Source organism: Lolium perenne, chromosome 4 (assembly GCF_019359855.2).
Source record: "Lolium perenne isolate Kyuss_39 chromosome 4, Kyuss_2.0, whole genome shotgun sequence".
NCBI lineage: Eukaryota > Viridiplantae > Streptophyta > Magnoliopsida > Poales > Poaceae > Lolium > Lolium perenne.
This window is the reverse complement of record NC_067247.2, coordinates 195,791,687-195,861,318: the sequence shown is the minus strand read 5'-3', so window position 1 is coordinate 195,861,318 and position 69,632 is coordinate 195,791,687. Positions and strand designations below refer to the sequence as shown.

General features: G+C 46.3%; 2 protein-coding genes and 4 long non-coding RNA genes across 6 annotated transcripts; 5 read left to right on the top strand and 1 right to left on the bottom strand.

Annotated features, from left to right (window-relative positions):
* Window positions 1-31,363: 31,363 nt before the first annotated feature.
* On the bottom strand, window positions 31,364-38,454 carry LOC127295251 (protein argonaute 1D-like). Its single transcript, XM_051325168.2, has 23 exons — window positions 38,199-38,454; window positions 36,841-37,396; window positions 36,558-36,766; window positions 36,206-36,355; window positions 35,987-36,120; window positions 35,444-35,553; window positions 35,065-35,171; window positions 34,802-34,940; window positions 34,544-34,660; window positions 34,329-34,436; window positions 34,090-34,161; window positions 33,834-33,956; window positions 33,563-33,728; window positions 33,358-33,479; window positions 33,140-33,277; window positions 32,897-33,039; window positions 32,758-32,820; window positions 32,553-32,616; window positions 32,356-32,491; window positions 32,182-32,255; window positions 31,998-32,092; window positions 31,892-31,923; window positions 31,364-31,768 (listed from the first exon to the last, which is right to left on the bottom strand). Exons 2-23 carry the CDS (start codon window positions 37,384-37,386, stop codon window positions 31,566-31,568), a joined length of 3,051 nt encoding a protein of 1,016 aa, XP_051181128.1. The 5' UTR covers window positions 37,387-37,396; window positions 38,199-38,454; the 3' UTR covers window positions 31,364-31,565.
* LOC127295252 (uncharacterized) lies at window positions 31,618-33,592 on the top strand. Its single transcript, XR_007847642.2, has 2 exons — window positions 31,618-31,745; window positions 31,879-33,592. It is a non-coding gene; the product is annotated as an uncharacterized lncRNA (long non-coding RNA).
* Window positions 38,455-40,419: 1,965 nt separating the features above from the next.
* On the top strand, window positions 40,420-40,902 carry LOC127347581 (uncharacterized). The gene has a single exon (XM_051373748.1). It carries the CDS (start codon window positions 40,420-40,422, stop codon window positions 40,900-40,902), a length of 483 nt encoding a protein of 160 aa, XP_051229708.1.
* An 8,649-nt stretch (window positions 40,903-49,551) lies between these two features.
* On the top strand, window positions 49,552-51,148 carry LOC139838795 (uncharacterized). Its single transcript, XR_011756658.1, has 2 exons — window positions 49,552-49,638; window positions 50,940-51,148. It is a non-coding gene; the product is annotated as an uncharacterized lncRNA (long non-coding RNA).
* Window positions 51,149-53,566: 2,418 nt separating this feature from the next.
* Window positions 53,567-55,164, top strand: LOC139830120 (uncharacterized). The gene is made up of 2 exons (XR_011756657.1): window positions 53,567-53,653; window positions 54,956-55,164. It is a non-coding gene; the product is annotated as an uncharacterized lncRNA (long non-coding RNA).
* A 2,418-nt stretch (window positions 55,165-57,582) lies between these two features.
* Window positions 57,583-59,180, top strand: LOC127295253 (uncharacterized). The gene is made up of 2 exons (XR_011756656.1): window positions 57,583-57,669; window positions 58,972-59,180. It is a non-coding gene; the product is annotated as an uncharacterized lncRNA (long non-coding RNA).
* The last annotated feature ends 10,452 nt before the right edge of the window (window positions 59,181-69,632 follow it).

Genomic DNA, 69,632 nt, shown 5'->3' with positions numbered 1-69,632 from the left:
CACAATCGGAGAGAATACATCATTATAATCAATACCCAGAATTTGGCTGAAACCTTTTGCTACTAACCTTGCCTTAAACCTCGGAGGCTCATTAGGAGACAAACCTTCCTTTCTTTTAAATATCCACTTACAGCGGACAACCTTCTTTTGTTTAGGCAAGGGCACAACATCCCATGTGCCATTCTTGTCAAGCGATTGCATCTCCTCTTGCATAGCAGAAATCCACTTCACGCGGTCAACGGATGCAACGGCCTCAGTATATGTAGCAGGTTCAGTATCATGCTCCACCTGTTCAGCACAACTCAAAGCATGATGAACAAGATTGCATTCTTCAATTAAACGAGGACGTGGACCTTTGTTACGCCTTGGTCTATCAGAAGCAATGGAACTATTTGTTTGCTGCAAAACATGTGGTGAGTGCTGAACAACAGTGTTCTCTTTTTTAGCAACATCATTTTCTTTCTCCTCCACATGCTCCACCTGCACGCTAATCCTCTGTTGTTCATCATCAGAATTATCACAAAAATCAACAGCATCAGTAACATATGTAGATGAACTCTTATAAAACATAACAGCCTCATTAAAGTCAACATTCCTGCTGTGCAAAACTTTCTTAGTTTCAGGATTCCATAACTTATATGCCTTAACTCCTGAACCATAACCAAGAAACACACACTTAATAGCCCAGGGCTCTAGCTTTCCATTATCAACATGAGCATAAGCAGTGCAACCGAAAACTCTCAACTGTGAATAATCAGCAGGTGAACCAGACCATACCTCAATAGGAGTTTTCTTATCAAGCGGACTACAAGGTGACCTGTTTATCAAGTAACAGGCGGTGGATGCTGCTTCAGCCCAGAAACGTCTATGCATGCCAGCATTGGACAACATGCAGCAAGCCTTGGAGATAATGGTTCTGTTCATCCTCTCCGCCACACAATTCTGTTGAGGAGTATATGGGATGGTGTGGTGCCTGACAATACCTTCATCGCTGCAATAATCATTGAAAATAGTGGAACAAAACTCCATGCCATTGTCAGTACGAAGCAATTTAACTTTCTTTTCTGTTTGCTTCTCTACCATAACTTTCCACTTTTTAAAAGCATCAAACACATCAGATTTATGTTTCAGAAAGAAAGGCCACACTTTTCTGGAGTAATCATCTATGATAGTAAGCATGTAATTTGCACCACCAAGAGAAGTCTTGCGGGAAGGTCCCCACACATCAGCATGCACATAATCTAAAATCCCTTTGGTGGTATGAATGGAAGCATTGAATTAATATCTTTTATGCTTACCAAAAATGCAGTGCTCACAGAACTCAAACTTACTCAAATTGCAGCCATCTAGCAGGTCTCTCCTGTGCAATTCTGCCATGCCATGTTCACTCATATGTCCAAGACGCATATGCCACAGATTAGTTTTACCAGGTTCATCAGGAATAACATCAGCAGCAATACCAGACAAAGTGCTACCTCTAAGAACATATAATATTTCAGAATTTATATCACCAATCATGTGAACGAGAGAACCTTTTGAAACCTTCAGAACTCCGCGAGAGCCGGAGTGTTTGTACCCATCAACATCTAGGGTACTGAGAGAGATCAGATTTCTGGCCATGCCAGGTATGTGTCTCACATCTGTCAAGTGCATGTCATGCCGTCATGCATCTTGATCTGAACGGAGCCAATGCCCACGATCTCACATGGGTTGTTATCTCCCATACGCACAACATCTCCACTCTGCACAAACTCATAAGAACTGAACCAGTCTTTGTTACAGCAAATATGAAACGAACATGCATAATCAAGGATCCACTCATCATTACCAGAAACACAACCAGCAAACACAACTAGGCAATCGCCATCAGAATTATCACTGGAAACAACAACAGCCTTACCATCACCCTCAGATTTGTTTTTCGGTTGGTAAGTACCGTTTCTTTTCTCTTTGTTCTGCAACTTCCAGCAATCATCAATATTGTGGCTAGTTTTCTTACAATACTTGCAGAACTTACCATCTCGTCCCTTGGACTTTGAGCGACTTCTGTCGGTCTTGCTCTTATCTCTGTTGTAGTTGTTGTTTCTGTTCTTAGTCCTGCCTCGGACCTGCAGTGCTTCTGCCTTAGATGATGAACCCTCTGCCTGCACCATAGATTTCATCTTTTCCCTCTGCTGGAGGGCCTCATAAACTTCGGCAAGGGTTAGTTCATCATGACTGTATAACAAGGTGTCTCGAAAATTCGCAAAACAATTAGGCAACGAGACTAACAATATAAGAGCGAGATCCTCATCATCATACTTTACCTCCATGGACAGCAAATCAGAAATGATCTATTTAAAGATCGATAGGTGATTCATCATTGACGCACCTTCTTGCAGCTTGTGCGAGAACAACTTCATCTTCACGTTCATCTTACTGGTTAGATCTTTGGACATGCAGATCGATTCCAGTTTCAACCACAGCGTCGCTGCGGATTTCTCAGCTAGCACTTCCTGCAAGATATTGTTGGATAGATGAAGCTGAATTAATGAAAAAGCCTGACGGTCTTTCCTCTTTTCATCCTCGGTCCAGGTCTTGGCATCTTTCTTGCCAAAACAATCAAGAGCTTCATCCAGATCAAAATATTGGGTAAGTATCGCCCTCATCTTCACTTTCCACGGAGAAAATCTCGTGGTACAATCCAGCTGCGGTAGATCGAACTTCAAGGAAGACATGTCGCAAAACCCTAGATTGAAAACACGGGCTCTGATACCACTTGTTATAAAAGCGACAAGCAAATAATGAAGAACGAAACAAGAACACATGAAGAGGACACAAGATTTAACGTGGAAAACCCCTTCCAACACAGAAGAGGAAAAAACCACGGGCGCCAGCCAGCAAAACTTCACTATATCGGGAGGTGTTTACAAACGCCGTGGGTTATCTTATAATCTGATAAAACCCTAGCCGGCGGCTTACAAGATGTATATATAGGCGGTGCCAACGATCCGTACCGTACCTCCGGCCCAAGCCTCCGGCGACAGGCCTCGCTCCGCTCGTCATAAGTTAGCCTCCCTTTAGTATATGAATTTGGATCACAATACAACAGGTAGTAGAGAGGGAGCGGAAGAGTTGTCTAATCTGTTAGAGATCTACTGTCTAGCTTTTGGTTAGAGGAAACAAGGATAAATCATCAATCTTCTTCACTAAACAGTGCCCGCAAACCCTCCATGTAATAGTCAAGAATGCACTTGATGTGAACAGAGGCTTTGAATGACCGATACCTTGGTATGCCGGCCGATGTAGGAAATTCAAGGTACATGGACTTCCAAATTTTTGAGAGATCGAGTGTGGAGCAAAGTAAAAGGGTGGATGAAAAAAATACTTTCAGCAAGTGGTAAAGAGGTACTAATTAAAGCTATATCCCAAGCAATGCTAGCCTACTAGATGGGGTGTTTCAGATTGTCGTGAGGTCTATGTGAACATATCAATGGCCCAATACGCCGATTTTTGGAGGGAAACAAACAAGGGAACATGAAGGCTAGCTGGGTCTCATGGACATTGAGCTCTTTAATTTGTGCTTATTAGCTCGGCGGTCTTGGAGGATTTTGCAGCAACCGAACTCAAGTGCTCGTATTCTGAAGGCCGTATATTTTCCCAACACATCTATCTTAGAAGCTAAGCTTAGATCCCATCATTCGCAGATATGGAGGTCTATTATTGATGGACGAGAGGTGCTAGTTCAGGGACCGATCCATCACATTGGAGATGGCAGAACAACAAATATTTGGTATGACAACTGGCTACCTAGTGATTGCATGATGAGGCCGATTGTGGCCTTGAAAACCAATCCACCACAGTTAGTGTCCCCGCTGATTGATGAGCGGTGACTTGGAAAGATGAGTTGTCTTGATATGTTTAAGTGGATTGCCTAGCCCTTTCCATCAGTTCGGACTTTTGCTTGCGTTGGCTAGTGCAAGAAACTTAACATACATGTGCTATTCTTCTTTCCACGTGTTGACCTTCGCTTCTCTTCTCCCAGTCATACGTGAGGAGGGGTGTTGATATGTTTAAGTGGATTGTCTAGTCCTTTCCATCAGTTCGGACTTTTAGTTGCGTTGGCTAGTGCAAGAAGCTTGACAGGTTGATCTGTGAATCCTTCCTTCCAATGGACACAATGGCAATCCTCAGCATACCACTTCATACTCGCCGGCAACAAGACTACGGAAATCAACAAAGAGAACTATTTTGAAGGAAACCCAAGATTTTCCAACTCGGAAGCAGAAGCAGAGGCAAAAGGGTGGAGTTTTCTTTGAAAAATGTGAGTTGCTGATGGGTTCGTTGCATGGAAAACAAAAAATTTCTACCGTGAACATGAACAAAAACCAAGATACAATCTAGGAAGAAGCAAGATCTAATCTATGAAGATCGAAGCAACGAGATGTATGAGAGACTAACCCTCGAAGATCCAAAGCCTTACGAGATCAGATCTCGTTGTTGATGTAGTCGAGCGTCCCGTGCTGCAATCCGGCTGCACTTCCGTACTCGGTCATGCATACGGTGTCGATGAAGTCCATCCTCTCCCCGTTCCAGCGGGCAGCGGAGGTGTGGTAGATCCCCTCGAAATCCCAGCAGCACGACGGCGTGGTGGTGGTGGTGGAGAAATTCCTGCAGGGCTTCGCCAAGCCTGCGCAGGAGGAAGGAGGAGGGAGAGAGGGGCGGCTAGGGTTTGGGGGATGATGTATTGCGCCCCAGCCCTCCCCTCCCTCTTATATAGGCGTGGGGGGGGGGGGGCTGCCTTGGCCCCTCGTCCAAGCCCTTGGGTCGGCCAAAACAAGGGGGGCAACTTCCCCCCAAGTTAAGTCCCTATTTTCAAGGGATTTGATCTTATCCACTTGATCCAGCCGCATGGGCCTTGGGGGGCTGGTGTGCCTGGCCCATGTGGGCCTATGTGACCCCCTCCGGTCCATGTTGGTCATCCGGAATAGGTGGGCCCCACTATGGTACCGTCAGGAACCTTCTAGAACCTCCGGTACAATACCGAAAAATCCTGAACTTTTCCGGTAACCCTGAAAATGACTTCCCACATATGAATCTTATTCTCCGGACTATTCCGGACCTTCTCGTAATGTCTTGGATCCCATCCGAGACTCCAAACAACATTCAGTCTCCATCTCATATTCCGAATCTACTATACGACATCGAACCTTAAGCGCGTCACCCTACGGTTCGTGAACTATGCATACATGATTGAGACTCCTCTCCGATCAATAACCAATAGAGGGACCTGGAGATCCATAATGGCTCCCACACATTCAGCGATAACTTAGTGATCGATTGAACCATTAACATACGATACCAATTCCCTTTGTCACGCGATACTTTACTTGTCCGAGGTTCGATCATCGGTATCTCCATACCTAGTTCAACCTCATTACTGACAAGTACTCTTTACTCGTACCATGGTATGTCATCTCTTGTGACGTTATCACATGCTTGCAAGCTAGTTAGACGACATTCCACCGAGAGGGCAGAGAGTATATCTATCCATCATCGGGATGGACAAATCCCACTCTTGATCCATATGCCTCAACTCATACTTTCTGAATACTTAATCCCATATTTATAACCACCCATTTATGCAGTGGCGTTTGAAGTAATCAAAGTACCCTTCCGGTATAAGTGATTTACATGATCTCATGGTCAAAGGACTAGGTTACTATGTATCTGAAAGCTTATAGCAAGTTGAACTTGATGACTTGATCTCATGCTATGCTTACTATGGGTGTGTGTCCATCACATCATTCACCTAATGATATTATCTTGTTGTTAATAACATCCAATGTTCATGATTAGGAAACCATGATCATGTATTAATCAACAAGCTAGTTAAACGAGAAGCTTACTAGGGACTCTGGTTGTTTACACAACACACATGTATTAATGTTTCCGGTTAATACAATTATAGCATGGGGTGTAAACATTTATCATGAACACTAAGACATAACAATAACTAATTTATTATTGCCTCTCGGGCATATCTCCAACAGTCTCCCACTTGCACTAGAGTCAATAATCTAGTTTACATTTGTAAAGATATAACACCTTGGCCTTCTGATGCTTATCATATTTTGCTCATGGGAGAGGTTTCAGTCAACGAATCTAACACGCTCAGAAACGTATGTATTTTGCAATTCATTTGCGTCTCCACGCATCACTCAGTTTCCAAATGAGTCAGCATTAATCGTATATGTTCAGTCTTCTGGTGGAACCTTAATTCCGTGGTCTGAAATATGTCACTAATATTGTCACACACAATATAGCTTCAAAGTTTTGACACTATCGGAACTACACCAAGTTCTCAAAGAACTCCTCGACTCAAACACTCTCGGTCATTGTCAAAACAATGACATACTCTGCCTTCGTTTGTAGAATCCGTCACAATATTTAGAACTCATCTAAATCTAGCATAGACTTCTTCTAGCTCATTGTGCTACCTTTTAATCAACACTTAGCCTAATTGAGATTGAAGTTTATTTTTATATGTGACCAAACTAATATCGGTGCAACGCCTTACATCGATTTGTTTGTCATTACCTCATACAAAACTATATATCCTTGGCTCTTCCAAAGTATTCAAGGATATTCTTACTGTTGTCCAATGATCATTACATGAATCATTTTGTACATATTATCCGTGATCTAAAATCACTCATGTGTTTTTACTCATTGAGTGTCAAATACACTCAAGTCTTGTTAAACCTTCACATGGAAAAGAACACATTCTTAACATTTGAGTATTGAACTGTTTCAATATTCATTCTATGTACTTTGACTTAAACTTACTATGCGATTCAATCTATCTTCATAGATCTTGACGCTAAATATGTTTTAGTCAATATCCTTTCATTAAAGTTAATTCTCAATGAAACCTTTTATTCACATCAAGTACATAATTATATCATTTATAATCAATGATATGTCATCCACATATAATATTATAACTATGTCTCAGCGCTCCCACTTAATTTCTTGCAAATGCAAGCATCTTCATCGTTTCTGATGAAATCAAAAACTCTTTGACTATTTCATCCGGTGAAGATTCCAACTCCGCGATACCCACTTCATCTAATTGAAATTTGTATACCTATATAGTATTCCACAGACCAGCAAAACTCTTGGTTGTATCTAGTATACATCCTTAATACACACTTCTGGAAGGTATGTATTTCTGCCATCCTACTAACATATCTCATAAAAGAAATATGTAGTGGCTACTAGAATAATCCATATAGACTATAAGCATTGCTACGGAAGATCTAATCTTATCGTAGTCAACTATTTGAACTTTGTCGTAAACAACTTTTCGACAAGTTGAGCTTTTTCAAGGATATTGCATCCAAGTCCATCAATTTTATAGATCTTTTTACTTTCAAAAAAGTATTCACCTATCTTGGATTTCATGGCACTTAGCCATTTTAACGGAGTCAGGGCCCATCATAACTTCTTTGTATGTAGTTGGTTTATTATTGTTCAAAATCAATCCTTTGTCCATAAATCATTTATTTGATCACAAAGTAAACCATACCTACAAGGTTCAACAGGTACTTCGATCTCCATGACTATAACACTTTGTAGACATGGGAGCCATGATCGTCGTGGCCGCTTACGGAACCATTTCCGATGCTGCGCTACTCTGATCATCATGCTCATGTTCATAAACCTTATCAAGTTCCATTGTCCTCCCACTCAAATACTTCGCTAGAAAACAATTTCTTGGAAATAAGTAAGAAACATTGACAAACACTTTCGTCTTTGACTTCATAGTGGAAAGAATTCCCAATTTAATTCTCTATGATAACCAACAAAGACATTCATCCGATTTTGGTTGTAAACTCATTTACTTATGCTACGCATACCAAAATTTAAGAAAGGACTATTAGGGTTTATACCCATGCCATAACTCGTATTGTGTCATTTCAACGGATTATGATGACACTCTATTTAGTGTAAAAGCGGTACTCTCTAAAGCATAATCCACAAAAATATAATGGCTTCATTTTATTTTATCTCATCATTAACCCAACAAGGTTTGGATACGTCTCTCGGATACTCCATCATCACTATGATACTCCAAGAAACGTGAGTGGTAGAACAATTTCATAACTCTCTTAGATGTTCGCTAAAACTCGTAATTCAAATATTTCCACCATGATCCAATCATAGATATTTGACTTTTCTATTACGATGATTTCCACTTCATGCTGGAATTTATTTGAATCCATTCAAATGTTTCAAAGTTCTTCCTTATCGAATAAATATATCCACATATATATACTCAATTCTTTGTTGGAAGTTTTCATGAAGTAGGAGAATCTACCGCACACAACTATGCACAATGAACCACATACATCATCATGTATGTTTCCACTAATTTAGTTGCCCGTTCAACTCTTGGCCTATGAATGGTATTTCAGTCATTCTCTTTAGAAGAGATTAGCAAGCGTTAAACGATTCAAAAATCGAATGACTCCAAAAATCCATTTGCATGGAGTTCCTTCATGCATTTCTTTCTAACATGACCTAAATGGTGGTACCACTAATAAGTGGAATTCACATCATTTGCCTTATGGAATTTTAGCGTCAGTGTTATGCATGTGTTCTTCACCATAAAGATTTATAATAAATTATCCATCTTACATGGAATACTGTCATAATTTGAACAACTCATTGTTTTCATTTGAATAGAACAAAACAACAATTATAAAGTTCTTTATTATAAATCTGAAGGGCTAGGTAGAATGCCAACGACGAACACAATAACACTTTATTTTGTTCCAGACGTGCATTCCTACCATATTCCTTGTCAATCACTTAGGCCATTGCATTTCTTGTATTTCGTTTTGTATGACACCTCATACTAACCAATATGGTAGAAATACCCAACAATTTCATTGTGTGACCAAACAATGAATACATTCATAACATGTATATCATCTATATACACCTGAGCTAGACTTTCTAGTCTTTTCTTTCTTTCTGCCAAAATCTTTTGTAGTTTCTCTTTTAGCTTTCCTCATTTTCAGAAAAAACTTCACCTAAAATAACTTCTAGGTACGTTGGTCAAATACCAATAACTTTGAGGTTCTTACTTTGAAGTTGATCATCATATGACAAGTGTTCCAGATTTCACTATTAGTAACTTTTTAATGTGATGAATAATTTCACTCATAATTTTATCCATCAAATCATGACGACTTTCTGAGACCATGTCTGTACATGCTAGGCTCGTAAAGTTTAACCTCAGTATTCGCATGTGCAAACCTGGCTTGCACCCGTTGTATGCACACATAGAATCTATAACACCCGATCATCACGTGATGCTTCGAAACGACGAGTCTTAGCAACGGTGCATACTAAGGACGACCACTTCATGGATATGCGAATATCGTTAGTGTCCAACTTGTTGGAGGATCGGGATGCCTAGCATCTTCAACCTTCGTACATTCCCATAAAACTTATGAGTTTATGTAGTCTCACTAAATTATATTCTATCTTCTTGCAATAAGGTCTTAGATATCACATATATCTCATACCTCGCTTATTTCTGAAAACAAAATTTCCATCTCCTCACTTTTCAAACGGATTTGAACTTAAAGTTTTACGGAGACAAGATGATTTTAGGTACTAATTGAAAGCATTGCTCTTTGAATCGGCAATGTGAGGTTTACTAAAAGTTTGCAATAGGACTTAATCATTTCTTGATTCTTTAACAATACGGTACCAGTCCGTAAAGTTACTTGTCAGACTTAAGAGTATTTCTATCTCAATTACAAGACTAGCGCATGGTAGATAACGGATGCCAATTCTACAAATTTAATTCAAAATGCTATTCAGACTATGTTCATGATAATTAGTTGATGTTTTAATCTAATTATTAATGAACATCCACTTAATACAACATCCCTCATAGTTGTTTAGTGGCACACGATCCATATCCACTACACCAAAACCGATCATCACATGAGATGATGTAGCTTAAATGGTGAACATCAACATGTTGATCATATCATCCATATGACTCGTGTTCAACCTTTCGGTTTTGATGAGGTCTAAGACCCCGTGTGTGGCCCGATCTTGCGGATTGACTTCGAAACCAAGGGGAGAGATGGGAGAACGCGAGGAACACGAAGAACACGACGAACACGAGGAACTCCGAGACTCACGCACGCACACCAACCCGATACACCCGATGCTTACCTCCGTGGCTCGATGGACCACGCCAATAGAATCTCCGAGGAAGAGGCCGTGGCAGAATTCCCGGAGAGAGATTGGGGTTGGAGAGGAAGAGCTTGGTGAGGGAGAGAGAGTAACTTGTACTAGAATCTCACTCAACAAGATCAAAGTCAACAACCAAGGTGCCTTGATTACAGAGGGATGATACCCAAGGGAGACTAAGCTCAAAGGTAGGTTTGAGTTCAAAACAAGTCTAAAGAGCTAATGAGGGGTCCTAGCTACTTATATAGGCACACATGGCCAGCAAGGGCGAACACGTACGCGAAAGGATAAGTTAAGGCAGTTTGGTGGGGCATTCCAGTCAGGTCCGGTTTGGGTCCGGTCTGACCGGGCCTGTGACCGGGCTGTCCGGTCATGGGTCCGGTCTGACCGGGCCTGTGACCGGGCTGTCCGGTCATGGGTCCGGTCGACCGGGCGCAAACCGGGAAACTGCGAAGTTTCCGGTCCTGGGTCCGGTCGTCGTCCAGTACGAGGGAGCTGGCCCGGTTTGCGCCCGGTTGACCGGGCCTATGACCGGGGTGTCCGGTTGTAGGTCCGGTCTGACCGGGTCGTGGACCGGCCAGCGTCCATCTCTTCCTTGGAGGGCTTCGTGCGACGTCGGCTTCGGCTTCATGATCATCTCCATGTCCAGTTGCTTCTCTCCCTCCCTTGACCTTGGCTTGTCCTCCTCTCCGGGGTCTTGATGCGCCTTGTACCTAATGACACATAGCACGTCGGCATGAGGTAGCAATCCATCCAAAGGGGTACCAAGATCAAGGGTGGTGAGGAGCGAGTTCACCTCATCATGTAGAGCTTTGACTCGGGCTCGTGTCATCGGTCCACTTGGGGGACTTGTTGGTCTTGGTGTAGCGACGTCGGTGACCGGGGCTACATCATCTCCCCCCCCCCTTGGGAAAGAGTCGTCCTCGACTCTTGCACCTCCTCATCTCCATGATAGGGTGACAAGTCCGAGACGTTGAACGTGTTGCTCACCAAGTACATGGATGTCGGTATGTCGATGACGTAAGCGTTGTTGTTGATGCGTTTGAGGACCTTGAAGGGGCCATCTCCTCTTGGCTTGAGCTTGGAGTTGCGCTCATGAGGGAACCGTTCCTTCCGGAGGTGGATCCAAACGAGGTCTCCTTCTTCGAATATTCTTGCCTTCTTCTTGGCGTTGATGCGGTTGGCTTGACGAAGAACATGTTCTTGTATGGTTGCCCTTGTCTCTTCATGTAGTTTCTTGACGGCGGCGGTGCGCTTGTCGAAGTCCATGTTGATGCGCTCGTGGAGGGGAAGCGGAAGTATGTCGAGTGCCGTGTAAGGTTCGAAGCCATAGACGACCATGAAGGGGCTCCTTGACGTAGTCTTGTGCTTGGCGCGGTTGTAGGCGAACTCAGCGTGAGGAAGGCACTCCTCCCATGACTTCAAGTTCTTCTTCACGAGGATGCGTAGGAGGGTGGAGAGGCTTCGATTGACCACTTCCGTTTGGCCATCCGTTTGCGGGTGCGATGATGATGAGAACAAGAGCTTCACTCCAAACTTCACCATGAGCGACTTCCAAAGATAACTCATGAACTTGACGTCTCGATCCGACACAATGCTTTGCGGTACTCCATGTAGGCGGACAATTTCCCTGAAAAACAATGAAGCAATGTGTGAAGCATCGTCGCTCTTATGGCAAGGTATGAAATGAGCCATCTTAGAGAATCTATCCACTACAACAAAGATGGAATCATGACCATGCTTAGTGCGTGGCAAGCCTAGAACGAAATCCATGCTAATATCGGTCCATGGTGCATAAGGAATAGGCAATGGAGTGTAAAGACCATAAGGGTTGGAGGTAGACTTAGCTTGTAAGCAAGTGGTGCACCGGTGGTAAAGGCGTTCCACATCTCGCTTCATCTTTGGCCAATAGTAATGAGTGGAGAGCATCGCAAGTGTCTTATCACGGCCAAAGTGACCCATAAGACCACCTCCATGTGACTCTTGCAAAAGCAATTTTTGAAGCGAAGACTTGGGAATGCAAATCTTGTTAGCTTTGAACAAGTAGCCATCATGCAAATAGAGATCATCCACTCCTCGTTCAACGGAGCACTTCTCAAAAATTGGAGCAAAGAAAGAATCGGAAGGATAGAGTTCTTTGATCTCTTCAAGTCCCAAAACATGAAAATCCAAACGAGTTAGCAAAAGGGTGTTTTTGCGGGAAAGAGCATCCGCCACCACATTGTCCTTGCCCTTCTTGTATTTGATCACATATGGGAAGGACTCAATGAACTCGACCCATTTTGCATGTCGTTTGTTCAAGTTGTGTTGGCTTTTTAAATATTTCAAGGACTCATGGTCGGAATGAATGATAAACTCTTTTGGCCAAAGATAGTGTTGCCAAACTTCAAGAACACGAACCAAAGCGTAGAGCTCCTTGTCATATATAGGATAGTTGAGGCGTGCGCCATCTAACTTCTCACTATAGTATGCCACGGGTTTGCCCTCTTGCATAAGAACACCAGCAATACCAAGTCCACTTGCATCACACTCAATCTCAAAAGTTTTGGCAAAATTTGGAAGAACAAGAAGTGGAGCTTCGGTAAGGCGTTTCTTCAACTCATCAAAAGCATTTTGTTGGGCGTTGCCCCAAACAAACGGAACATTTTTCTTGGTAAGCTCATTCAAAGGGCAAGCAATGGTGCTAAAATCTTTCACAAAGCGGCGGTAAAACCCGGCAAGTCCATGGAAGCTTCGGACTTGACCAACATTTGTAGGAGTAGGCCAATTGTGGATGGCCTCCACCTTGGAAGAATCAACTTCAATCCCATTAGCGGAAACCACAAAGCCAAGGAAAACCAATTTGTTTTGAGCAAATGTGCATTTAGGGAGGTTAGCATAAAGCTTTTCATGTCGCAAGATGCACAAGACCTCTCTCACATGTTGCACATGGTCCTCGAGGTTTTTGCTATAAATAAGAATATCATCGAAGTAGACAACCACGCTCTTGCCAATGAGAGGACGCAAGATGTGATTCATGAGGCGCATGAAAGTAGATGGAGCATTGGAGAGACCGAAAGGCATAACGAGCCATTCATAGAGACCGAGTTTGGTCTTGAATGCCGTTTTCCATTCATCGCCAATGGCCATGCGGATTTGATGGTAACCACTACGCAAATCGACTTTAGAGAAAATCGTGGCACCACTAAGTTCATCAAGCATGTCATCTAAACGCGGAATGGGATGTCGGTAATGGACGGTAATGGCATTGATGGGGTGACAATCCATACACATCCGTTGCGTCTCATCCGGTTTAGGCGCAAGAATCACGGGAACTGCACAAGGGCTAAGGCTTTCGCGGACATACCCTTTGGCGAGGAGATCTTGAATTTGGCGTTGGATCTCCTTGGTCTCTTCGGGGTTGGTGCGGTAGGCGGCACGGTTTGGAAGCGGAGCGCCGGGTATGAGGTCGATGCGGTGTTCTATGCCTCGGAGTGGTGGTAGTCCATGAGGGAGCTCGTCAGGGAAGACGTCTTGAAATTCCTGCAAAAGAGACAACAAAGACGGAGGGATTTTGGTTAAGTCGTTAGTCGCCGACGAGGGTCCCTTGCATATGAGCACATAGTGCAATATGGTGGATGGGTTCTCTTGGAGCTCTCTCCACTCACTCTTGGTGGCTAGAAGGACACTCTTGGACTCACTCATATATGGCTTGTGGCGCTCACTATCTTTGTGGTGGGTCGCTCCCTCTCCTCTCATCTCACTATGGTGGGTGCGGAGTTGTGCCCTCGCTAAAGCCTTCGCATTATCCGCGATGATTTGGCTAGGAGTCATCGGGCGCAACTCGAACTTCTTGTCGTTTACCTTGAAGGTGTATGTGTTGGAGAGTCCATCATGTATAGCCTTCTTGTCATATTGTCAAGGGCGGCCAAGCAACATGTGGCACACCGTCATGGGTACCACGTCACACTCGATAGTGTCCTCATAAGGTCCAATCTTGAAAGTGACGGTGACGGTATGTTGTATCTTGACGTTGCCCTTGTCGCTCAACCATTGGATATGGTAAGGGTGAGGATGCTTGCGGAGGGTGAGGTTGAGCTTCTCACACAACTCGGTGCTTGCAAGGTTATGGCAACTTCCACCATCTATGATGACCTTGATCGACTTGCCACCAATTCCGGCACGGGTTTGGAAGATGTTACACCGTTGTTCTTCCATAGCATGAGGTTGTGTTGTTAGCACCCTAGTGACCACAAGTGAGGGACTTGGGTCATGCTCACATAAGAGAGGATCTTCTCCACATTCTTGCTCATAAGCTTCTTCACTTTCCACGGCGGCTTGCACAAGGGCCTCGTATTCTTCTTCATCTAGTGTCTCGATGTCACCATTCTCCATAGTGATCATAACCTTGGTGTTCTTGCACTCAAACGATTTGTGACCTTGGGTGCCACACTTGAAGCAAGTGACACTAGAGGGTCCCGTGGATGCCTTAGAGGAGGCGGTGGAGGAGACCGTTTGCTTCATGCGACTTTGGATAGTCGGTTTCTTGGATGGTGTAGAGGATGCGTCGGCCTTGTCACTTGTAGCATGAGGAGTTGATGTAGTAGGAGGAGTCGATGTAGCGAGCTTGGAGGAGAAATAGGTCTTGGCCTTGGAGTACTTGATGTCCTCAATCACTTGGCGCTCGGCCTTCGATGCTTGGTGGACCAACTCAACCATGTTGGAGTAGGGTTGGAACTCGACGATCCTCTTGATGGGGTAAGTAAGGCCATTGAAGAAACGAGCAATTGTTTGTTCCTCGGACTCTTGGATGTTGGCTCGCATCATAGTGAGCTCCATCTCCTTGTAGAACTCCTCAACGGTCTTGGTGCCTTGCTTCAACTTTTGGAGCTTGTTGAAGAGGTCGGTCATGTAGTGCGTGGAGACAAAGCGAGCATGCATCTCTTTCTTCATGTCTTCCCAAGTGTCAATAGGTGGTTCACCCTTCTCTTCTCGAAGAGTGAGGACTTGCTCCCACCAAGTGTTGGCGTAGTCCTCGAACTCAAGAGACGCCATAGCCACCTTCTTGGCACCGGAGTAGTTGTGGATGCGGAATATCTTGTCAACCTTGAGTGCCCATGAGAGGTACGCCTCGGCATCTTCTTCTCCCTTGAACTTTGGCATGGTGAACTTGAGTCTTCCAAACATGTTCTCTTCATCCTCCAAGGTTCTTCTACGAGGAGGGGCGCCGTCATCTCTTGCTGCTAGAGGGGGAATAGGAGGTCTTCTACGGCCAACCATAGCATTGGGTTGGCGTTGGAGGTGCACACTTGCTTCACTTGGTTCACGGTGAGGATGTGGTTGAAGATCTTGTCGTGGTTGTTGACGATGTTCAAGGTTGGGTCTCTCATCTTGATCATGTTGTGGTTCTCCTCGTCCACGTTGGTCATGGCGAGGGTGGCGGCGGAGATCTCGCCGAGGTTGATCTTGAGGACCTTGGTCTTGGGGATGGCCATCACGCCCATGGTGGGCATGGCGATCCGCTTGGTGACGATCTTGTTGTAGGACTTGGTCTTGTGGAGGTTGCTCATGTGGACGGGCATGGCGATGTATTTCTCCACGCCTAGAGTTGGAGCGAGAGTCTTCATGACGAGCATGTGGGCGATGAGGTCGATGATGGTCTTCATGCCTTGAGGAAGAGCTTGAGGACGAAAGGCCACAATGAGAGTAATAGTCTTGTGGCGAGCTTGATGAAGATGAAGTAGAGCGGTGTCGGCGATGGCGACCCAAGTTGGTGATGGCGCGCTCGAGGCTATCCATGCGCCGCTCCATGTTGGCATCATTGGCCGCCATTTGGCCATTCAAGTTGTCCGTAGCTTCACGAAGAAGAGCCAAGTCTTGGTTCACGGCGGAGAAGTTGTGAGCCACCTCATCGTATTGCTCGTCGATGCGCGTCTCGAAGAGGGTGAGTTGCTCCTTGAACTCTTGTCGTTGCGTCCATAGGTTGTGTTGAGTAGCCAACCTCTCGGTGTTGCGGAGGATCTCTTCATCCCTATTGGTATCTCCGTTCCTATCCATGATGGAAAGACAAGAACTATGTTGTGTATGTTAGTGGAAGGAGACTACCTCGCACTCTTACCAAGGTAAGATAGTATTGAGGCAATCCACCAAGCCGAAAGCAAGATCAAGTGTATCGGGAATACACGCAAAACCACACGCAAAAGCTAGCAAATATGGTGTTAGGCGAGTGTTGTGGAAAGCCAAATGACAAATCCAAGATCGAGTATGTTGTCAAAAGTGGGTGAGGTCCAAAAATCCAAATGTCAATGTGAAGATCACTATAAACACGGAAAAAGTTGTGGAACACACACACGAGATAAGCGGGGTTAGTGCAACCAAAAGTGAGCGGAAAAGTGTATGTATAAGTGCTCGGTGTCACACAAACACAAGGAGAGCCAAAGCTTCGGTTGCAAAGGAAGAGACAACAAGATTCACACGCGGCCTCTCTTCTCGTATCTCTCTTTGCTTAAAAGCTTTTTCTCTTTTGTATATGGTGGCACTTGCACTCGTTTGTATCTTTGGTGGCACGTGGACACTTTTGTATGTATGGGCGTATGGATGTATGGATGTATGGATGTATGGTGCTACTCGCACTCTTTTTGTGTTTTTGGGGCTTTTTCACGCACTATGTTAGCGTTAGCCTCGCTTTTGCTATCTTGCTACACGAGTGTTTGCTTGGATGCCTTACTCAACGCGACACACACACCTCACAATGCGGGGCCACGTGCAATGTCTCGCAACACTAGACAAGCAATGCTCGATGGGATAGATCGCAAAAGGAAGAGGGGTTACAAGGTGAAAGCTGCAAGTTATACCTGCGATGATGGGGGTGGTGGTGGTGGTGGTGATCGCCGGAAAATGGGGTCGAAGGGGGCGCAAAGATGCGCCCGGTCTGGGGCCCGGTTGGACCGGATCCTGGACCGGCCTGTCCGGTTGCCGCCCGGTCGACCGGGTTCTGTGCTGGCTCGTCCGGTCTGTGGCCCGGTTGACCGGGTTCGAAACCGGGTTTCACGATTTGGAGCTTTCTCTCTCCTGTTCTTCCCCAAACCAAAACCAAATCGACCAAAATGAAGGGAAACGATGGAATCGGAGGCTCAAAGTTGGGGAAATAGTAGATCAAGCACAACAACACCAGATCCACGGACCAAAACCACTCAAAACGCAACCAAATCACAGATCGGTCAAGAGGCAATTTGGGGCTATTTTTGGGGATTTTTTGGAAAATTTTCTAGGAACGAAATCGAGTGGGTGGAAGGTCAAATCCGCGGTAACCAAGAGCTGCTGATACCATATGATGAGGTCTAAGACCCCGTGTGTGGCCCGATCTTGCGGATTGACTTCGAAACCAAGGGGAGAGATGGGAGAACGCGAGGAACACGAAGAACACGACGAACACGAGGAACTCCGAGACTCACGCACGCACACCAACCCGATACACCCGATGCTTACCTCCGTGGCTCGATGGACCACGCCAATAGAATCTCCGAGGAAGAGGCCGTGGCAGAATTCCCGGAGAGAGATTGGGGTTGGAGAGGAAGAGCTTGGTGAGGGAGAGAGAGTAACTTGTACTAGAATCTCACTCAACAAGATCAAAGTCAACAACCAAGGTGCCTTGATTACAGAGGGATGATACCCAAGGGAGACTAACCTCAAAGGTAGGTTTGAGTTCAAAACAAGTCTAAAGAGCTAATGAGGGGTCCCAGCTACTTATATAGGCACACATGGCCAGCAAGGGCGAACAGGTACGTGAAAGGATAAGTTAAGGCAGTTTGGTGGGGCATTCCCGTCAGGTCCGGTTTGGGTCCGGTCTGACCGGGCATGTGACTGGGCTGTCCGGTCATGGGTCCGGTCTGACCGGGCCTGTGACCGGGCTGTCCGGTCATGGGTCCGGTCGACCGGGCGCAAACCGGGAAACTGCGAAGTTTCCGGTCCTGGGTCCGGTCGTCATCCGGTACGAGGGAGCTGGCCCGGTTTGCGCCCGGTTGACCGGGCCTATGACCGGGGTGTCCGGTTGTAGGTCCGGTCTGACCGGGTCGTGGACCGGCCAGCGTCCGTCTCTTCCTTGGAGGGCTTCGTGCGACGTCGGCTTCGGCTTCATGATCATCTCCATGTCCAGTTGCTCCTCTCCCTCCCTTGACCTTGGCTTGTCCTCCTCTCCGGGGTCTTGATGCGCCTTGTACCTAATGACACATAGCACGTCGGCATGAGGTAGCAATCCATCCAAAGGGGTACCAAGATCAAGGGTGGTGAGGAGCGAGTTCACCTCATCATGTAGAGCTTTGACTCGGGCTCGTGTCATCGGTCCACTTGGGGGACTTGTTGGTCTTGGTGTAGCGACGTCGGTGACCGGGGCTACATCAGGTTTCCTGTGTTTCGAGGCCATGTCTGTACATGCTAGGCTCGTCAAGCAAACCCAAGTATTTCCGTGTGTGCAACATGGCTTACACCCGTTGTATGTGAACGTAGAATCTATCACATCCGATCACCACGAGATGCTTTAAAACGACGAACTTTAGCAACGGTGCATACAAGGGGAGAACACTTTATTATCTTGATATTAATGTGAGGGATCATCTTATAATGCTACCGTCACGATCTAAGCAAGATAAGATGCATAAAGGATTAACATCACATGCAATTCATAATATGTGATATGATATGGCCTTTCTTCTTGTGCTTTTGATCTCCATCTCCAAAGCACATGAGCATGATCTTCATCATCACCAGCATTGCACCAAGGTCCATGGTGCCGCTTCATGGTTGTCCATCACTTATAGATACTATAACAACTACTTGAAATAAAGCTATTACATGATGAATAGACATGCAGGTCTTAACAAATTTAAAGACAACCATTAGGCTCCTGCCGGTTGCCATAATACAATAATGAACATCTCATACATCAAATATAATCATCATCACATCATGGCCATATAACATCACCAAACCCTGCAAAAACAAGTTAGACGCCTCTAATTTGGTTTGCATATTTTACGTGGTTTAGGGTTTTCGAGTAAGATCCAATCTACCTACAAACACGAACCACAACGGTGATACTATTTTTGTCAATAGAAAGAGTAGATTAAATCTTAACTATGGTGAGAGAGACAGACACCCGCAAAGCCACTTATGCAATACAAGTTGCATGTCAAGCGTGGAGCAAGTCTCATGAGACGCGGTCATGTAAAGTTAGCCCGGGCCGCTTCATCCCACCATCCCGCAAGATGCATAGCACACTAACCAAAAACAACAAAAGCATGAACGCCCACAAAACCATTGTGTTCTACTTGTGCAACAGATCTATGCATAGACACGGCTCTGATACCACTGATGGGTTCGTTGCATGGAAAACAAAAAATTTATACCGTGAACATGAACAAAAACCAAGATCCAATCTAGGAAGAAGCAAGATATAATCTATGAAGATCGAAACAATGAGATGTATGAGAGACTAACCCTCGAAGATCCAAAGCCTTACGAGATCAGATCTCGTTGTTGATGTAGTTGATCGTCCCGTGCTGCAATCCGGCAACACTTCCGTACTCAGTCGTGCATACGGTGTCGATGAAGTCCATCCTCTCCCCATTCCAGTGGGAAGCGGAGGTGTGGTAGATCCCCTCGGAATCCTAGCAGCACGACGGCGTGGTGGTGGTGGTGGAGGAGAAATTCCTGCAGGGCTTCGCCAAGCCTGCGCAGGAGGAAGGAGGAGGGAGAGAGGGGCGGCTAGGGTTTGGGGGGATGATGTGTTGCATCCCAGCCCTCCCCTCCCTCTTATATAGGCGTGGGGGGCTGCCTTGGCCCCTCCTCCAAGCCCTTGGGTCGGCCAAAACAAGGGGGGCAACTCCCCCCCCCCCCCCAAGTTAAGTCCCTATTTTCAAGGGATTTGATCTTATCCACTTGATCCAGCCGCATGGGCTTTGGGGGGCTGGTGTGCCTGGCCCATCTGGGCCTATGTGACCCCCTCCGGTCCATGTTGGTCATCTGGAATAGGTGGGCCCCACTATGGTACCTACGGAACCTTCTAGAACCTCCGGTACAATACCGAAAAATCCTGAACTTTTCCGGTAACCCTGAAAATGACTTCCCATATATGAATCTTATTCTCCGGACTATTCCAGACCTCCTCGTAATGTCTTGGATCCCATCCGGGACTTGATGTCTACGTTCCCCCTCCTTTCCTGTAGACAGTGTTGGGCCTCCAAGAGCAGAGGTTTGTAGAACAGCAGCAAGTTTCCCTTAAGTGGATACCCAAGGTTTATCGAACTCAGGGAGGAAGAGGTCAAAGATATCCCTCTCATGCAACCCTGCAACCACAAAGCAAGAAGTCTCTTGTGTCCCCAACACACCTAATAGGTGCACTAGTTCGGCGAAGAGATAGTGAAATACAGGTGGTATGAATATATATGAGCAGTAACAACGGTGCCAGAAAAGTGCTTGGCGCGTAGCTGATGGTGGTGGTATTGCAGCAGTAGTAACGCAGTAAAACAGTAAACAAGCAGTAGTAACTCAGCAGTATTTAGGAACAAGGCCTAGGGATTACACCTTCACTAGTGGACACTCTCAACATTGATCACATAACAGAACAGATAAATGCATACTCTACACTTTTGTTGGATGATGAACACATTGCGTAGGATTACACGAACCCTCAATGCCGGAGTTAACAAGCTCCACAATAATGCTCATGTTTTAGTAACCTTTAGTGTAAGATAAATCAACAGACTAAACCAAGTACTAGCATAGCATGCACACTGTCACCTTCATGCATATGTAGGAGGAATAGATCACATCAATATTATCATAGCAATAATTAACTCCATAATCTACAGGAGATCATGATCATAGCACAAACCAAGTACTAACACGGTGCACACACTGTCACCATTACACACGTGCAGGAGGAATAGAACTACTTTAATAACACATCGCTAGAGTAGCACATAGATGAATTGTGATACAAAACTCAGATGAATCTCAATCATGTAAAGCAGCTCATGAGATCATTGTATTGAAGTACATAGAGAGAGATTAACCACATAGCTACCGGTACAGCCCCGAGCCTCGATGGAGAACTACTCCCTCCTCATGGGAGCAGCAGCGGTGATGAAGATGGCGGTGGAGATGGCAGCGGTGTCGATGGAGAAGCCTTAGGGGCACTTCCCGCTCGGCAGCGTGCCGGAACAGAGATCCTGTCCCCCAGATCTTGGCTTCGCGATGGCGGCGGCTCTGGAAGGTTTTCGTGGTTTTCGTCAATTGGTGTAGGGTTTTCTGATCCAGGGGCTTTTTATAGGCGGAGAGGCGGCGCAGGAAGGTCGAAGGGGGGCCCACACCCTAGGGGGGCGCGCCCCCCCCCCTAGGCCGCGCCGGGGTGTGGTGTGGTGGCCCTGCCTCCCTTCTCTGGCGGTTCTCGTGTGTTCTGGATGCTTCCGGGTAAAATAGGAACACAGGCGTTGATTTCGTCCGATTCCGAGAATATTTCGTTACTAGGATTTCTGAAACCAAAAACAGCAGAAAACAGGAACTGGCACTTCGGCATCTTGTTAATAGGTTAGTTCCAGAAAATGCACGAATATGACATAAAGTGTGCATAAAACATGTAGATAACATCAATAATGTGGCATGGAACATAAGAAATTATCGATACGTCGGAGACGTATCAGCATCCCCAAGCTTAGTTCTGCTCGTCCCGAGCAGGTAAAACGATAACACAGATAATTTCTGGAGTGACATGCCATCATAATCTTGATCATACTATTTGTAAAGCATATGTAGTGAATGCAGCGATCAAAACAATGTATATGACATGAGTAAACAAGTGAATCATAAAGCAAAGACTTTTCATGAATAGCACTTCAAGACAAGCATCAATTAAGTCTTGCATAAGAGTTAACTCATAAAGCAATAATTCATAGTAAAAGCATTGAAGCAACACAATGGAAGATTAAGTTTCAGCAGTTGCTTTCAACTTGTAACATGTATATCTCATGGATAATTGTCAATGCAAAGCAATATAACAAATGCAATAAGCAAGTATGTAGGAATCAATGCACAGTTCACACAAGTGTTTGCTTCTTGAGGTGGAGAGAAATAGGTGAACTGACTCAACATTGAAAGTAAAAGAATGGTCCTCATAGAGGAAAAGCATCGATTGCTATATTTGTGCTAGAGCTTTGATTTTGAAAACATGAAACAATTTTGTCAACGGTAGTAATAAAGCATATGCATCATGTAAATTATATCTTATAAGTTGCAAGCCTCATGCATAGTGTACTAATAGTGCCCGCACCTTGTCCTAATTAGCTTGGACTACCTGGATTATCACCGCAATACATATGCTTTAACCAAGTATCACAAAGGGGTACCTCTATGCCGCCTGTACAAAGGTCTAAGGAGAAAGCTCGCATTTGGATTTCTCGCTTTTGATTATTCTCAACTTAGACATCCATACCGGGACAACATAGACAACAGATAATGGACTCCTCTTTTAATGCTTTAAGCATTCAAACAACAATTAATTCTTTTCTCATTAGAGATTTGAGGATTATTGTCCAAAACTGAAACTTCCACCATGGAGCATGGCTTTAGTTAGCGGCCCAATGTTCTTCTCTCACAATATGCATGCTCAAACCATTCAACTCAGTGTAGATCGCCCTTACTTCAGACAAGACGAACATGCATAGCAACTCACATGAAATTCAACCAATGAATAGTTGATGGCGTCCCCAGTAAGCATGGTTATCGCACAACAAGCAACTTAATAAGAGATAAAGTGCATAATGACATATTCAATACCACAATAGTTTTTAAGCTATTTGTCCCATGAGCTATATATTGCATAGGTGAATGATGGAATTTTAAAGGTAGCACTCAAGCAATTTACTTTGGAATGGCGGAAAAATACCATGTAGTAGGTAGGTATGGTGGACACAAATGGCATAGTGGTTGGCTCAAGTATTTTGGATGCATGAGAAGTATTCCCTCTCGATACAAGGTTTAGGCTAGCAAGGCTTATTTGAAACAAACACAAGGATGAACCGGTGCAGCAAAACTCACATAAAAGACATATTGAAAACATTATAAGACTCTACACCGTCTTCCTTGTTGTTCAAACTCAATACTAGAAATTATCTAGACCTTAGAGAAACCAAATATGCAAACCAAATTTTAGCATGCTCTATGTATTTCTTCATTAATGGGTGCAAAGCATATGATGCAAGAGCTTAAACATGAGCACAACAATTGCCAAGTATCACATTACCCAAGACATTTATAGCAATTACTACATGTATCATTTTCCAATTCCAACCATGTAACAATTTAACGAAGGAGAAACTTCGCCATGAATACTATGAGTAGAAACCAAGGACATACTTGTCCATATGCTACAGCGGAGCGTGTCTCTCTCCCATAAAGTGAATGCTAGGATCCATTTTATTCAAACAAAACAAAAAACAAAAACAAACCGACGCTCCAAGAAAAAGCACATAAGATGTGATGGAATAAAAATATAGTTTCAGGGGAGGAACCTGATAATGTTGTCGATGAAGAAGGGGATGCCTTGGGCATCCCCAAGCTTAGACGCTTGAGTCTTCTTGATATATGCAGGGGTGAACCACCGGGGCATCCCCAAGCTTAGAGCTTTCACTCTCCTTGATCATGTTGCATCATACTCCTCTCTTGATCCTTGAAAACTTCCTCCACACCAAACTCGAAACAACTCATTAGAGGGTTAGTGCACAATAAAAATTAACATATTCAGAGGTGACACAATCATTCTTAACACTTCTGGACATTGCATAATGCTACTGGACATTAGTGGATCAAAGAAATTCATCCAACATAGCAAAAGAGGCAATGCGAAATAAAAGGCAGAATCTGTCAAAACAGAACAGTTCGTATTGACGAATTTTAAAATGGCACCAGACTTGCTCAAATGAAAATGCTCAAATTGAATGAAAGTTGCATACATATCTGAGGATCATGCACGTAAATTGGCTTAATTTTCTGAGCTACCTACAGGGAGGTAGACCCAGATTCGTGACAGCAAAGAAATCTGGAACTGCGCAGTAATCCAAATCTAGTACTTACTTTACTATCAAAGACTTTACTTGGCACAACAAAACACAAAACTAAGATAAGGAGAGGTTGCTACAGTAGTAAACAACTTCCAAGACACAAATAAAAACAAAGTACTGTAGGTAAAATAACACATGGGTTATCTCCCAAGAAGTTCTTTTCTTTATAGCCATTAAGATGGGCTCAGCAGTTTTAATGATGCACTCGCAAGAAATAGTATTTGAAGAAAAAGAGAGCATCAAGAGGCAAGTACAAAACACATTTAAGCCTAACATGCTTCCTATGCATAGGAATCTTGTAAATAAATAAGTTCATGAAGAGCAAAGTAACAAGCATAGGAAGATAAAACAAGTGTAGCTTGAAAAATTTCAGCACATAGAGAGGTATTTTAGTAACATGAAAATTTCTACAACCATATTTTCCTCTCTCATAATAACTTTCAGTAGTATCATGAGCAAACTCAACAATATAACTATCACATAAAGCATTCTTATCATGAGTCTCATGCATAAAATTATTACTACTCCCAACATAAGCATAGTTATTCTTATTAATTGTAGTAGGAGCAAATTCAACAAAGTAGCTATCATTATTATTCTCATCAAGTGTAGGAGGCATAGTATTATCATCATAAAAATTACTCTCCATAGTAGGCGGCACTAAAAGACCAATATCATTATAATCATCATAAATAGGAGGCAAAGTATCATCAAAGAAAATTTTCTCCTCAATGCTTGGGGGACTAAAAAGATCATGCTCATCAAAGCCAGCTTCCCCAAGCTTAGAATTTTCCATATCATTAGCAACAACGGTGTTCAAAGTATTCATGCTAACATGTTCCATGGGTTTTTTAATTTTCGGATCAAACCATCCATGTTTTAAATCAGGAAATAGAATAAGAAGCTCATTGTTGTCCATTATGCCAAACTAGTGTAAACAAGAAACAAAAAGTTGCAATTGCAGGATCTAAAGGAAATAGCTTCGAGCACAAACACGACGGCGCCAGAAAAATACTTTACCTGGAACCGGAGTATGAGTGCCTTTTACCTTTCCTCCCCGGCAACGGCGCCAGAAAAGTGCTTGATGTCTACGTTCCCCCTCCTTTCCTGTAGACAGTGTTGGGCCTCCAAGAGCAGAGGTTTGTAGAACAGCAGCAAGTTTCCCTTAAGTGGATACCCAAGGTTTATCGAACTCAGGGAGGAAGAGGTCAAAGATATCCCTCTCATGCAACCCTGCAACCACAAAGCAAGAAGTCTCTTGTGTCCCCAACACACCTAATAGGTGCACTAGTTCGGCGAAGAGATAGTGAAATACAGGTGGTATGAATATATATGAGCAGTAACAACGGTGCCAGAAAAGTGCTTGGCGCGTAGCTGATGGTGGTGGTATTGCAGCAGTAGTAACGCAGTAAAACAGTAAACAAGCAGTAGTAACTCAGCAGTATTTAGGAACAAGGCCTAGGGATTACACCTTCACTAGTGGACACTCTCAACATTGATCACATAACAGAACAGATAAATGCATACTCTACACTTTTGTTGGATGATGAACACATTGCGTAGGATTACACGAACCCTCAATGCCGGAGTTAACAAGCTCCACAATAATGCTCATGTTTTAGTAACCTTTAGTGTAAGATAAATCAACAGACTAAACCAAGTACTAGCATAGCATGCACACTGTCACCTTCATGCATATGTAGGAGGAATAGATCACATCAATATTATCATAGCAATAATTAACTCCATAATCTACAGGAGATCATGATCATAGCACAAACCAAGTACTAACACGGTGCACACACTGTCACCATTACACACGTGCAGGAGGAATAGAACTACTTTAATAACACATCGCTAGAGTAGCACATAGATGAATTGTGATACAAAACTCAGATGAATCTCAATCATGTAAAGCAGCTCATGAGATCATTGTATTGAAGTACATAGAGAGAGATTAACCACATAGCTACCGGTACAGCCCCGAGCCTCGATGGAGAACTACTCCCTCCTCATGGGAGCAGCAGCGGTGATGAAGATGGCGGTGGAGATGGCAGCGGTGTCGATGGAGAAGCCTTCCGGGGGCACTTCCCCGCTCCGGCAGCGTGCCGGAACAGAGATCCTGTCCCCCAGATCTTGGCTTCGCGATGGCGGCGGCTCTGGAAGGTTTTCGTGGTTTTCGTCAATTGGTGTAGGGTTTTCTGATCCAGGGGCTTTTTATAGGCGGAGAGGCGGCGCAGGAAGGTCGAAGGGGGGCCCACACCCTAGGGGGGCGCGCCCCCCCCTAGGCCGCGCCGGGGTGTGGTGTGGTGGCCCTGCCTCCCTTCTCTGGCGGTTCTCGTGTGTTACGGATGCTTCCGGGTAAAATAGGAACACAGGCGTTGATTTCGTCCGATTCGAGAATATTTCGTTACTAGGATTTACGAAACCAAAAACAGCGAGAAAACAGAAGCGGCACTTCGGCATCTTGTTAATAGGTTAGTTCCAGAAAATGCACGAATATGACATAAAGTGTGCATAAAACATGTAGATAACATCAATAATGTGGCATGGAACATAAGAAATTATCGATACGTCGGAGACGTATCAAGACTCCAAACAACATTCGGTCTCCATCTCATATTCCGAATCTACTATACGACATCGAACCTTAAGCGCGTCACCCTACGGTTCGTGAACTATGCAGACATGATCGAGACTCCTCTCCGATCAATAACCAATAGAGGGACCTGGAGATCCATAATGGCTCCCACACATTTAGTGATAACTTAGTGATTGATTGAACCATTAACATACGATACCGATTTCCTTTGTCACGCGATACTTTACTTGTCCGAGGTTCGATCATCGGTATCTCCATACCTAGTTCAACTTCGTTACTGACAAGTACTCTTTACTCGTACCGTGGTATGTCATCTCTTGTGACCTTATCACATGCTTGCAAGCTAATTAGACGACATTCCACCGAGAGTGCCCAAAGTATATCTATCCGTCATCGGGATAGACAAATCCCACTCTTGATCCATATGCCTCAACTCATACTTTCTGAATACTTAATCCCATCTTTATAACCACCCATTTACGCAGTGGCGTTTGAAGTAATCAAAGTACCCTTCTGGTATAAGTGATTTACATGATCTCATGGTCAAAGGACTAGGTTACTATGTATCTGAAAGCTTATAGCAAGTTGAACTTGATGACTTGATCTCATGCTATGCTTACTATGGGTGTGTGTCCATCACATCATTCGCCTAATGATATGATCTTGTTATTAATAACATCCAATGTTCATGATCAGGAAACCATGATCATCTATTAATCAATAAGCTAGTTAAACGAGAGGCTTACTAGGGACTCTGGTTGTTTACACAACACACATGTATCAATGTTTCCGGTTAATACAATTATATCATGGGGTGTAAACATTTATCATGAACACTAAAACATAACAATAACTAATTTATTATTGCCTCTCGGGCATATCTCCAACAGTTGCGTCCAAAATAAGGATTTTTCTGTAGAGGCTAGCCCAACAGTCCTTACCCATGATTATCATTGAAATAAAATCGAGGGTTGAACATCTACAGGAGTTCATCTTTGTTTATTGAAACCTTCGATCTGGATTATCAGATTGTAGTATTATTGCTTTTTCTCTAGAGACCTAGGTTTATCGAACCCTTGGAATTTTTTTTGGGTGTAAGATCACTTGATTGAGACTTTGAGACTTCGCTTATTATTTTGTCCGAATACAATACGGTAGGGGAAGCCCCTACAATGATTTGTCTTTGAAATAATAAGAGCATCCCTAGGAACTTGAATCCAGGTGGCTATGTTGTACATCACTTTCCTAACTAAGTGGGCTAGGCTCACTTATTGCTTACTTGTTGTTCACGAGACCAATGGTTTTCTTTTGTTTGTCTGTGTATCGATGGATGGAGATATGCCAGGGCTAAGGTTTCACCTACAGTTGTGGAATAAATAAATTGGATAGAAAGATAAAATGAAGAACACATGTTTCTTATGCATAATACATATTAACAAGTATAGTGGGCGACGCATCCTAATAGCACCATAGGTTGCTCATAACATACACTAAAGATCAATTACCCAACTAAGACCTCCAAGTAGTGCACGATATCACAATAATTAATTTAAATAGATAGAGCATTAAGATCTATGACATCACCTAGAATCCATGAATAGCAATCACAATACCGACCAACATTGAGGGATGGTGATGAATTCGATAGCGGCGGTGACAGAGCTTTGCTAGAGATGGTGGTCTGACTTGTGACGGTGGACTAGTGTTTTCTCTATGTTGCGGCTCTTTGATTACCTAGGGTCCTTCGCAACAAAAATTCGGTTTGACGAGGCGAATCCACCGACATGCCGTACGGGTGGGGATGATCATACCATAGGTTGTTTAGTTGCTTGCTGATTATCTTCAATCCTAGTTGACTTGGTGATATTCCTAGCTTGTAATCTTTCATTAATTGGCCTTGATTTGCATAGAAATTAATAACATAGAGATGTGCACATCTATGCAATAGTTAGTGATTAGTGGCATGTTTAAAGAGATATTTCCATCATATTGGTGAATAATATTTGGTTTAAGTGACAATAAAGATGTAGAGCTTCAAACTTTGAAGCACATAATCTAGCCAAGCACATGATTTCTCTTGGAGTTGGATGCTATATGTGGCTCAGAACTTTCTACTATGTAATTATACCTGTAAACGCTTTTATTGATTGTCTAAAAAAATCCACGAGTCCCGACTTCTTAGGAGAGGAGTGTGACCAGTGCATGGTTAATCACCCCAAATCCATGGGCATCAAGACGTGAGAGGGATGTAAAAGCCTCCATGATGCCACCCTTCATGATGCCCCAACAAGATATGAAAAATCGAGTCATGAAGCTGTCCATCCCTAGAAACTATTTCATCGACATTCTTTTCAGCACCATGCACACATCCTCTTGTGAGAACTCTCCCTCCAACTACTGGAGGTCCAGAGAGGGAAGCACCAGGAAGTCTAGGCCGAGGGAAAAGGGGCGGTCCACCAATGAGACAAATAGGTTGCAAAGAAATCGTGAGCTAAACTTTATCCACCATGAGACACATGGTGAAGTCTTTCATCTCTAATTTCTTGCATGGATCGTGTGGAACATGTGTTTGGAAGCATCAGCCTTCTGCAACCAAAGGATGTGAGAGTGTAGCTTCGCAATTGTCCTCTTGAGGGAATCCAGGCATAGAATCTTCTTCTTGAGAAGGCTCTTTCCTCCGGCGAAAAGGCCCAAGAGTCCATCGCCGTGTCAAGACGCAATATGACCTTTGTTGCATTAATAATTTGCATCTTAACATTCCCAACAAACTTGGAAATGCAGTTTGAAAGGAACTTGGCGCTTGCTTTGAGCTTTAATTTGTGTCCAACCATTTAACTGGATTTGCAATCCATGTTGTGGACATCCATGCCTTTTGGGACAATATTCATGAATCTATCAACTTTAGGCTAGAAGCATTTTAACTACAAGCGACATCCCTGAAAATGTCTCATGACAAACTCACGACCAGCTGGTAGTTGTCAGAGCCTCTTCACAATCCGAGAGGCCCGATGGACAAGCCGAGAGGAAGGCATCCATGAAAAACTCTCCACAATCGAGAGTCATAAAGACCCTCTAAGGCACCACCAAGGTGGGATTTTCCCTCTCATTGTACTAAGTGAACCTCCTACCATTGAGTTAGAGTTCCTTCATCTTTAGCCGAGATAGCGTGCGTTGGAACCTGCACATCATCCGCCTATGCAGCACCCCTTGATTTTTGTCAGCCGGGTCAACAATAAGGTTGAAGTCCTCGGTGTCCACCCATGGATATCCTATAACTCACAGAGGAACAACCGCTTGTCTTCTCCACTTTGGGGTCTGTAGACGCCGGTGAACCACCATCCATATTCCTCCGACATTGCGGGTGATCTCATTAAGTGAGAGGCGATGGGGGTTTGAGACCAAAACTAACGCGTACTGCCAGACTGAAAGTATGTTGACACGCCGGTAAGAAGTAGAACTTTGCATAGGAAGAGCCTAGACTCTCTCTAACCACGCGGTTAATGATAACCACATTCACGGTGAGATCGCTTGGAAAATTTCCGCCCATTCCGCTCGGGAATTAAAACCACATGCATTCTAAATCACAAACAAAAGAGCTATATACCAAAACAAATCGGCACTGAACACGCCAATCACTTAGACAAGGTACTCCACCAGGGCATCGTCACTGAGCGGGAGATCGTTAGGCAGCCATCCAAATAGGCTGAGTACCACGTGGAGGTGGTTTTCACTAAGGGGCGTGGGAAGAGGTCGAGGTATGCCTCTCATGCCTCATCACCAATGGTCTCTCCTTTTGTTGCAATACCAAGTTCGGAGATTAGAATTCTATGTTGTTGCCTCAGCGGCCCAACATTGACCTTCACTGGATGTCCACGGTGTGCCGGCCTAGAGAGAATCGATGAGATGGGTCTCTGGTAAACCGAGCGGAAGATTGCGAGGCCTAGGTCCATCCCAACGTTTGTCCAGTCCACTGCCTTGGGCACAAGAGGGATAGTTGGCGAGTCAGGGACAGACTGATCTGGAACATCGCCAACAACGACTAATGAGCCACGTCACTCCATCAATCCCCAGGGAGGTGGTGTCTAGACTCGCGCCATATCCATGCCGTCCGTTTACATGGACGAAACCTCCGCGGGTAAAAGCGTTATTGTGTCTCTACGTATAGTCCTTGGGGCGTTTGCTTCTCGGGGTGTCCCACCTCACCAATCGGAGAGTTTGGTTCAAAATAGAAGGGCTGCCATGCCTCGATAACTGCTGGTCGTCCGCGCGATCCAAACTTATATGATTAATTAAATTTTGTAGTATTTGATTTTGACGAAAATTTATATGCTGAGTATAATGAAACAGAGGATATGAGTATAAGTCACATGACTAATTTGCTTCTCATTGCAGAATTTATTGATGCTTAAAGAATAACAATTTCGTACTGCCAACCGAATTCATATAAGATACTATGTACTTCTGTAACTGAACTACTGAAGTATTTTTTTGAACTTGATATGATGATTTCTGTAGTTTTATGATATAAGCTCGTACATTTAACTTGCTAATTTTCTAGCTCTTTGACTAGTTGACTGGACCCATCAGCAGTAGATGATTTTAGGGCAGCATCAGCAGTAGAACATGACCCTCTTCACGCTGTCCTTGAGCGCAGGGAGGGGCCTCACGACCCCACCGCCGGGGGCCCGGGTGCTGCGGGACGTCGAGGAGCCGGCCTGGCGCGTGCTCGCGATGGAGCCGCTGTCGGAGCTGTCCGGCTCCATGTAGAACCGGGCGCGGAAGGCGGCCAGGTGAGCGTAGTATGCCGGAGGAACTGCAATAAACGTTTATCTGTCAGAACTGTTTTTGAAAATTTATCTGTCAGAATTGTTGAAACTTCAAGACTTGAGCTTGGCAGATCCCTGATGACAATATTGATTTCAGAGTGTCGACTTACCGATCGATACCGACCGCGTGCACCTCGCGTAACTGCGGAAGAGATCGAAAGTTAGGGAGGGGATGTAGATTGATTGTTCGAGAAGGTTAAGAATGCCGAGGCTTACGTGTAGCAGAGGTTGTTGGTGAGGCTCTGCAGTGCATCGGCACTGAAGTTGTTCTCATCCCACAGGACATGGTAATGCGCGGGGCGGCTCGTGCCCTACGGATCATTTGAGTTAACATCTGAATCTGATACAGTCTAAAATGACAGACATGAAGATGTAAGTAGATCTCGTCATATTTATTTACCTTGATGCCGGCATGGCTGCACAGGAAGAAATCAAACTCTGTAGGATGGCAGATCTTGGAGTCTACAACAGTGCCTGCATGTCCAGGAGAGACGGTCAGATTAGAAAAGATATTGGCAAGAGGAAGGTAGAAGCAAGCAACCTGAAGAATGATGGCATAAGTAACAACACTCACCGGGGAGGATGTTGCCGCTCCTGTCGACGGAGCTCTGGTCATTGTGGTTGTGCGGAAACAGTCTGGTGTGGTGGCGCTTCTGAACCACGATGAAAGTAACCTGCGGCTGGTAGTTGGCCTCCAGCGACGCGCATGCCTGAGAGACAGATGAATTGGATCAGAAGGGAGTGATAAAATTGGGGCAAATTGTGTGTTACCTTTCGGATGGCATCAAGCTCATGCAGTAGAACTTGGTAGAACTGGCCTTCGCTGACACCATCTCTGCAAAAGGCAGACACTTTTGCGGTTTAGCCCCAATGTGGAAGGCCAGGATTTCAAATGATTGACCAGCTCACAGCTGGTATTGAAAAAAAATACATTTGTCTCAAATCACAAGCCGTAAATTTCTGCAAGAAAGCATACCTATAGAACAATATTCTCTGAGGCTTTTCTCCAGTACATCTTTTGAAGGAGATAAGAAGCTCCCTGCAAATGCATGCCACAGAATGTATGACTTGTGCTCAAAATTTGTAGGAGCAAGACTGGAGATGGTGAGGGATACCTGATCATGCCACCATGGATGGTTCCTCTCTGAGGATCATGAGTGACATTGTACAGATCATCTATCAATTCTTGCCTGTGAGATTGAGCAGAGACTAGGCCAGCATACTTAGTCACCTCAGGCCAATCTTGGGAGGCCACAACCTGCAGGGCAAATCAATGTTTTTTTTTTTTCCAGCAAATATGTTGACTGATGCAGACAAGACCAGCCACTGAACATTGAGTACGAGATTGTTGGACTTACTGCAGAAATGGAAGGGCTGCTGTCTTCACCAGGATGGGGATGGGTGACATCAGCGCCGAATATGATCGTTGGCTTGTCAGTAAGCAAAGGGATGCACCTTGACACTGCATCAGCCAGGACAGTGTTCCTTCCCCCGACCTTCGAAAACAAAAGGCCGTATGTGTTAGAGTCGGGGACTGAAGAAATGCACAAAACACAACAAGAAATCCAACACCAACCTTGACGTTTATCTTCAGAGCAAGGTTTGCCAGGATCTGTTTGTTCATTTTAAACACTTGCTTTGTTAAACAGCACTGGGAAATCAGCCCAAGGTCGATTTCGCAGACACGCTTCAAGTCACCTGATACCGGCACAGTATGAGCATTGACTTGAAGCTTCAGTTTAATAGTGCAGAAATCAATATATAATTGAAATTTTAGTTACCATAAAGCGAGCCATTGTTATCAGGAAGTATTCCAATAAGTAAATCGAGCTCCTTGCGCTGTAGTCCAAGTATGTTCAGTGCATCATGGAACCTAGCTTTCAAAGCTCGCTCCACTTGATCAGGACGCACATATATAGCTGGAAGAACAGGCTCCAAAGCAAATTCCTATAATTGATAGTAAGACTATTACTATTGTAACCAACAAGTACAAGGGAAAATATAACATGTACAATTTGCAAGCATAGCTTGAAGCATTTCAGGGATACTTGCCATTCCTGAGGCTTGGCACATGCGGGCAAGTTCACGACAGAATCCTGTAGCAACACTGTCTTGCACATTTCGAGCGAAATTGACACACATCCAGCTCCGGATTCTACCACCATTTACCAATTTCTGGATAAGGAAAAAATGAAAATGAACAGTAAGGCTTGAGATAATAAAGTAAACAAAGGGCATATGCTTGATGTGGATAATAATTTTTTAAAAAATCTGGCATTGGTACGGCTGTTTGATGTACTATCATTACCTTGTTCATCATATTCCATTGGCCAACTCTAGGCAAGCAATCCTTCTCTCTACCAGCCTCACTGTACTTAAGCTGCATGGATAGAAACAAAAGGAGAAGTCATTAAAAGTATTGCAGCGAATTATATGGTATGTTTAAGCATAACATTTTCTGAAAACAGAATCACTCGTGAAGGGCTAATAGCACAAGAAAAAGAACTTCGAAAGACATTGTCCCAACATGATTCAGGGTCCACTTACCCGAGGAGTAGGCAAAACCCGTGCCTCAACCGATGCCAGACGCTCACTGATCGTGATGCCAAACTCTTTTGCATAAGGATCATCATGGTAAGAGTTGTGATTTACAATCTGTAGACACACAAATAAATTTGTGCTTTGCATAAGCATGTGAACTTGTTTACCTTCACATAGGATGGTAGAGCCTCAACAATACTATGACAAGAGAAATGCTATACCTGAATTAGGTCCCGCTCTCGATCATGTGGGCGCTGACATGTCTCCTCTAGAAGAGCTCTTATCTGACCTTGGTTGAGTCTCTTGGAGTACCTCTGTCCCGCCACTATTTTGCAGGCCTGGATAGAAGTTCAGATTTGTAAGCACATGTCAGAGACAATAGATTTGCAGGTTAAGTGCCAAAAGTTGACAAGAAAACAAAATACTACCGCACATATTCACTACATGAAAGAAGGGAGCGTATTTTAGCACTAGCATACCTCCATGGGGAGGTAATTTGGACGCTGCTGATTACCGACTTGCAGACAGGGAAGGTAGGTGTGCTGGATGGTGTAGCCATATGTCTCCTGAAAGTATTGGACAACAGACTTCACTGTGTCCCCTTGATCAACGGGAAAACTGTTGCAAAATAACATTATTTTTGAGGGAAACAAGAATAGTACCTTATGCTTTTCAGAATGACTCCAGATGAAAATAAAAGGGATATTACAATAGTGCAAGACGAAAAGAGGAAGCTCCATACCTTAGCTCCCGAGTTGCCTCGGATGTTAAACCAGATATCCGATACTTCCGCCGTATGTTGCCACGGTGAGTAACTTCCACCTTCACACCTTTTAAGGCCTTCTTGATCTAGGGTGTTCAAAGAAACATTGAAATTGCTTGCTAAGTTAGTGTATAGAGCTACAAACAGATATGCAAGAAATGGCAGCTCAGATTACCAAGACATACTAAAGCTATTCAGATTTAGATGAGTTATCGGAAATGGATTCAAGCAGTTAACAATAACTTCTGAATTCATGTACTTCTGTCTGACAACAAAGGTACTTCCATTTGTAACTAGATCTTCCTGAACGAAGTCGAAGGATACACAGTAATGAGTACAAAGTGTTCGCCAAGTATACCTTGACACGTTCAGCATCTGAGAGGGACCTCGAGCGGATGTCAGTGTTTAAAAGCTGAGAAACAAAATCAATGACAGGCAGAGGCTCGAAGAAAGATGTAGCTGACATATCTGAAAACACAGAAAAGAAGGGAAGGTAAATATTGAGGAAAGTATTCAGGAAGTATGAAATCTCTGTCAAGAAAAAGAAGGGATAGTAAATAGTATCAATTAAGCAACACCAGTGATCATCTCTGTCAAGAAAGTTCAAAGTAACAGAGCTATGTGAATTAAAGCTTAAATTATCACTGATTATGCTAAGCTATATAGCTGAAAGTCCATCCACTGACTATCCAAACATTGAATATACATATCTATCAGAACGGTTAAGTATTGAATGTTATCTCGTGCAAATAAAAAAGTGCAGCAACTTCCGTTGCTTATTAGTGGCTTCACAATGTATTACATAACACATACCGAAGGACAGCGGTACAGAACACCATGGAGTCCCAGTTCATTGAATTCAACATATATTCATGAGAAAATGTGAGAACCAGAACCTTACCAATATTCAGTGACAAACCCATCTGAGTAGGACGAATGGTCTGATAAAACCCGCGCCAGCTTTCTATTCCGTCGCCAAGGGATCGCCTCCTTCCCAGGTCAGGTGAGAAGAAGGATCGGCCATATGGTTCGTACCTGTTAAAAAATTGATGGGGATGGAACAATTTGTCAATTATTGATTTCTCCTATGATATGATACCTAGAGATATCTGCACTCTACCTAGCTGTTGGCAGCTCACGCAGGACGATGTCAAGAACTTGCAAGGCCTCTTGGGGAGCCTCTCCCTGCCTCCCAGCTATATACTGCTCAAGCCGATGAAGATCGGCCTTCGCCGCAAACCTAATCACCACCTTAAAAGTTCTCTCACGCCTACATCATAGAAATAACAGTCAGAAATGTCAGTTAGCTTCAGATACAGACTTAGATAGTATGTTTTGTACTCTCTAAATATTTCTGTAAGAGCATCTGCAGTGGAAAGCTCTCCCACTTTTTCCCTTGGAAAAAAATGTCTACAGAGTATGCTTTGCCCTATAACCATAGAATCATGAGAAAGAAAGTCTCAAGGACGGACCTCTCCAAACCGGAGCCATCATCTTCGTCGAGCAAAGTGATGTGAAACTCTTTGGAAGTAAAAGGCAGCGCACCAGCAGTGTACATACTCTTCCTGCCATCGTAGGCCGGAAGCCGACCTCCCAAGTAGGACACCTTGTGCAGCTTCACCAGCTCTTCCATCACGGCGCGGCCGACAACCCGTGAGGTGATCTCTGGGGTGATGGAAACCTGCCGAGAAGACCACATGCCATGTCAAGAACTTCGGAGAACAATGCAGTCATGGTAAACTAAAGAAAACTCACGTCGTACTGGTGAAGATCCTTGTCCGGCAGCTCGGCGAGGAAATGGTTCGCCTTCACCAGGCACTTGGTGCCGACCCTCCCGTTCCCCGGGCGGCGAGGGAACTTGTACGAGCAGCTGGGCAGCGGGATCGGCTGGAAGACAACCGCGCTCTTCTCACCGCCCTCCATGGACAGGGCCTCAAGCTGCCGGGTGACCACCTCGAGAGCCTCCGGAGACCCTGTCTCCGGAGAGGCCGAGACGTCGACGGGATCGCGTGGAGCGTCATCATCGTCCATTGCTTGGCACACCTCAGCAGATATCGTCGCAGACGGGCCGTCCCCGCCGCCACCGTCGCGGTGCTGCGGCGGCTGCACTGGAGCAGGGCCGGTTGGACGCCAGTGCTGCGTCGCGCCGCGAGGCCCATGGTGGTGGTAGGAGCCTGCCACACGGCCGCCTTGCTGGTACTGAAAGCCGGCCCGGCCAGGACGCCCGCCTCTTCCCTGACCCCCTCTCCCACCATTATTGTCCTCGCCGAACCCGGGCAGCCGTGGCCTCGTCGATCCCATGGTCGATCAGCTGCCAACAGGGTGAAATTTTGGTCAAAACACTCGCAAAGAAAGGGTCGAGATTGCTATGGATTGTGTCGAAAGCTTCATTCGCACGCGTGTAATGTTGAACTGCAGAGATTTTACATGTTGGTTCCTAACAAAAGCAAGGTAAGAACTCCGTACCAAACTTGGTTTACTAATGCTTTATTAGCACAGTGAATATCTGCATGAAACTAACTACTACTCCATGTGCGTAGTGAGTTAATGGCTGTCTGACTGAACTACCATGCATGAGCAATGTAGCTCCTTCGTAGGACTTAATAAAATCATTAAATCAGACGTCACTCACACAAAAGTAAACTAAATATGGACGGTAGGAACTGTGAGCATACTCAACTATCACGACCATAAATAAAAAATAAAACTGAAATGAAATTATGATTACCAACCAAGTCAAGTTGTTAAGTATTCAAGACCAAGTATTGGCTCTACACGAAAAGGGGGCGGAGTTATTCGACGATCTTTTCTTGATCAAACAAAAAAGACGATGCATAAACTTGCGGAGTTATCCTCCAAGAACAATGCAGGGAAAATACGAACTAGAAAAAGGACCTTTACAAACAGAAATCCCCCTTTTTCCATAGAAAATAGAAACATAAATGTTTACACACAAAACACGTGATTTCCAATGAAAAAACTTGGCTTTTATTTTTGATCATCTTCAAGGGAACCTAATTACTGAAAAAAAAACAAGGGAGGAAAGGAGCAATTCCGCAGCATCTAATTTCCAAAACGGCCCGGAGAGGGGAATGCAGCTCCCGACCAATCACCTTGGACAGAGATGGGAGATCGATTCGGCTCTGCAACTGCAAGACTTTCTCTCTCCCTGCTCTGTCGAGTTCTTGAGGAGAGAAGAGAATGGAGCTGGCTGTGGGTGTGATGCAGCAGCAGTGGCAAGCAGAGCAGTGGCTCACTCACACTTAGTCTCACACACGCTGTGCACTAAAGCAGCCTATTCCATTTCCTGTTGTTTGCAATTGTTGGTTGATTGTTTTTTTATTATTACGGTATTTACTTTACTCAAGTGTTGGTTGCTGGAGGCCTGATACTTTGAACACTTATTTATACTCTGCTGTCGTGGGTAAGTTATTACTCCCTCCGATTTTTTATTATTTATAAAGAGCGCTTTATTGTTCAAAAAGTTTTAAGCATTACACCTAGCATCTGCATAACCAGTATGCACACAGCCGTTTGATAGTCTAGTATGTAGCAAAGAATAAAGTGAAACGAAAGAAAAAAAAAGCCAACTAGTTTAAAGCTCTATTGGCTTTGATCCTGCGGCTATGCAGCCATCCATATTGGAAAATAAACTCCTTGATCGTATTCTTCAACTGCGAAGATACCTCCATAAAGAGGCCGCGATCCTCTAAACACTGAAGTGGCGACCATGAACAGAGTAAAGCTGTACGCCAGTAAATGACCTGCATAATAGAAGAATTTTTTCATCAAAAACCTTGTTATTTCTATATAGCCAGAGCGACCATGCAACTGCAAGCGCTCCCACTCTGATAATCGTTTTTGTACCTAGAATCCACTCCGTTTAGCCAATTGCTAAAAATATTTGCAATACTACAAGGGGGGTGCAAGGTAGAACCTATCTCAATGATTGACCATATAGACCTAGCAACCTGGCAATTGAAGAAAAGATGTTTTATTGTCTCATCCTCCTGACATAACACACATTTCGTACAACCTTGCCAGTTACGTTTTACAAGGTTATCTTTAGTAAGAATCACCCCTCGACAAAGATACCATGCAAAGACCTTTGTTTTCAGCGATATCTTCATCTTCCAGGTGTTTTTATTAGAGTTGGAATGCATAATGCTTTGTACATGGAACTTACTGAGAATACACCATTCTTACTGAGACTCCAACGAAACACATCAGTCCCCTGAACCAACTAGATTGAATCCAACCACTGAAACAGTTCATTCCAAGCAACTAGTCGGGGACCAATAATATCTCGTCTGAACGTCATAGAGGGAGGAGAAAATTCCATCACCTTCTTCAAGGTATCCCCTTTATGACGAACAATATTCTACAAAGCTAGATACTATTTGCGAAGAGTGGATGTTCCCAACCATCTATCTTCCCAAAACCGTATCTCCGCCCCATTTCTAATAGAGAATGAACCAAATTGGAAAAAGTGCTTTTAGTTGCCATAATGCCAACCCAAAAGTGGGAATCTTCTGGTTTCCAAAAAACCTGAGAAATCGCCTTTGAGCCTACATAATTTTTTCGCAGTAGTTGTTGCCAAACCCCATCCTCCGTTAATAACTTGGCCAACCATTTACCTAGCAAGACCATGTTCTTAACTTCAAGATCGTGGATACCAAGTCCACCTTGATCTTTTGGACGACAGACAACACTCCCTTTAGTCAACCAGTATTTTTCTTCTCACTATCCCGTTGCCAAAAGAATCTTGATCAGAAATAGTCCAATCTCTTCAAGACTCCTTTGGGTAATTGGAAGAAAGAAATCATATACAGTACCATATTCGTAACACTAGTTGAAAAAGGGCCTTTGGTCAGGCACCTTTGGTCCCGACCGTGTCCTGGGCCGGGACCCAAGGCATGGCCACGTCGCCTTGTAAACGCTACAGCGTACGACACCCATAGGTCCCGACTCGTAAAGACCCAAAGGTCCCGGCTCATCTCACAAACCGCGACTAAATGGTTTTGCGCCACGCGGCGTCTGGGGCACCCCCTTCAATCCAGGTGCGTATTCCCAACCGGGACCTAAAGTCAAACGTTCAGTTTCCCGTGGAGCCCGATCGCGCGTCGCCATTACGGGCCACGTCGAAACCGAGCGTCGGCGTGGAATCCGAGCCGCCGACGCCGGTGCAACCAGCCACTGTTCATCTTCCTCATCCCATTGCTTTATAAGCTCACCATTTTCTTCACCACTGCCACACACGCTCTCTCCATCCGGCCTCCTCTCCTCATCCACCATTTGCAACTTGCCACTGTTCATCCGACCCTCTCTTCATCGATGGAGCACCTCGTGCGCGACCCGGCTCGTCGGACACGGGTGTACTACCTCAAGCCCGAAGGGATGGAGGCGGCGTTCAAGGTCACGGTCACGCTCCGCGCAAGAATGGTGGAGAAGTGGATCCGGCGTGTGAAGAGGGACTTTCTCGATGCCGCAACGACCAACTGCGTTGGGTTGGACTGCGAGTTCACCGACCCTCGCAAGAAGAAGGCCGGTGAGGAGCAGCGCGCCGCCGTCCTTCAACTCTCGTTGGCGTCCGAGACGTTGGTGTTCCAGATGATTCATGCCGATATAAAAGTGCCACAAGTGCTCAAGGATTTCTTGGAGGACGGGAACATCAGATTCCGCGGTGCCGCTATCGGCAACGATGTGAAAAAGCTAAGACTCGAGGGCATTCACATCACTTGTGCGTACGATTACGATCTCCAGAAGATAGTCTCGAACCCCACCACCAAGACTGTTAGAGTTGTATTTAGCCCCTAGCTGTACGAGTCCTATTGTACATGTATTGTAACCTGATCATGCATATATAAAGTGAGACCGTGAGGGCTTAGACCCCACGGAAACCCCAATCCTATTCTCAAATTTGGTATCAGAGCCAACCTAGCTAACCCTAGCCGCCGTGAGTACCCAGCCCGCCGCCGCTAGTCCGTTCTAGTCTGCGGCGATGTCTGGTCCTCTTCAGCTCTCCGGAACCTTGGGCACCATGGTTTCGTCTTCCTCTTCCTCAGTCTCGACCGGCGTGATCAGCACAACGATCCCGGTCCGACTTGATGGCAACAACTTCACCCTGTATCTCGACAAGACCGCGGTCGTCCCTGCGAAGACTGTGCAGCAGGGCACCGGCGACAAGGCTATCGTCGTCCCCAATCCAGAGTATCACAATTGGTGGACTCAGGATCAACGGGTTAAGGGTCTTCTCCTCGGATCAATGGGATAGAACATCGCAGCGCAGCTCATCGGCTGCACGACGGCTGCAGAGGTGTGGGCATCCGTCCACGCCATGTTCGGCGCGCAAAGTCGGGCGAATATTCACTATCTGCGTCGTCAGCTCCAGTCTCTCCGAAAGGAGGACATGACTGCCAGCGCCTACATGCACAAGATGAAGGCACTGAGCGATGCTATGGCCGCCGCCGGGACAGTCGTTCCGGACGAGGATCTTATCGACTACATCGTCGTCGGGCTCGGGTCCTCCTACAGCGCCATCACAGCCACCCTCAACTTCCGCACGACGCCCATCTCCTATGCCGAGTTCTATGCCAGCGTCCTCCAATTCGAGGCCATGCAGGTGCAGAAAGCTCAGGCCGATGGCTAGTCTTCCTCGGCCAACACTGCGGCTCGCCTAGGTCCGGGAAATGGCGCGCGCCCTCGTCCTCCCGATCAGTACCAAGGAGGGGGCGAAAATTATCAAGGAGGAGGCAACCGTGGTGGCTATGGTAACGGCGGTGGTCAAGGCCGTGGAAATGGTGGCTACGGCAACAGCGGGAGTTATGGAAACCCCCGCAATGACGGCGGTGGTGGCCGTGGCCGTGGTAACGGCGGCCGCAACAACGGTGGAGGCGGTGGCGGGAGTAGACGCAACGGACGTCGCTTCCGTCCCCAGTGTCAACTCTGTGGTATCTAGGTTCATGATGCATATGATTGCCGCAATCGCTTCAACCATGACTTCCAACGCTCCGGCAACTCTGCCTCGACCAGCTCCAACGATAACAACCCATGGATCATGGACACGGGAGCCTTGGACCACTTCACAAGTGAATTAGAACGCCTACAGCTCGCCGAACGCTACCCCGCAAGGATCAGGTGCAAGTAGCAAATGGAACAGGTTTGTCTATTGCCCATATTGGTCACTCTAATTTACCCGGTTCATCTCTTCGTTTGCAAAATGTTCTTCATGTTCCAAATATTCGCAAGCACCTTCTTTCCGTCTATCGTCTTGTTTCGGATAACTATGTCTTTGTTGAATTTCACCGGGATTTTTTGTGTGTCAAGGACAAGGCAACGAGGAGGGTCATTCTTCTCGGTAGAAGTCGCGATGGTCTCTACCCAGTACCGTTCTGTAAAGCCTCTTCCTCCTCCCGTCGTGCCTGTTCGAGTAGCAAGGTCTCCCCTTTGCAATGGCATCAGCGTTTTGGTCATCCATCCAATAATGTAGTTCAATCTATTGTTAGAACAAATAATCTTTCGTGTTCACAGTCAGACAATATATCTTTGGTGTGTGATGCTTGTCAACGCGCCAAAAGTCATCAATTACCATATACAGTGTCATCTCGTGTTTCTGTTGCCCCACTTGAATTGGTTCATACTGATGTTTGGGGGCCTGCACGTACCTCCTCTGGTGGCTACAAGTACTATGTTAGTTTTGTGGATGATTATTCCCGTTTCTGCTGGATCTATCTTTTCAAACATAAGTCTGATGTTGAGCAGGTCTTCTATGCTTTCCAGGCTCATGTCGAGCGCCTCCTGAACGCTAAGATTAAAGCAGTTCAGTCTGATGGAGGTGGCGAGTATCAGCGCCTATCTCGCTATTTTCAGCGCACGGGTGTGTCTCATCGTGTGTCATGTCCACACACTTCCCAGCAAAACGGGATCGCCGAGCGCAAACACCGGCATCTGGTAGAAACAGGGCTCGCCATTCTTGCCCATTCCTCTCTCCCACTTCATTTTTGGGACGAGGCTTTCTTGACGGCGTGCTATTTTATCAATCGCATGCCATCGCCGGTCATTAACAACGAAACACCCCTTTTTCGCCTTCTTGGCGTTGATCCCAACTACTCTTTCCTCCGCATCTTCGGATGCGCTTGTTGGCCTAGCCTACGCAAGTACAATACACAAAAACTTGAGTTTCGCTCCAAAGCTTGCGTCTTCCTCGGCTACAGTCCGATACATAAAGGGTAAAATGTCTAGATTGGTCCACGGGACGTATATATATATATATCTCGTGATGTCGTTTTCGATGAAACAGTGTTTCCCTTCTCCACTCCCGGCGTCACGGTTCAAGTATCTGATCTTGCAGAGTCCTTGTCTTTTCCTGCAGATGAACCGGTTACGAGTGAGCATATGCGCAAATATGACCTGACCTATTTGTCTACTGATCCTCTTCCTAGTGTTGTGCTGTCTACATAGGAACATGCCGCTGGAGAGTCGTCTGTCGCGCTGCCAGTGCCGCCCGTTCGTGGGTCTGCCGTCGAGCCATCTTGCCCGATCGACGTGCATGGTGCATGCACGCCTCCCCCTGGTCCGTCGCTCGGCTCGTCTGCAGCGGTGCCTGAGCCCTCGCCAGCTGCCTCTCCGGGGCAGCCCTTGTAACGACCCAGGATCATACCCTAATTAGATTTTCTTGTTGTTTTCTTTTACGCATCATCATGACATCAATCACCTTGCATATTTTATAAAAACCCAAAATTACTCTTTGCAAAACCCTTTTCTCTCACCCTCTTAAATTCAAAACAAAAAAAAGAAGAAGATGTTTTGTGTGAGAGAGAACAACATCAGCCCGCCCCACTCTTTTCTTCAGCCCACCTCGATCTGGCCTAGTTTCTCCCTCTATCCATCTTCAGTTTTTTTTTGGCCCAAACCGAACCAGCACCTCACCTTGATCTCCACCGAAGCAGCCCATCGTGGCCCCTTTTCTCTCCATCGAAGGGGTAAGTTTTTCCCTGTCGTCTTCTTGGTAGAGCACGAGAGGAGCGTGTTCCTTTTCCCTCTGCCCGACGTCATCCTCTACCAAACCATCCTCCTCCAACCACTCCATCCTCCCTTTTATTTCCGTCCCAACACCGAAGAAACCCTAGCCGCGTCCCTTCTCCCTCCTTCCAGCCGCCACTCTCTTCATCCCTGTCTTGTTCTTCACCTTTTTCTCACCACCAAAGCAACCTCACACCTCTCAGTAACCACCTTGGCGACGGCACTACAGACCGCCCCTCGCCGAGATAAAACCACCGGGAGATGCGCCTCGTCCTCCTATTCAAGCTGGTACAAGGAATCGAGCCGGGAGAGCTCCAATCGACGGTGAATTCGCCGATTTCATCTCCGACCTGCAGGTGAACTTCGTCGATTCCGGCGACCTCCATCCCTCCCCGACCTTTCCGAGCCCTTCCTCACGTTCATGGTAACCTCTTCTTCCTCCTGGACCTCTCCTTCGTCTCCGTACCCTTCTGAGTTGCCCCGCCGTCGTTAACCTCCGTCCTCCGTCGCAGGAGCTCATCGCCGGCGTTCCTCCGGTGACTCCCCGTTGCCAACTCCACCACCTTCTGGTTCAGCATGAAGAGGCGAGCCCCCGACGCCATCTCCCGTGCCCCGGTTTGCTCCCCCTCGACGGATCCCTGCTTGACCAGAGCTCCCTTCCGCCAGGGACGTTTTGTGTCCCAGATCTCCGCTTGGGTCTGGTTCAAAATGTTGCGTGTGTCCTTCAAAACAAGATCTGAATAGTAGCCTAGATGGTTTGTTCCTTGATCCGTCACGCAGCAGGTCCTGTGATCAATCCTAGGGGATGCGATTAACCAAACCCTTTTTGCTTCCCCTCCAGATCCGCTGATGGGCCTCAGCCCAGATCTTCCCGGCAGCCCGTTGCCCCGTGCGGCCCGAAGCTAACCATCGCCACCAGCAGGCCAGATCGGGCCCTGGACAGTGCAGGTCCGGCCCGGCTCGCCCTTTCCTATTTTGTTTTTGCATAAATTGTTCAAATCTTGCAAAATTCATATCTTTTAAATGCTAACTCGAAATTAAAAGTGTTATATATGAAAATTGATCAGAAAAATGTGATGAACATGAATATGCCATCCATTCATCTGTTTGCATCTCGCATCATGTCGCTCGTTGATAGTTCGTGTATGTTCACCTCACATATATGCGGAGTATTTTGGATTTCCAACTAGGGTTTTCCCCGCTCCGCTTAAATTTGAAGTAGCGCACCCTTGCCATGCTATGCCATGCTAATCAACACTTAACTTGTCGGTAGGAAATGCAACTCGAACATAATAATTTGTGTGTCCGGGGTTCCGACTCCGATTAAATTGGATAAGATGCATTGCACCATCTATGCCATGTCATGCATATCATCTTCATCATGCTGGTTCTTCATCCGTAGTAGTAAGACTTGCATACGTTGTTTGTTCCAGCACTTTCTTCTTCCCGGATAGGATCACGAAGTGGTGTGGTGAGATACGCCAAGTCCTCCGGATGTCCCTCGGCAAGCTTTAACAGGCAAGCATTTCCCCTATACTCCTGTCCCTGCAGGAGTCGCTCACCTATTTTATTTTGCCTTCTCCCTTATGCTATCCTTAAGTTGCGTTCTTGTCACGTGTCCTTTCCACTTGTTAACTCAAGCAGCCCATATTGCCTCCACCAACCTCCTACAGCTATTGTTTGGTTATCGGGTCTGCCTTGCGAGTCGTAGTGCATGCTAGTGCTATCTTATCTTGTTACCGTTGTTGTTATTCTATTGGGTTATATGTTGGGAAGAATCATGGTTACTTTAGTTGTTGATATTTGTTTAGTGGAGGCATCGGTGGGTCAGCTGCTCGTTTTGTGACGGCTCACTTGTGTTTCCTAAATATCTTAGGACCCCGAGTTCTTGTTATCTGTTCCGAGACTGAGCGCTCTAACCACACGTGGGTATGCTTACCGGGTCTCCCCTCGACCACTGCCGGAATCTACAGCTTTGTTCAGTGGCCACAATTAGTTTGAATGCTTTGTTTCTCTCGGGCGTGCAAGCTTGTTTCTTTGTGGTCAGATGATATGATGTTACTTTTGGGGAAGCCGTGAGTGCCTTGTAACCCCGTTGTCTCTTGCACGCTTGTTGGTGCGGTCCGCATTGTTAAGTGGTCATCCTCTAGCGGGCTCTGATCCTCTTAGCCGTTCTCGCAACAGCTAGGTCCGCCTCAGAGTTTCGATCGGGCTCTGAAACGGGTTAAACTTAGTTAGGTGGCTTCCTGGACATTGTTGTCGTGAAGGAGAGTGCGTGTCATGATATCCACCTGTCGTAAGTGGGTTGAGCGTGCGTGTGGGCACATTTGGGCACCCCTGCAGGGTTACAATCTTATCGATAAGCCGCGTTCGCGGTTATGGACGACTTGGAGCTGTATGACTCGACCATAGACAACTTACACCTGTTGTTTCAATCATAATAACTTGTGTAGTAAGTAGCACAACTTCAATAATAAATGGTTAAAACTTGTCCACCGTGTGAGTGCCCTTGTAAGTACTTCCTTGCGACGGGGGAACGCATCGGATGCGTTATGTTTGCAGAGTATAGAACTGTTAGTTATGCGCTCTCCCACCTTCTCTGATAGACAAATGTTGTAGAGTGTCTCTATAGGTTTTTAGTGCTTGCGCGCTGCCGCTTAACCCCACCATATTTCCTATGACGTTCCTCTTGCGTCCTCTAAGTCCCCTGCGTGCCTCAAGTACAAAGGACGACTGGTTGACGAATGCTTATACGTCTTGAATTCTTGTTAAGTACGAACCCGTACTTATTGCTGCTTCTACGGGATATAACCGGGCAAGTATGAAGATCGGTACGATGAAGATGACGTTAGCAAGATTACCCTTCCGGCTTGGCCTGGGCAGGGTTATGGACGCCGCTGGTTATCTTCAGGACTCTTAGTCCAATTTGTATCTTGTCCGTACTCGGACGTATTCGATCTTCTGTATGATTTGGATCTTTGTATTGTATATTTGTATCTTGACTCGTTGGAGTCGTTGTTGTAATATATGTATATTGTGGGCTCTATTGTAATCCTGTTGTAATGTTACCGCTCGTGTTAATTCCTCTGGCATCACGTGTGTGATTCGTCGCGCACGTCGTGTCGGAGGGCGTCTCTGAATCGATATCGTGCGTATTTCGGCGGGTTCGCTGGGATCCTCATGGTACCGGTTCCGGGGCGTCACAAGTTGGTATCAGAGCCTCAGGTTGACGGTACCCCACTAGTCCAGCCTGTAGGATAACCTTGCCAACAGACGTTGTGTCTAGTGTCAAAACCTATTTTCTAAAATCCGTTGAATAGATCTGATTAGTTCTATTTTTCTCCTTATCCCTATTCTTTCTCCTCTTATCTATGCAAGTTTTGAGTCTTCTCTCTTATCCGAGTTTTTCTGAGTCTTAGGTCTCTACGCGGGTTGGACGATCTTTGCCTTATCCTATTAGGTCCGTTCTTCGGAGGATCTCAACAGCAACGCATCATCAACATCAGAGCAACAACTCTTGTTAGTGGTGTCGAGGAGAATGACACGTCGCCTGAAGATCCGATAGTTCACCTCTCTCCCTCGTACCTGGACGTGGGATCTCGGGGCGCGATCCCTTGTTAGTGGTGTCGATTGTAACGACCCAGGATCATACCCTAATTAGATTTTCTTGTTGTTTTCTTTTATGCATCATCATGACATCAATCACCTTGCATATTTTATAAAAACCCAAAATTACTCTTTGCAAAACCCTTTTCTCTCACCCTCTTAAATTCAAAACAAAAAAAGAAGAAGATGTTTTGTGTGAGAGAGAACAACATCAGCCCGCCCCACTCTTTTCTTCAGCCCACCTCGATCTGGCCTAGTTTCTCCCTCTATCCATCTTCAGTTTTTTTTTGGCCCAAACCGAACCAGCACCTCACCTTGATCTCCACCGAAGCAGCCCATCGTGGCCCCTTTTCTCTCCATCGAAGGGGTAAGTTTTTCCCTGTCGTCTTCTTGGTAGAGCACGAGAGGAGCGTGTTCCTTTTCCCTCTGCCCGACGTCATCCTCTACCAAAGCATCCTCCTCCAACCACTCCATCCTCCCTTTTATTTCCGTCTCAACACCGAAGAAACCCTAGCCGCGTCCCTTCTCCCTCCTTCCAGCCGCCACTCTCTTCATCCCTGTCTTGTTCTTCACCTTTTTCTCACCACCGAAGCAACCTCACACCTCTCAGTAACCACCTTGGCGACGACACTACAGACCGCCCCTCGCCGAGATAAAACCACCGGGAGATGCGCCTCGTCCTCCTATTCAAGCTGGTACAAGGAATCGAGCCGGGAGAGCTCCAATCGACGGTGAATTCGCCGATTTCATCTCCGACCTGCCGGTGAACTTCGTCGATTTCGGCGACCTCCGTCCCTCCCCGACCTTTCCGAGCCCTTCCTCACGTTCATGGTAACCTCTTCTTCCTCCTGGACCTCTCCTTCGTCTCCGTACCCTTCTGAGTTGCCCCGCCGTCGTTAACCTCCGTCCTCCGTCGCAGGAGCTCATCGCCGGCGTTCCTCTGGTGACTCCCCGTTGCCAACTCCACCACCTTCTGGTTCAGCACGAAGAGGCGAGCCCCTGACGCCATCTCCCATGCCCCGGTTTGCTCCCCCTCGACGGATCCCTGCTTGACCAGAGCTCCCTTCCGCCAGGGACGTTTTGTGTCCCAGATCTCCGCTTGGGTCTGGTTCAAAATGTTGCGTGTGTCCTTCAAAACAAGATCTGAATAGTAGCCCAGATGGTTTGTTCCTTGATCCCTCACGCAGCAGGTCCTGTGATCAAATCCTAGGGGATGCGATTAACCAAACCCTTTTTGCTTCCCCTCCAGATCCGCTGATGGGCCTCAGCCCAGATCTTCCCGGCAGCCCGTTGCCCCGTGCGGCCCGAAGCTAACCATCGCCACCAGCAGGCCAGATCGGGCCCTGGACAGTGCAGGTCCGGCCCGGCTCGCCCTTTCCTATTTAGTTTTTGCATAAATTGTTCAAATCTTGCAAAATTCATATCTTTTAAATGCTAACTCGAAATTAAAAGTGTTATATATGAAAATTGATCAGAAAAATGTGATGAACATGAATATGCCATCCATTCATCTGTTTGCATCTCGCATCATGTCGCTCGTTGATAGTTCGTGTATGTTCACCTCACATATATGCGGAGTATTTTGGATTTCCAACTAGGGTTTTCCCCGCTCCGCTTAAATTTGAAGTAGCGCACCCTTGCCATGCTATGCCATGCTAATCAACACTTAACTTGTCGGTAGGAAATGCAACTCGAACATAATAATTTGTGTGTCCGGGGTTCCGACTCCGATTAAATTGGATAAGATGCATTGCACCATCTATGCCATGTCATGCATATCATCTTCATCATGCTGGTTCTTCATCCGTAGTAGTAAGACTTGCATACGTTGTTTGTTCCAGCACTTTCTTCTTCCCGGATAGGATCACGAAGTGGTGTGGTGAGATACGCCAAGTCCTCCGGATGTCCCTCGGCAAGCTTTAACAGGCAAGCATTTCCCCTATACTCCTGTCCCTGCAGGAGTCGCTCACCTATTTTATTTTGCCTTCTCCCTTATGCTATCCTTAAGTTGCGCTCTTGTCACGTGTCCTTTCCACTTGTTAACTCAAGCAGCCCATATTGCATCCACCAACCTCCTACATCTATTGTTTGGTTATCGGGTCTGCCTTGCGAGTCGTAGTGCATACTAGTGCTATCTTATCTTGTTACCGTTGTTGTTATTCTATTGGGTTATATGTTGGGAAGAATCATGGTTACTTTAGTTGTTGATATTTGTTTAGTGGAGGCATCGGTGGGTCAGCTGCTCGTTTTGTGACGGCTCACTTGTGTTTCCTAAATATCTTAGGACCCCGAGTTCTTGTTATCTGTTCCGAGACTGAGCGCTCTAACCACACGTGGGTATGCTTACCGGGTCTCCCCTCGACCACTGCCGGAATCTATAGCTTTGTCCAGTGGCCACAATTAGTTTGAATGCTTTGTTTCTCTCGGGCGTGCAAGCTTGTTTCTTTGTGGTCAGATGATATGATGTTACTTTTGGGGAAGCCGTGAGTGCCTTGTAACCCCGTTGTCTCTTGCACGCTCGTAGGTGCGGTCCGCATTGTTAAGAGGTCATCCTCTAGTGGGCTCTGATCCTCTTAGCCGTTCTCGCAACAGCTAGGACCGCCTCGGAGTTTCGATCGGGCTCTGAAACGGGTTAAACTTAGTTAGGTGGCTTCCTGGACATTGTTGTCGTGAAGGAGAGTGCGTGTCATGATATCCACCTGTCGTAAGTGGGTTGAGCGTGCGTGTGGGCACATTTGGGCACCCCTGCAGGGTTACAATCTTATCGATAAGCCGCGTCCGCGGTTATGGACGACTTGGAGCTGTATGACTCGACCATAGACAACTTACACCTGTTGTTTCAATCATAATAACTTGTGTAGTAAGTAGCACAACTTCAATAATAAATGGTTAAAACTTGTCCACCGTGTGAGTGCCCTTGTAAGTACTTCCTTGCGAGGGGGGAACGCATCGGATGCGTTATGTTTGCAGAGTATAGAACTGTTAGTTATGCGCTCTCCCACCTTCTCTGATAGACGAATGTTGTAGAGTGTCTCTATAGGTTTTTAGTGCTTGCGCGCTGCCGCTTAACCCCACCATATTTCCTATGACGTTCCTCTTGCGTCCTCTAAGTCCCCTGCGTGCCTCAAGTACAAAGGACGACTGGCTGACGAATGCTTATACGTCTTGAAGTCTTGTTAAGTACGAACCCGTACTTATTGCTGCTTCTACGGGATATAACCGGGCAGGTATGAAGATCGGTACGATGAAGATGACGTTAGCAAGGTTACCCTTCCGGCTTGGCCTGGGCAGGGTTATGGACGCCGCTGGTTATCTTCAGGACTCTTAGTCCAATTTGTATCTTGTCCGTACTCGGACGTATTCGATCTTCTGTATGATTTGGATCTTTGTATTGTATATTTGTATCTTGACTCGTTGGAGTCGTTGTTGTAATATATGTATCTTGTGGGCTCTATTGTAATCCTGTTGTAATGTTACCACTCGTGTTAATTCCTCTGGCATCACGTGTGTGATTCGTCGCGCACGTCGTGTCGGAGGGCGTCTCTGAATCGATATCGTGCGTATTTCGGCGGGTTCGCTGGGATCCTCATGGTACCGGTTCCGGGGAGTCACAAGTTGGTATCAGAGCCTCAGGTTGATGGTACCCCACTAGTCCAGCCTGTAGGATAACCTTGCCAACAGACGTTGTGTCTAGTGTCAAAACCTATTTTCTAAAATCCGTTGAATAGATCTGATTAGTTCTATTTTTCTCCTTATCCCTATTCTTTCTCCTCTTATCTATGCAAGTTTTGAGTCTTCTCTCTTATCCGAGTTTTTCTGAGTCTTAGGTCTCTACGCGGGTTGGACGATCTTTGCCTTATCCTATTAGGTCCGTTCTTCGGAGGATCTCAACAGCAACGCATCATCAACATCAGAGCAACAACTCTTGTTAGTGGTGTCGAGGAGAACGACACGTCGCCTGAAGATCCGATAGTTCACCTCTCTCCCTCGTACCTGGACGTGGGATCTCGGGGCGCGATCCCTTGTTAGTGGTGTCGATTGTAATGACCCAGGATCATACCCTAATTAGATTTTCTTGTTGTTTTCTTTTATGCATCATCATGACATCAATCACCTTGCATATTTTATAAAAACCCAAAATTACTCTTTGCAAAACCCTTTTCTCTCACCCTCTTAAATTCAAAACAAAAAAAAGAAGAAGATGTTTTGTGTGAGAGAGAACAACATCAGCCCGCCCCACTCTTTTCTTCAGCCCACCTCGATCTGGCCTAGTTTCTCCCTCTATCCATCTTCAGTTTTTTTTTGGCCCAAACCGAACCAGCACCTCACCTTGATCTCCACCGAAGCAGCCCATCGTGGCCCCTTTTCTCTCCATCGAAGGGGTAAGTTTTTCCCTGTCGTCTTCTTGGTAGAGCACGAGAGGAGCGTGTTCCTTTTCCCTCTGCCCGACGTCATCCTCTACCAAACCATCCTCCTCCAACCACTCCATCCTCCCTTTTATTTCCGTCCCAACACCGAAGAAACCCTAGCCGCGTCCCTTCTCCCTCCTTCCAGCCGCCACTCTCTTCATCCCTGTCTTGTTCTTCACCTTTTTCTCATCACCGAAGCAACCTCACACCTCTCAGTAACCACCTTGGCGACGGCACTACAGACCGCCCCTCGCCGAGATAAAACCACCGGGAGATGCGCCTCGTCCTCCTATTCAAGCTGGTACAAGGAATCGAGCCGGGAGAGCTCCAATCGACGGTGAATTCGCCGATTTCATCTCCGACCTGCCGGTGAACTTCGTCGATTTCGGCGACCTCCGTCCCTCCCCGACCTTTCCGAGCCCTTCCTCACGTTCATGGTAACCTCTTCTTCCTCCTGGACCTCTCCTTCGTCTCCGTACCCTTCTGAGTTGCCCCGCCGTCGTTAACCTCCGTCCTCCGTCGCAGGAGTTCATCGCCGGCGTTCCTCCGGTGACTCCCCGTTGCCAACTCCACCACCTTCTGGTTCAGCATGAAGAGGCGAGCCCCCGACGCCATCTCCCGTGCCCCGGTTTGCTCCCCCTCGACGGATCCCTGCTTGACCAGAGCTCCCTTCCGCCAGGGACGTTTTGTGTCCCAGATCTCCGCTTGGGTCTGGTTCAAAATGTTGCGTGTGTCCTTCAAAACAAGATCTGAATAGTAGCCCAGATGGTTTGTTCCTTGATCCCTCACGCAGCAGGTCCTATGATCAAATCCTAGGGGATGCGATTAACCAAACCCTTTTTGCTTCCCCTCCAGATCCGCTGATGGGCCTCAGCCCAGATCTTCCCGGCAGCCCGTTGCCCCGTGCGGCCCGAAGCTAATCATCGCCACCAGCAGGCCAGATCGGGCCCTGGACAGTGCAGGTCCGGCCCGGCTCGCCCTTTCCTATTTTGTTTTTGCATAAATTGTTCAAATCTTGCAAAATTCATATCTTTTAAATGCTAACTCGAAATTAAAAGTGTTATATATGAAAATTGATCAGAAAAATGTGATGAACATGAATATGCCATCCATTCATCTGTTTGCATCTCGCATCATGTCGCTCGTTGATAGTTCGTGTATGTTCACCTCACATATATGCGGAGTATTTTGGATTTCCAACTAGGGTTTTCCCCGCTCCGCTTAAATTTGAAGTAGCGCACCCTTGCCATGCTATGCCATGCTAATCAACACTTAACTTGTCGGTAGGAAATGCAACTCGAACATAATAATTTGTGTGTCCGGGGTTCCGACTCCGATTAAATTGGATAAGATGCATTGCACCATCTATGCCATGTCATGCATATCATCTTCATCATGCTGGTTCTTCATCCGTAGTAGTAAGACTTGCATACGTTGTTTGTTCCAGCACTTTCTTCTTCCCGGATAGGATCACGAAGTGGTGTGGTGAGATACGCCAAGTCCTCCGGATGTCCCTCGGCAAGCTTTAACAGGCAAGCATTTCCCCTATACTCCTGTCCCTGCAGGAGTCGCTCACCTATTTTATTTTGCCTTCTCCCTTATGCTATCCTTAAGTTGCGCTCTTGTCACGTGTCCTTTCCACTTGTTAACTCAAGCAGCCCATATTGCCTCCACCAACCTCCTACAGCTATTGTTTGGTTATCGGGTCTGCCTTGCGAGTCGTAGTGCATGCTAGTGCTATCTTATCTTGTTACCGTTGTTGTTATTCTATTGGGTTATATGTTGGGAAGAATCATGGTTACTTTAGTTGTTGATATTTGTTTAGTGGAGGCATCGGTGGGTCAGCTGCTCGTTTTGTGATGGCTCACTTGTGTTTCCTAAATATCTTAGGACCCCGAGTTCTTGTTATCTGTTCCGAGACTGAGCGCTCTAACCACACGTGGGTATGCTTACCGGGTCTCCCCTCGACCACTGCCGGAATCTACAGCTTTGTCCAGTGGCCACAATTAGTTTGAATGCTTTGTTTCTCTCGGGCGTGCAAGCTTGTTTCTTTGTGGTCAGATGATATGATGTTACTTTTGGGGAAGCCGTGAGTGCCTTGTAACCCCGTTGTCTCTTGCACGCTCGTAGGTGCGGTCCGCATTGTTAAGAGGTCATCCTCTAGTGGGCTCTGATCCTCTTAGCCGTTCTCGCAACAGCTAGGTCCGCCTCGGAGTTTCGATCGGGCTCTGAAACGGGTTAAACTTAGTTAGGTGGCTTCCTGGACATTGTTGTCGTGAAGGAGAGTGCGTGTCATGATATCCACCTGTCGTAAGTGGGTTGAGCATGCGTGTGGGCACATTTGGGCACCCCTGCAGGGTTACAATCTTATCGATAAGCCGCGTCCGCGGTTATGGACGACTTGGAGCTGTATGACTCGACCATAGACAACTTACACCTGTTGTTTCAATCATAATAACTTGTGTAGTAAGTAGCACAACTTCAATAATAAATGGTTAAAACTTGTCCACCGTGCGAGTGCCCTTGTAAGTACTTCCTTGCGAGGGGGGGAACGCATCAGATGCGTTATGTTTGCAGAGTATAGAACTGTTAGTTATGCGCTCTCCCACCTTCTCTGATAGGCGAATGTTGTAGAGTGTCTCTATAGGTTTTTAGTGCTTGCGCGCTGCCGCTTAACCCCACCATATTGCCTATGACGTTCCTCTTGCGTCCTCTAAGTCCCCTGCGTGCCTCAAGTACAAAGGACGACTGGTTGACGAATGCTTATACGTCTTGAAGTCTTGTTAAGTACGAACCCGTACTTATTGCTGCTTCTACAGGATATAACCGGGCAGGTATGAAGATCGGTACGATGAAGATGACGTTAGCAAGGTTACCCTTCCGGCTTGGCCTGGGCAGGGTTATGGACGCCGCTGGTTATCTTCAGGACTCTTAGTCCAATTTGTATCTTGTCCGTACTCGGACGTATTCGATCTTCTGTATGATTTGGATCTTTGTATTGTATATTTGTATCTTGACTCGTTGGAGTCGTTGTTGTAATATATGTATCTTGTGGGCTCTATTGTAATCCTGTTGTAATGTTACCGCTCGTGTTAATTCCTCTGGCATCACGTGTGTGATTCGTCGCGCACGTCGTGTCGGAGGGCGTCTCTGAATCGATATCGTGCGTATTTCGGCGGGTTCGCTGGGATCCTCATGGTACCGGTTCCGGGGCGTCACAAGTTGGTATCAGAGCCTCAGGTTGACGGTACCCCACTAGTCCAGCCTGTAGGATAACCTTGCCAACAGACGTTGTGTCTAGTGTCAAAACCTATTTTCTAAAATCCGTTGAATAGATCTGATTAGTTCTATTTTTCTCCTTAACCCTATTCTTTCTCCTCTTATCTATGCAAGTTTTGAGTCTTCTCTCTTATCCGAGTTTTTCTGAGTCTTAGGTCTCTACGCGGGTTGGACGATCTTTGCCTTATCCTATTAGGTCCGTTCTTCGGAGGATCTCAACAGCAACGCATCATCAACATCAGAGCAACAACTCTTGTTAGTGGTGTCGAGGAGAACGACACGTCGCCTGAAGATCCGATAGTTCACCTCTCTCCCTCGTACCTGGACGTGGGATCTCGGGGCGCGATCCCTTGTTAGTGGTGTCGATTGTAACGACCCAGGATCATACCCTAATTAGATTTTCTTGTTGTTTTCTTTTATGCATCATCATGACATCAATCACCTTGCATATTTTATAAAAACCCAAAATTACTCTTTGCAAAACCCTTTTCTCTCACCCTCTTAAATTCAAAACAAAAAAAAGAAGAAGATGTTTTGTGTGAGAGAGAACAACATCAGCCCGCCCCACTCTTTTCTTCAGCCCACCTCGATCTGGCCTAGTTTCTCCCTCTATCCATCTTCAGTGTTTTTTTGGCCCAAACCGAACCAGCACCTCACCTTGATCTCCACCGAAGCAGCCCATCGTGGCCCCTTTTCTCTCCATCGAAGGGGTAAGTTTTTCCCTGTCGTCTTCTTGGTAGAGCACGAGAGGAGCGTGTTCCTTTTCCCTCTGCCCGACGTCATCCTCTACCAAACCATCCTCCTCCAACCACTCCATCCTCCCTTTTATTTCCGTCCCAACACCGAAGAAACCCTAGCCGCGTCCCTTCTCCCTCCTTCCAGCCGCCACTCTCTTCATCCCTGTCTTGTTCTTCACCTTTTTCTCACCACCGAAGCAACCTCACACCTCTCAGTAACCACCTTGGCGACGGCACTACAGACCGCCCCTCGCCGAGATAAAACCACCGGGAGATGCGCCTCGTCCTCCTATTCAAGCTGGTACAAGGAATCGAGCCGGGAGAGCTCCAATCGACGGTGAATTCGCCGATTTCATCTCCGACCTGCAGGTGAACTTCGTCGATTCCGGCGACCTCCGTCCCTCCCCGACCTTTCCGAGCCCTTCCTCACGTTCATGGTAACCTCTTCTTCCTCCTGGACCTCTCCTTCGTCTCCGTACCCTTTTGAGTTGCCCCGCCGTCGTTAACCTCCGTCCTCCATCGCAGGAGCTCATCGCCGGCGTTCCTCCGGTGACTCCCCATTGCCAACTCCACCACCTTCTGGTTCAGCACGAAGAGGCGAGCCCCCGACGCCATCTCCCGTGCCCCGGTTTGCTCCCCCTCGACGGATCCCTGCTTGACCAGAGCTCCCTTCCGCCAGGGACGTTTTGTGTCCCAGATCTCCGCTTGGGTCTGGTTCAAAATGTTGCGTGTGTCCTTCAAAACAAGATCTGAATAGTAGCCCAGATGGTTTGTTCCTTGATCCCTCACGCAGCAGGTCCTGTGATCAAATCCTAGGTGATGCGATTAACCAAACCCTTTTTGCTTCCCCTCCAGATCCGCTGATGGGCCTCAGCCCAGATCTTCCCGGCAGCCCGTTGCCCCGTGCGGCCCGAAGCTAACCATCGCCACCAGCAGGCCAGATCGGGCCCTGGACAGTGCAGGTCCGGCCCGGCTCGCCCTTTCCTATTTTGTTTTTGCATAAATTGTTCAAATCTTGCAAAATTCATATCTTTTAAATGCTAACTCGAAATTAAAAGTGTTATATATGAAAATTGATCAGAAAAATGTGATGAACATGAATATGCCATCCATTCATCTGTTTGCATCTCGCATCATGTCGCTCGTTGATAGTTCGTGTATGTTCACCTCACATATATGCGGAGTATTTTGGATTTCCAACTAGGGTTTTCCCCGCTCCGCTTAAATTTGAAGTAGCGCACCCTTGCCATGCTATGCCATGCTAATCAACACTTAACTTGTCGGTAGGAAATACAACTCGAACATAATAATTTGTGTGTCCGGGGTTCCGACTCCGATTAAATTGGATAAGATGCATTGCACCATCTATGCCATGTCATGCATATCATCTTCATCATGCTGGTTCTTCATCCGTAGTAGTAAGACTTGCATACGTTGTTTGTTCCAGCACTTTCTTCTTCCCGGATAGGATCACGAAGTGGTGTGGTGAGATACGCCAAGTCCTCCGGATGTCCCTCGGCAAGCTTTAACAGGCAAGCATTTCCCCTATACTCCTGTCCCTGCAGGAGTCGCTCACCTATTTTATTTTGCCTTCTCCCTTATGCTATCCTTAAGTTGCGCTCTTGTCACGTGTCCTTTCCACTTGTTAACTCAAGCAGCCCATATTGCCTCCACCAACCTCCTACAACTATTGTTTGGTTATCGGGTCTGCCTTGCGAGTCGTAGTGCATGCTAGTGCTATCTTATCTTGTTACCGTTGTTGTTATTCTATTGGGTTATATGTTGGGAAGAATCATGGTTACTTTAGTTGTTGATATTTGTTTAGTGGAGGGATCGGTGGGTCAGCTGCTCGTTTTGTGATGGCTCACTTGTGTTTCCTAAATATCTTAGGACCCCGAGTTCTTGTTATCTGTTCCGAGACTGAGCGCTCTAACCACACGTGGGTATGCTTACCGGGTCTCCCCTCGACCACTGCCGGAATCTACAGCTTTGTCCAGTGGCCACAATTAGTTTGAATGCTTTGTTTCTCTCGGGCGTGCAAGCTTGTTTCTTTGTGGTCAGATGATATGATGTTACTTTTGGGGAAGCCGTGAGTGCCTTGTAACCCCGTTGTCTCTTGCACGCTCGTAGGTGCGGTCCGCATTGTTAAGAGGTCATCCTCTAGTGGGCTCTGATCCTCTTAGCCGTTCTCGCAACAGCTAGGTCCGCCTCGGAGTTTCGATCGGGCTCTGAAACGGGTTAAACTTAGTTAGGTGGCTTCCTGGACATTGTTGTCGTGAAGGAGAGTGCGTGTCATGATATCCACCTGTCGTAAGTGGGTTGAGCATGCGTGTGGGCACATTTGGGCACCCCTGCAGGGTTACAATCTTATCGATAAGCCGCGTCCGCGGTTATGGACGACTTGGAGCTGTATGACTCGACCATAGACAACTTACACCTGTTGTTTCAATCATAATAACTTGTGTAGTAAGTAGCACAACTTCAATAATAAATGGTTAAAACTTGTCCACCGTGCGAGTGCCCTTGTAAGTACTTCCTTGCGAGGGGGGGAACGCATCAGATGCGTTATGTTTGCAGAGTATAGAACTGTTAGTTATGCGCTCTCCCACCTTCTCTGATAGGCGAATGTTGTAGAGTGTCTCTATAGGTTTTTAGTGCTTGCGCGCTGCCGCTTAACCCCACCATATTGCCTATGACGTTCCTCTTGCGTCCTCTAAGTCCCCTGCGTGCCTCAAGTACAAAGGACGACTGGTTGACGAATGCTTATACGTCTTGAAGTCTTGTTAAGTACGAACCCGTACTTATTGCTGCTTCTACAGGATATAACCGGGCAGGTATGAAGATCGGTACGATGAAGATGACGTTAGCAAGGTTACCCTTCCGGCTTGGCCTGGGCAGGGTTATGGACGCCGCTGGTTATCTTCAGGACTCTTAGTCCAATTTGTATCTTGTCCGTACTCGGACGTATTCGATCTTCTGTATGATTTGGATCTTTGTATTGTATATTTGTATCTTGACTCGTTGGAGTCGTTGTTGTAATATATGTATCTTGTGGGCTCTATTGTAATCCTGTTGTAATGTTACCGCTCGTGTTAATTCCTCTGGCATCACGTGTGTGATTCGTCGCGCACGTCGTGTCGGAGGGCGTCTCTGAATCGATATCGTGCGTATTTCGGCGGGTTCGCTGGGATCCTCATGGTACCGGTTCCGGGGCGTCACAAGTTGGTATCAGAGCCTCAGGTTGACGGTACCCCACTAGTCCAGCCTGTAGGATAACCTTGCCAACAGACGTTGTGTCTAGTGTCAAAACCTATTTTCTAAAATCCGTTGAATAGATCTGATTAGTTCTATTTTTCTCCTTATCCCTATTCTTTCTCCTCTTATCTATGCAAGTTTTGAGTCTTCTCTCTTATCCGAGTTTTTCTGAGTCTTAGGTCTCTACGCGGGTTGGACGATCTTTGCCTTATCCTATTAGGTCCGTTCTTCGGAGGATCTCAACAGCAACGCATCATCAACATCAGAGCAACAACTCTTGTTAGTGGTGTCGAGGAGAACGACACGTCGCCTGAAGATCCGATAGTTCACCTCTCTCCCTCGTACCTGGACGTGGGATCTCGGGGCGCGATCCCTTGTTAGTGGTGTCGATTGTAACGACCCAGGATCATACCCTAATTAGATTTTCTTGTTGTTTTCTTTTATGCATCATCATGACATCAATCACCTTGCATATTTTATAAAAACCCAAAATTACTCTTTGCAAAACCCTTTTCTCTCACCCTCTTAAATTCAAAACAAAAAAAAGAAGAAGATGTTTTGTGTGAGAGAGAACAACATCAGCCCGCCCCACTCTTTTCTTCAGCCCACCTCGATCTGGCCTAGTTTCTCCCTCTATCCATCTTCAGTGTTTTTTTTGGCCCAAACCGAACCAGCACCTCACCTTGATCTCCACCGAAGCAGCCCATCGTGGCCCCTTTTCTCTCCATCGAAGGGGTAAGTTTTTCCCTGTCGTCTTCTTGGTAGAGCACGAGAGGAGCGTGTTCCTTTTCCCTCTGCCCGACGTCATCCTCTACCAAACCATCCTCCTCCAACCACTCCATCCTCCCTTTTATTTCCGTCCCAACACCGAAGAAACCCTAGCCGCGTCCCTTCTCCCTCCTTCCAGCCGCCACTCTCTTCATCCCTGTCTTGTTCTTCACCTTTTTCTCACCACCGAAGCAACCTCACACCTCTCAGTAACCACCTTGGCGACGGCACTACAGACCGCCCCTCGCCGAGATAAAACCACCGGGAGATGCGCCTCGTCCTCCTATTCAAGCTGGTACAAGGAATCGAGCCGGGAGAGCTCCAATCGACGGTGAATTCGCCGATTTCATCTCCGACCTGCAGGTGAACTTCGTCGATTCCGGCGACCTCCGTCCCTCCCCGACCTTTCCGAGCCCTTCCTCACGTTCATGGTAACCTCTTCTTCCTCCTGGACCTCTCCTTCGTCTCCGTACCCTTCTGAGTTGCCCCGCCGTCGTTAACCTCCGTCCTCCATCGCAGGAGCTCATCGCCGGCGTTCCTCCGGTGACTCCCCGTTGCCAACTCCACCACCTTCTGGTTCAGCACGAAGAGGCGAGCCCCCGACGCCATCTCCCGTGCCCCGGTTTGCTCCCCCTCGACGGATCCCTGCTTGACCAGAGCTCCCTTCCGCCAGGGACGTTTTGTGTCCCAGATCTCCGCTTGGGTCTGGTTCAAAATGTTGCGTGTGTCCTTCAAAACAAGATCTGAATAGTAGCCCAGATGCTTTGTTCCTTGATCCCTCACGCAGCAGGTCCTGTGATCAAATCCTAGGGGATGCGATTAACCAAACCCTTTTTGCTTCCCCTCCAGATCCGCTGATGGGCCTCAGCCCAGATCTTCCCGGCAGCCCGTTGCCCCGTGCGGCCCGAAGCTAACCATCGCCACCAGCAGGCCAGATCGGGCCCTGGACAGTGCAGGTCCGGCCCGGCTCGCCCTTTCCTATTTAGTTTTTGCATAAATTGTTCAAATCTTGCAAAATTCATATCTTTTAAATGCTAACTCGAAATTAAAAGTGTTATATATGAAAATTGATCAGAAAAATGTGATGAACATGAATATGCCATCCATTCATCTGTTTGCATCTCGCATCATGTCGCTCGTTGATAGTTCGTGTATGTTCACCTCACATATATGCGGAGTATTTTGGATTTCCAACTAGGGTTTTCCCCGCTCCGCTTAAATTTGAAGTAGCGCACCCTTGCCATGCTATGCCATGCTAATCAACACTTAACTTGTCGGTAGGAAATGCAACTCGAACATAATAATTTGTGTGTCCGGGGTTCCGACTCCGATTAAATTGGATAAGATGCATTGCACCATCTATGCCATGTCATGCATATCATCTTCATCATGTTGGTTCTTCATCCGTAGTAGTAAGACTTGCATACGTTGTTTGTTCTAGCACTTTCTTCTTCCCGGATAGGATCACGAAGTGGTGTGGTGAGATACGCCAAGTCCTCCGGATGTCCCTCGACAAGCTTTAACAGGCAAGCATTTCCCCTATACTCCTGTCCCTGCAGGAGTCGCTCACCTATTTTATTTTGCCTTCTCCCTTATGCTATCCTTAAGTTGCGCTCTTGTCACGTGTCCTTTCCACTTGTTAACTCAAGCAGCCCATATTGCCTCCACCAACCTCCTACAGCTATTGTTTGGTTATCGGGTCTGCCTTGCGAGTCGTAGTGCATGCTAGTGCTATCTTATCTTGTTACCGTTGTTGTTATTCTATTGGGTTATATGTTGGGAAGAATCATGGTTACTTTAGTTGTTGATATTTGTTTAGTGGAGGCATCGGTGGGTCAGCTGCTCGTTTTGTGACGGCTCACTTGTGTTTCCTAAATATCTTAGGACCCCGAGTTCTTGTTATCTGTTCCGAGACTGAGCGCTCTAACCACACGTGGGTATGCTTACCGGGACTCCCCTCGACCACTGCCGGAATCTACAGCTTTGTCCAGTGGCCACAATTAGTTTGAATGCTTTGTTTCTCTCGGGCGTGCAAGCTTGTTTCTTTGTGGTCAGATGATATGATGTTACTTTTGGGGAAGCCGTGAGTGCCTTGTAACCCCGTTGTCTCTTGCACGCTCGTAGGTGCGGTCCGCATTGTTAAGAGGTCATCCTCTAGTGGGCTCTGATCCTCTTAGCCGTTCTCGCAACAGCTAGGTCCGCCTCGGAGTTTCGATCGGGCTCTGAAACGGGTTAAACTTAGTTAGGTGGCTTCCTGGACATTGTTGTCGTGAAGGAGAGTGGGTGTCGTGATATCCACCTGTCGTAAGTGGGTTGAGCGTGCGTGTGGGCACATTTGGGCACCCCTGCAGGGTTACAATCTTATCGATAAGCCGCGTCCGCGGTTATGGACGACTTGGAGCTGTATGACTCGACCATAGACAACTTACACCTGTTGTTTCAATCGTAATAACTTGTGTAGTAAGTAGCACAACTTCAATAATAAATGGTTAAAACTTGTCCACCGTGTGAGTGCCCTTGTAAGTACTTCCTTGCGAGGGGGGAACGCATCGGATGCATTATGTTTGCAGAGTATAGAACTGTTAGTTATGCGCTCTCCCACCTTCTCTGATAGACGAATGTTGTAGAGTGTCTCTATAGGTTTTTAGCGCTTGCGCGCTGCCGCTTAACCCCACCATATTGCCTATGACGTTCCTCTTGCGTCCTCTAAGTCCCCTGCGTGCCTCAAGTACAAAGGACGAATGGTTGACGAATGCTTATACGTCTTGAAGTCTTGTTAAGTACGAACCCGTACTTATTGCTGCTTCTACGGGATATAACCGGGCAGGTATGAAGATCGGTACGATGAAGATGACGTTAGCAAGGTTACCCTTCCGGCTTGGCCTGGGCAGGGTTATGGACGCCGCTGGTTATCTTCAGGACTCTTAGTCCAATTTGTATCTTGTCCGTACTCGGACGTATTCGATCTTCTGTATGATTTGGATCTTTGTATTGTATATTTGTATCTTGACTCGTTGGAGTCGTTGTTGTAATATATGTATCTTGTGGGCTCTATTGTAATCCTGTTGTAATGTTACCGCTCATGTTAATTCCTCTGGCATCACGTGTGTGATTCGTCGCGCACGTCGTGTCGGAGGGCGTCTCTGAATCGATATCGTGCGTATTTCGGCGGGTTCGCTGGGATCCTCATGGTACCGGTTCCGGGGCGTCACAGCCCTCGCCAGCTCCCTCGCCAGCTGCTGGTGCTATACCACTGGCTGCCCCCTCTCACCTGCGCCTGTTGTGCCCGAGCGTCGGATGGTCACACGCCACCAGGACAACACTCGGAAGGAGAAGGTGTACACTGATGGCACGGTCCGATATGATCCACGTCGCCGTGCTTTCTTTGCCGCGCTGCACTCCCATCGGGATGCCCTGCAGGAGCCAGCATGGCATGCCGCCATGAGCGAAGAATTTGCTGCACTTTGTCAGAATCAGACCTGGGTTTTGGTACCTCGACCGCCTGGAGTAAATGTCGTTGGCAGCAAATGGATATTCAAGACTAAACATCGTCCCGATGGCACCATTGATAAACACACAGCCCGGCTAGTTGCTCGAGGCTTCACTCAGTAGCAAGGCATTGACTACGGTGATACTTTCAGCCCGGTTGTGAAGCCTGCTACTGTCCGTCTGATTCTTTCGCTTGCTGTGTCACGTGGCTGGGCTCTCCGGCAAATCTATGTCAGCAATGCGTTCCTTCATGGGTTTCTGAATGAAGATGTGTATATGCAGCAGCCGCCAGGGTTTGTGGATGCTCTTTCCCTCTCATGTGTGCAAGCTCCAACAATCTATCTATTGTCTGAAACAGTCGCCTCGAGCATGGTATGCCCGTTTGAGTCATCTCCTATATCAGTTGGGTTTTATCTCTTCTAAGGCAGACACTTCGCTGTTCATTTTTCGGCGTCATGGCGTTCACATCTTTATGCTTGTTTATGTGGATGATATAGTCATTGCTGGATCCTCGTCAAGAGCTGTTGATGTTCTGGTTCGTTCACTATCAGCCAGCTTCCCAATTAAGGATTTAGGTGTTCTTGACTACTTCCTTGGATTGGAGGCCTCTTACAATTCAGGGGGTATGTCATTGACTCAGCGGAAGTATGCTCTTGATCTCCTGCAAAGAGTCAATATGGAGAATTGTAATGCAGCCCCTACACCGCTTGTTCCATCGGAGGGATTGTCACGGGATGAAGGAGCGCCTCTTGGAGCGGATGACTCATTCATATATCGCAGTGTGGTTGTGACAAGGGATTAACTTGTCAATGCCTACGGGTTGTAGACTAGGGTTTTAGTTAGAAGTAGAGGGCAAGTAGATCTCGAAGGTTTCAGCCAAAAAGTACTCGACGATATGAAAACTAGGGTTTATGAGACAATGAATCAATGCTTTCTTCGTCCCTCGGCTCCCCCTTATATAGGAGGTGGAGCCGAGGGATTCGTAATACACAAGTTACAGAGTTCGGAAAGGTTTCTAACTCATCCGGCAATATTACAAGTGTTCTCTCCTAATACAACTCTAGCTTTCCTTAATAGCAACTTGGGCTTCCGATTCTTCTTATCCTTCGGGTAGTGGGCCTTCAGTAAACCCCGGGTACCATCTTCGGCAGGCCCATTGGGGATGCCTATGTCAGTAGCCCCCGAGATTTTGCTTGAATCACAGAGTCTGGGAAAATCTCCACCTTTATATTTATTCGATAACTCTGAATTTTGTCACATATCTTTGTATACGAATTTATATATTGTATAGGGATAATGGTAGTTGGGGCTAGTTCATCTGACGGATCAGGTACTAGTTAACTGCTCTAGTGGCAATCCGCAAAAACCTACTTCAAGATCACGTCCCTGGACATGATCTCGGGATACTGGTGTAAACTTCGACAGGTGCCGCTTAAGGTCTTACCATTCTGTCGAGTCCCAGTCATATTTATCGGGTACCTAACGCGTCCGTTAGGATTTTTCTTCGTACCTGTTGATACGGAAAAAAGTAGCAAACCGACGTCAGAGACGGCGCCACGCCACACAGAACGGATCTGGGGTCTTACATTCAGAAATTGTTCGCAACTTTGGCGTTCTGAGAATATATTGTCGAGTGCTTATTCGGCTGTTGGAATAGCACATTTTATTGAGTGAACGGATGACTTATATTGCTCTCCCGATGGGAGTATATGTAGAGTTATCTATATAACTCGAAATATACTCTCTTGTTCTTCTTTCTTTCTTTTTTATAATTTCATCGGGCACGCGAACAGCGTTCCCGATGGGAGTAGCCCCCGAGGCTACAGCCAAGGACTTGTGCTTGGGTGTAGGCTCCACGCCTTATGTTACTATATTTTTCTTCTCTCTCGAAGTTTTCAAATCTCTCGGGTGCGCGAACAGCGCTCCCGATGGGAGTAGCCCCCGAGGCTATGAGCAAATACATGTATTTGATCATAGGCTCTCGCCATTTCTATTTTGTCTTTCTCGAGTTTTTCATTTTTCCAAAGTAGCCCCCGAGCATTTGATCAAAAACTTGTATTTGATCAAAAGCTCTCAAAATAATCCACAATCTTCTGCTGTCGCCGTTTTTATGAAGCTGCTGAGTCGAAATTTCTCTTGATAAGGTGACATCACTGCTGACGATAGCCACGACCGCTGTTCCGAGAAAACGCGAGAACTAATCTCTCTCTGCCTTGCGGGCCCAAATTACCCATCAAATTGACACGTCGTGCAAGTGGGGGACACACGTCCTCCGCTTTTTCTGGCGCACGTACTGTAGCTCCTGTTCTTGCTCGTCTGAGTAAAATTACTTTTTACCCCTTGTCCACGTGTACACCATCTGTCCCGTAATCTCCTCATCCAACGGTGCGTCGATTCACCGCACCTCTATATAAAGGCATCGTCTTCCTCCTCTAGTCCTTTCGCTCGCGCCGCACCTCTGCTTCTCCTCTGCAAAATCCTCCATTACTCCCATTGCCTCAAGCGCTTCAACCACACTCACACCATTCGCCGCCAAGCTCATTGATGCCGCCTCGCATCCGTTTGACTAGGCATAGCACTCCGGAGTCGAAGATGGCGACAGCGGATCTGGGGAGCGCCGAGTGGGAGAGATCTAAGATCTCTGCCCAAGACATCAACTTGCTGAAGAAGATGGGCTTCAACAAGAAAGAGAACTCGCTCCGCTTCCCCAAGGAGGAAGCTACCCAACGCCTCCAATCGAGTATCGGGTCAGTTTTGTTGACCACCTCATCCGAGGTCTCTCTCCCCCAATCCACGAGTTTCTTCGAGGTCTTCTGTTTGTCTATGGGCTTCAACTGCATCAGTTGACACCCAATTCCATCCTCCACGTGTCGATCTTTATCACATTGTGTGAGTGTTTCCTCGGGGTCTAACCTAATTGGGCTCTGTGGAAGCGTATCTTCTGTCTCCGCCGTAATGGCTCCCACAACGTCGCCTACAACATTGGCGGCGTTGTTATCTGTGTTCGTTCTGACGTCGAATATTTCGACGTCAAATTCCCCGACTCCGTCCAAGGTTGGCGGAAGAAGTGGCTGTATGTCCATGAAGAAAGCTCTAATGCAGTGGAGGACAACATCGCCCCTTTTGAAGGAGAAGCCAAAATCCTTCGCCGCCGTTCCTGGGATGCTGAAGCTACCGAAGCTGAGAAGTTGGCGACAGGAGCGCTGATGACTCGCATCCACGAGCTACAGAACACCCGCGGCAAGGAACTGTCAGGTATTGAGATTACAGCGTATTTCCTTAGGATTAGAGTGCAGCCTCTCCAGGCGTGCAAGAATCTTCTCTGGATGTATGCTGGTGAAAAGGACGTCGACAGGCTCTCCAAAGATCTTCCTTTGAAGGATTTTGAAAAGCTTATCCGCAAAATCTCATCGCTCAGCAAGAAGGATCCCATTCCATCCTCTTGCCGCATTACGCCATACAGTGGCGCCAATCCCCTTCCCGAGGTAATTTTTGCTATATTGTCTCCTCGAGTTTTATTATTTGTCAACACATGTCTTGCTAACTTTTTGCACAACTTCTTTTTTCATCGACACTCTTTCTTTTTCTCAGAACCACCCCGTTCTTGCTTCTCTTCCTCCTCTTCCTGAAGGTGGAGAGGTTGAAGATCGTACCGTTGTCGATGATGACAACCAAGGTACCTCACGCCCTGAAAGTGAAGTCGCAGGTTCTCACAAATCCGCGGCTTCTTCTGAAAAAGAGGCTGATTCTGAAGCCACTACCTCGGCACACTCCCTTCCTCCCGCTGTTTCTCCAAGGAACAAAAGGAAAAGGGATGAAGTTGAAGATTCCGGCACCTCCAAGGCCAAAGAAGCTGGTCCTTCAGATAGGAAGGCAACTTTCAATCCATACAATGATGCCCTCGTCAGCTCGTAAGTTCTCCATTGCTTCTTATTATTTTGCTCTCGATGTTTTTGTCTATCTTGCTTCTTATACTGTCGCCATTTTACTACAGTGGTGACGAGGAAGAAGCGCAAGTTATTGACGCGACTGCTCGAATGAGTACGTCGTGTACTTTAGTTGTTTTTGAAGCGCAAGCTGATGGAGAAGAATCTTCGCCTCCTCAGCAAAACACCGATCAGCCGACTCCTCCTGCAAGCCCCCTTGCCCCTTCGCCAAAAAGGACAAGGGTTGAATTATCCAAGGAGCCTGCTCCACAACTTGGTGATTCGACTCCTCCTCCTCTGGACGATGTAAGTCATTTGCTCTTTTTCATTTTTGTTTTTCGACTCTTCTACTTTTTTGTTGTCGACGTTTTTGTTTTGCTGATGCTTCCTTTTCTTTTTCCTTTTTGTCAGCCTTTGATGAAGGAATTCATCCGTCTCGGTACCCAATTCATCAGGTACCGTGACCATGCTAAGAAGGCCGAAGGTACTATTTTGTTACTTTTTCTAGTCAATGAGCTTCTCCTTCTATCTTGTCATGATTTTGACTGCTATCGACTATTTTGTCAGAAAACCTTGTGGAAGCCAACAAACGTGCTGACACACTTGCTCGTAAACTAGAGCAAAGTGAAAAAGCTCGCAAGAAGGCTGAAGCAGACGCTAAGAAGGCCAAGGCAGATGCTGCTACTGTCAGAGATCTTCGCAAGAGGCTTCAGGAAGCAGAAACTGCCCTGAGCGACAATTTGGCCGAGCAAGCTGCTCGCGAAAAAGAGATTCTCAGTCGCTTGCAGTCGCAATGTCGACGTTTTGTTAGTAAGTACTCAAATCCTTATTTATTTCTTCGCCTTGCTTCACTGTATCGAGCATTCTTATTAATGAGCTTCTTTCTGCTTGATTCCAGGGAGAACCCATCAAGAATACGAAGTGGAGGATCCTGAAGGCGATGAGCTTATCGATGCGCTTTCTCTTCTTTAAATCCATGGGGATGAAGCACGCGAGGGCCTTGCTGACGCTGAAGCAGGTCTGTCGAAGCTTTTCCCCTATTTCTTCCCGAAGAAAGAGGAGCCCAACACTTTCACTGGTCTCGCCATAAGCTTCAACGTGCCGGAAGATCTTGGGCTCAAACTTCGCCAAGAAGGCCTGAAGATTGGTGTTGAAGGCACCATAGCGTTGATTGCTGATAGCCAACAAATCGTCGACTGGACCAAGGTTGGCGACATAGGGGAAATGGAGACGAAGAAATGGCAGTCTTTAATTAGAGCTGCAAAGCCTTCCTCAAAACCAATCCTTGCTTTCCTTGGTGTCAAACCAACTCCTGCTCCAAGCGCATCCAAGCCGGAGGTCAAGTAGACCACCTTGTCTTTTCTTTTTCTTTGTCCTTTTGATGCTGTCGCCAACACTTAGCTCACTAGTTTGTTAAGGCGATCTCCATTGTAATATCTTGTAAATATTCTGAAAATCAATGGAATTCTATTTTGCTTGATGTTTGATGTCGAACTTTTTTGTTTCTGTTGACGTTTGATAACCGTGCTTCAAGTCCTCGTCCTTCCGATGTTTTTCCTGCTTCCTCTCACTCGAAGAAAACGCCTATTGATAATGAATTTGATTGAGATTCCTCGAGTAAAGGTTTAGCACATGACTTGGAAGAACTTCGTCAGCAGCTTCAGTATGCAAAAAAGCAAACACTTGTGATGATGGAGCAATCTCGAAAAGCAGCCGAAAAAGAGAAGGCTGCACTACAGCAAGCTCAAGAAGCCATAGCTGCCAAGAAAGCCACCGTGTCTGAAGCTGAAAAGGCGACCACTCGAGAAAATTTAATGCTCGAGTTGATGAATGAAGCCAGTGTGGATATGTCAGGTATGTTTTTGCAAACTAAAACTTCTGTTTTCCCGCTGTTTCCTTTTTTTTGAAATTCTTGTGCTCTCGCCAAATAGGTTCCTTTCTTGACGCTGCTGCTGAAGATGAAAGGGTAGACGCAAGGACAAATCTCCTTGTTAACCTCTCTCTTGACCATGGTTCTCTGTTCTGGGCCACTCCAAAACATACCCGACAGATTGTCA

Bases quoted from the DNA above. Each gene is read 5' to 3' on its own strand.
- LOC127295251 (XM_051325168.2), bottom strand. From the start codon at position 37,386: ATGGGATCGACGAGGCCACGGCTGCCCGGGTTCGGCGAGGACAATAAT. The intron at 32,821-32,896 runs GTATCCCTCACC...ATGCATTTGCAG, and splicing joins ATCCATGGTGGCATGATCAG to GGAGCTTCTTATCTCCTTCA. The intron at 32,617-32,757 runs GTATGCTTTCTT...TGCCTTTTGCAG, and splicing joins CAGAGAATATTGTTCTATAG to AGATGGTGTCAGCGAAGGCC.
- LOC127347581 (XM_051373748.1), top strand. From the start codon at position 40,420: ATGGAGCACCTCGTGCGCGACCCGGCTCGTCGGACACGGGTGTACTAC.